Source organism: Anas acuta, chromosome 1 (assembly GCF_963932015.1).
Source record: "Anas acuta chromosome 1, bAnaAcu1.1, whole genome shotgun sequence".
NCBI lineage: Eukaryota > Metazoa > Chordata > Aves > Anseriformes > Anatidae > Anas > Anas acuta.
Genome location: NC_088979.1, coordinates 161,941,467 through 161,997,848, shown reverse-complemented (window position 1 = coordinate 161,997,848; position 56,382 = coordinate 161,941,467). Strand labels below are relative to the sequence as shown.

At 38.8% G+C, this 56,382-nt stretch overlaps 1 protein-coding gene across 2 annotated transcripts; it reads left to right on the top strand.

Moving 5' to 3' along the window:
- Positions 1-10,315: 10,315 nt before the first annotated feature.
- Positions 10,316-54,881, top strand: GUCY2C (guanylate cyclase 2C). Of its 2 annotated transcripts, XM_068668994.1 has the most exons (27): positions 10,316-10,833; positions 11,755-11,867; positions 13,270-13,337; positions 16,146-16,361; positions 18,355-18,476; positions 19,289-19,385; positions 21,310-21,424; positions 22,548-22,683; positions 24,786-24,871; positions 25,325-25,436; positions 29,768-29,849; positions 31,694-31,799; positions 32,127-32,189; positions 32,785-32,856; positions 33,784-33,888; positions 35,067-35,153; positions 39,352-39,484; positions 40,910-41,047; positions 44,711-44,799; positions 46,504-46,595; positions 48,050-48,208; positions 50,073-50,265; positions 50,597-50,771; positions 51,743-51,841; positions 52,400-52,494; positions 53,135-53,211; positions 54,260-54,881. In XM_068668994.1, the coding sequence occupies exons 1-27, from the start codon at positions 10,629-10,631 to the stop codon at positions 54,432-54,434; spliced, it is 3,210 nt and encodes a 1,069-aa protein (XP_068525095.1). In that variant the 5' UTR covers positions 10,316-10,628; the 3' UTR covers positions 54,435-54,881. The 2 variants fall into 2 exon arrangements, with proteins under 2 accessions (XP_068525095.1, XP_068525096.1); XM_068668995.1 differs by lacking the exon at positions 10,316-10,833 and having other exon boundaries at positions 16,184-16,361.
- Positions 54,882-56,382: the final 1,501 nt, after the last annotated feature.

Below are 56,382 nucleotides of genomic sequence, written 5' to 3'. Positions count from 1 at the left end.
TTTTATGCTGTCCAGATTGTATATATAAACTAATTTTTATAATACACATATCCATCCTCTTATCAGTTGTCTAGGATTTTCTATTCCCTAGCAGAAAAAAATAAAATAAAATAAAATAAAATAAAATAAAATAAATAAAATAAAATAAAATAAAATAAAATAAAATAAAATAAAATAAAATAAAATAAAATAAAATAAAATAAAATAAAATAAAATAAAATAAATAAAATAAAATAAAATAAAATAAAATAAAATAATTGTTCTGCAGGCCAGAACAGCTTTGCAAGTGTAAGAATCTCCTCGTCAAAACCATATGAAATCAAGAAAAACATGTAGATTGACAGGGATATTGTAAGATGTCTTTTTCCTTTCAGATCTTAAACAAAGCCTCAAAGTACTTCACTTCAAACTGAAATAAAATAATCATTTTTGTAAATACCTCACAGTAATTTTCAGTACTGCCATGGAACATTCTGGTTCTGTACAGAAGGCTAGGAAACAATGAAGACTTTGATTTAATTTTTTTTTTAGTATATAAATGCCAAAGTAAACTGGGTAAACAAGGGAAACAGAAGGAGCAGAAATGTCACTGCTGGAGGTATTATATTTTTGACTGAAATACAACCATGCAAGCACACAGTATGATTAGACAAGATTATTATTAAAAAAAAAAAAAAAAGAAAACAAAGAAAAAAGAAAATATGTATCGACTGCATTGCTTTCTATCATCTTTTATATAGATTCTTTTGCAAGATCATGCTGATCTAAGAACCAAGATATAAACAAAGCCAAAATATTAACAGAAATGGAAGAAAGCTCTCATTGATTTCCGCCATTTCCCAGTGGCTTCCTGAATTCTTACATGGTGGATCCAAAGCTGACTAATGTCTGAGAGCTAACAGAAATGCAGTACCTGTGGTTTAGCTGTGGGCACAAGGGGGACGGTGTCAAGTGAGATAAAAATAGCAGCCAAACCAGTTCCTTTTTATTTGCATGGCACTGGTGGGGTCCCAGTATCTATCTGCACTGTCATGTGGACTTTCTTGACCAAATGTTTTGTGGCGGTGGAAAGCAGCATGCACAACTGTGAGGTGTTTCTCTGTGGCCAGCTCTCTGCTCATCAGAGGGAACTCAGAAGGGAGAAGTCTGACCTTAGTGGTGCTTCAGGAGGCAATTCCCCTATGCACTGTTTATACAAGCACACCTCTTTATTGTGCAATTTCATTGCCTCCAAAAAGATAATGTGTTCCATATGGGTTAGTATCAACTGAACTTCAACTCACCTGCAACATGGGAAAGTAAAAATGTATTCTAACTGGACTTACAGTCTATTTTTCAATTATAAAAGTGGAGACAAAGTAGAACTGGAGGCTACATTTAATAGCAAGGATCCTTCTTAGCTGCTTCAGCATGACTCAAACAGAATTCTTCCAGCATGTTCTCAGCAAGCAAAGATGTGACTCTGTCAAATCATTCCCTCATGTGTGAGGTCTACAGTAATATTAAAGGATGAGGTGGTGACTTTGACTGTGATTTTGTGTCCAGCCTTGCTGGCTTACACGCTGAGGTGTATACAGGATGCTGATAGCCCAATAGCTGGTGATTTTCTAGTCTAATCACAACTAGCTGTCAATCAAAATCACAGACTGTCATCAGAAGGGTTGCTAATTGCAAATTGCACATCTTAACAGGTAGGCCAAGGGTTTGAACACATCACAAAAATTAAGTTATTTCCTGACTTCTAGAGTTGCTACCTTTATGTTGTGTGGGGTCAATGGAAGTAGGGGGTAAAATGCTAGAATTTGGCATTATGGCGCTTGGTGTGGGCTCTCTGCATATAGGAGTGGTCTAAAATCTGTTCAGAGCAGTAGGAGTCTCCATTTAAAACTAGTGTACACTAAAGTCAGTTATGGGGGAGGACTGAAGTAGATTAATCCTGAACTCTCACTAGCATCAAATATTTGTAGCAAGTCTGGTGTAGCATTTACTACCAAGATGCAGATCAGAGTGGGTACAGATATTACAATATTTTCCTCCTATGAAATTCCAAGATGACACTTTATAATTATAACCAAGTCAATAAATTCAGTTACTCTATTAATAATGCTGGAAAACTGCTGCAGCTCTTGCCATCACCATTGTATTAGCTAGTGGCATTATCTTGGAGGCTGGAGGCTGTGAGCTGTAGCATGATTAATGATCGTGTTTATTCCCACACAGAATTGCTGGGAGAGAGGGAATTGGCCTATACTGACAGCAGTAAAAGGGCAGTTCTACACCTGTCACCAAACCCCAAGATAAGCATGAGAGAGTGTAATGGCTTTAATTTAAAACAAACAAAAAACAAACAAACAAAAAACAACAACAACAATAAAAAAGCAGAGTAGAAAGTGAGGTTTAAGAAAAGAAGAGGAAGGAGGAAAATAAAAGGAAAAGGGGAAAAAAGGAAAGGCAAGAAGTGGAAAAAAATCATCTGCTAAATAAAGCAAGAGGTTGTGAAGTGGACTTTGTACCAACAACAATCACATGCTTCAGTTTCCGTAATGTCTGGGTAAGATCATGATTTTTCAGTAATGATGCTTCACCATGTTCTGCCTCTTGTACCTTTTAAAATGCATCTGACAGCATCTCAGGAGAAATGGTTTGCAAAAGTGAGAGTAATGAAATATTCGCCTGCTAAAGCTACAAAGGCAGTCTCCTGAGATGAGTAAATGGAAAATGATTCCTATAATAGTAAGGAGCTTGAAGAGTATTTGCTTCTTTAATGTTATTTTTTATTTTTTATTTTTTTTATTTTTGGGGGATTCAGCAACATCTGAACCGTTTCTGCCCTGAATAGACTATCCATGATGAAAGAATGTGAAATATGTAAGTTGACAGCAAAAACTAGCCTGCAGAGAGATGACAGATCATGGATGCATTTTAATGCTCTTGTCAGGTCTCTATTGCTCACCACAAGACAGCAAACAGCAGTCATACGAATCAAAGACTCCAAACAGTGAAGTGAAGATCTGTAATTTTGAACTGTATTTTGGTAAGGGAACCTCTTTCTTAAGTTTCCACTGATGGCTGTCTGTGGTTGTATGGACTTGTGGGAGCTGCACATTCAGAAGTTCCTGATACTTCCAGCACCCAACCTGTCATCAAGATTCACGCAAATTAGTAAATGTAACTTAAAAGCTGATATTGTATTGGATTTGAGCATCACACTTAGGAAGTTTAGGTATGCAGAACCAAGAGATGGCAATCAGGAAATTGTGCAGATCCAAACTGCCCCAACACAAGTCAGTCTCAGAGCTGAAAATGTAATGAATGATTAGCTGGATCAACATCAACTTACCCAAGTCTGAAAACCATTGCAAGTGCTATGTCTTGGAAAATGCACTTTTCCTGGTCCAGGACTTGGGCTGAAATATCTACACAGTATTCCACTACAAAATGGATTTATAGGGATGCACTGGCTTGAAGATCTCATAACTCCATCCCATCACACAGTGGAAACCTGTGAAACATCTGTGAAACATTTGATAATAATAAAAAAGAGCTTAAGGAAACTTAAGTATGTGTCCAAGACACAAGTTATTACACATATGAGCCATTTACCTTTGTAAGGTAAAACAGAACAGATAGCTTACATTTGTCAGTTGACAAAGCTGTATCCTGCTGTGCCTAGAACAGTGGCTAATTCTTATGATGAAATTAAAATATGTCCTGTCACTCTAGAAACAAAGTCCATTAAGGGTCAGCTTCGTGGTTCCGTTTGGCTGCTTGCTCTTCTATGGTGAATATTAGAATATTGCTTGACTCTACTGAACTGTACATTTCACTTTAAATGTCATCACTGCATTTTTGAGCTTTCAGCTATCTGGGTAAAATGGTCCCAGGCAGAAACACTGATTTTGAGAGCTGCCTTTAGCTGCATTGTTGCTCTTGTTCTGAACTTCCTCACTAAGCTGTCATCTCTGCATCACTCCTCACATTTCTCTCTGCTAAGGTTAACTGATAAGACCTTATATCCTAAATCAAACACCTATCAGGAGGCAAAGTAATGCCTAACCAGCACCTGTAAAGCTGTAACCCCAGCCATAGTTTAGGAATCTGAAGCCCCTCTGAAACAGTTTTTGAAATCTGATCATCTGTTGCCCACCAAGGTTTTCTACCTCTGCAACTGCAAGAAGTACTGAATTGGTTGTCCAAGTGCCATCTGCCAATGGTTTCTTCATATCACCAGCTGGTCCACTGTCAAGTCTTTCCACAAGGATCACCTGCTAATTCTTTCATGAGTAGTGGAAATTCTGTCATCCTGTCTTTATCTGACAAAGTTTGGTCTGTGATTGAATTGTCAGAACTCCTTGGTTTTCTACTCTTAAAAAAGGACAATATTTCACTGAGTTTGATGTCTTGTATTAGTTAATGCCACAGAACATTTTTGCTTGGCAGGAATGCCTGATAACGATAAATTAAATATCAAAACAGAGATTGTTCTGTTGATTTAATGCCAGTTGCCGCTGTATCTTTGCACAAGATCTCATTTTTCTTCTCCCATGCTGCTGATTGGAGTAATTCAGATTTACAGCAACAAAAGACTGACTCAATTGAGCCTGGTACTCACAGGAAGGGGATGGTCAGTCCTTTAGAGAAAGAATGCAAAATCAGAAGTTGAGAGGGAAGACTTCTTAATCTTTGATTAAGTAAAATACAAGTTAAATGGCTGAATAATATTCACTTCAGACTGTGTATGAGTTGGGAAAGGGTTAAGAGGAAGAAACTTTTCTTCATTGAGCTACATGTTTGATATATGATATATTTAGCTCCATATTCTGGCATGTGGCAACATAGATCAATGGGAAAATGGGGCCACCACCCAAGCTCCTTCTAATATGATGCAATCTCAATTACAGCTTCTGTTATCCTTGTCTGTACTTTTCCTCAAACTAGATTTGTAGCTTCTGATAAGAACAGTCAGTGCTTTGCACCTGTACTATAATTCTACTCTAATCTATGGTAGCAGCTATGAACTCCAAGGACAGACCTAAACTCGTGATAACCCATGGAAATGACAATATAATTAGGATTTCTACTTTATCAGGATTTGTTCTGGATCACGATCATGCTGTGTTATCAGATTCGTGCAACACGTGACCCACATATTTGCTGTTTTACAGGCTTGTTATTTATCAGGAGATAACTTCAGTCCCAAAGAGTATTTTTTTTTTCCCATGTTCTTGTGTAGTCAATGAGAAAAAAAAAAAAAAAAGCTTAGCTCTGTAAGTCAACATAGCTGCTTTACAGCTATGTTTCTCATCATTAACATTGCTTTATTCCAAATATAAATAATAGAAATATTGTCAACAACTGTTTAAAATATAGAAAAAAAAATAATTTAATGTCCTAGCTCTTCTCTATTGAAAAAAAAAATAAAAAAAAAATAGAAAAATAAAGAAGACATCCTTATAGTAGGCAGACTAGACTTATGGCAAACTGGATTAAATAAACACAGACAGTACTGTAACATTTTCTTTAATGTCTGTAATCACATTTTTGACTCAAACTTCTAACAACACTGAAAAGAAAAGAAAAAAAAAAAAGGAAACATCTCTATTTTCTTTTTTCAATATGATTTTCTAAATGCCTTTAAAGATGGATTAAAAGATGCTAAAGCCCTAGACAATCAAAATAATTTAGGAATGAGCCTTGGTAACACTGAAGAACTTGAAAACAATGCTGTTTGAGTGTTTTCTACATTTATTCATTTGGCTAAATATGGCCACTGCTGCAAGGTAGATTGTCTTATACAAATTCTGTATTACAAATTCTGTATTTTAAGGAAACAATATTGACAACCTTAGTTATTCAAAAATGTAAGCATGTCCACTGAAACAAAACAAAAAACCACTGTTTTAAAGTAATTGAGAAATAAATATATAAATGTATCTGTTGTTCTTTTTATTCATATGACTTTTTAGAGTGTTTTTTTGTTTGTTTGTTTGTTTGTTTTTTAATGTCCTTTCTTCACATTTCCCAATTATGCATTGATAGAGATGCAGTCTCTGTTATTTTAATGGAACCTCAGATTATTTTGCAGTCTCAAAGTTCTCAATTTTGGAGAAAATAAAAAAATAATGTAAAATTGTGAGGTTGATAAATTGATCATAGCAATCATAATTAAGTGACATTGAAAATACAGATAATTGCAGCAAAGATGAAAAACTGATTTAAAGAGACACTCAAAATACTTTATTCTGAAAAAAAAAAAAAAAAAAGACAATTGTATCAAAATGCATGCTTCTTCACAAAATAGTGGCTAGAAAAATGGTTGTCTTTTGGACAGAAAAAAAAACTGAAAGATGAGCTGGCAATCTGTCTACTTTGTCTTCAGATTTACTGAGGCTGTTAGTGCCAATTTCCACAGTAATAGTTTGAGTTACTGGTGGTAGCTGATACTTTTGTGTAGTTTTTTGATTCTTCTGGGTTCTCTGAAATATCCATTCCATATATTCTATTTTCTCCTCTCCAAGAGGTCAAGTGGAAATAGTGATTTGCAATTAAGGAAATATGAAATTAGACTACAAGCCAGTGAAAAGGCCCCAAAAATGAACTTGGCAAAGGTATTGGAGATAGCTGGTGCCTCATCCTGAACACAGTTGCACTTTTACAGCATGAGCTTGCTAGACAAAGGGACTTTGAGATATCCAGGCTGAGCAATCACTGCCATTTTTTTCAGGAGTTTTGCACCTTGTGTAAAAGAGAAATCATTGAAATGAGAAAATTCCTTTCACACGGACCAATAAGATAGGACTGGAAAAATATTCTGTAGAGAGTAATCTTATACAGGTTGACAAAGCTTGAGGAACAACTCTGTGGGTGTTTTTGTTCTTCTGGTTTCCGTTCCACTCTTTGTATGTCTGTGAATATTCCAGAAGACTGAGAGGATCACTCAGAGTAGGTTTAGATCAGGAAGTCAGTGCTGATTATCTGTTTCAAATACACCCTATAAAATCTGGTTGTTTATTATCCAGCAAAACAGAGGGCATAACAAAGCACCAAAGAATCAGGAACCAACAATAGATTTTCACTAAATTACGTTATACAGTTATTTGGTGAGACAATTTAAGCTGGTATTTCTAATCTCACGCAGATTGTAAAAACACTCACACAGAATTGTCATGATGTTTTGCAACTATGCAATATATGCATAGATACTACAGTTATTAACAATAAATGAATCAACAGTATTTATTTATTCAGACAAATAAATGCAGGACCTTGCTACCTGAATGTTAAATGTCTTTGTGCTTCTGAAGACAGAATATGTGAAAAACTTCAGGTTTGTATTCAGTGATTCAAGGGAAGACTTCCATCACCTGTTAATGCTTTACAAAGATGCTACCAAAGTACACCTCAGAACTGACTTTTTAGACTGACTTACACATAGTGAAAATATTTAATGCTGGGGTGTTTTTGACCTTTCTGACAAGCTAATAACAATAATTGATGCCCAGATACCACAGAATAATAGAATAATCCATCAAGGAATTCAGATCCAGTTTTTTAGCAGTGTATTCCTTAGAAATTAATTAAACCTGGAATCTTAAGACAGAATAAGTAGTTCTAGAAGATGTGCTTTAAAGTTTTTGAGATAAATATTCTGGTTTATCCTAGGGGGTGTCAGGAGAGGTTATCTTTTATCTTTTCCTGGTTTTTAAATCTCTTGCTCTGCTTCTCCATGTCACCACATTCTTTCATGGGAAGGCAGTCATTTACATTGCCTTTGTTATGCTCCCATTACTTCTAGTTCTGTTGTAAGACAGTATTTCTAATTAAAGCTTTTGCTTTATGCTACAGTCACCTATAGAAGACAAAAAGGGCTTTTTATTTTATTTATTTTTTTTTTTTCTCATTCCATATGTAATTTGACTTCTAGGTTTCTAAACTATGTCCCTTCATGCCTAATCTTTGAAGTATGAGACCGGCCTCATGGTTGAAGCTGGAGACAGAGGAAGCAATGTCCTTAAGAGATATGGAAGATTTTTTGAAGCATCTGGCTAGTTTGTTTCACTTGTAAGCTCCTGATCTGGTGGATTGGACGTTAGGAAATAATTTTTCCTTGGATTAAATTGGCTGGGTTCTTGGGGGTTTTATCTTCATTCTGCAGCCAGTGTACTATGACTGGATGGGAATTGGTGTCTTACCTTTCTTATTTCCTGGGCCTACAGAAGTCTTTGCTTTTGTTTGTGGCAGGCCCGTCAAATTCTGTGCTTTACATATAAGACTCACTTGTCTACTTTTTCTTCTCTCCACTCTCATGATGTTCTTTAGTATCAGAAATTCTCATGTTCACAGCATAGTGCAACAGCTTGTCTTTGTCTCTCTTACCCAATGAATCAGATTCTATTGATCAGTCTGCCAAGGAACTTCGTCTGAGGTATAAAGCCCTGAGTTACAAGGGAAAGTGTTGTGTTCAACTGGTGCTGAGGATGACTTGCTTCACTCCAGCTGCAGCCCTCCCTTGTGCTCCATGACACCAGAAGATCAAGGGATGCTCCTGTCATGGGACTTGACACAGAGAGACTGCACACGCACCTAGCAATTAAGGAGCTGAGAAGTCAACAACTAATTTATAACTGCTTCTGACTGGGAAGTCCCTATGGCACTGTGAAGGCAAGGGACAAGGGAAAAAGTAAAAAGAGATGCTGCTCTAACTGATGTTGTTATAGCTGATCAGACCTTTTGTTTTTTAAAGAACATTTTAAAGCTGCTATGAAAACCAAACAAATAAACAACTAGACAGACAACCAGAAAGACCTTTATGCTATTACATGCTTCCTGTGTGACCAGCAAGGTAAAATCCTCAGTTCCCCTTGCATTATCCACATTAGCTAACTGTTTCTCTTAGACAGGCTAAGAAGAGTATAAAAATACAACGATCTTGTTTTACTAAAGTTAATGACAAAACCTCTATTGACTTACACAGGTTAAGTTTCAAGCACTTTGTAAATAACTATACAACGGACCAGTGATAAGCAGATGGTCTCAATACAAAAAGCTATATTCCATTCTCTAGTGAGCCACACCAGTCCAGACCTTTACATGACCAATAACTTAGAATTACTGTATTACTAATTCCAAATGCTAGACCAGAAGTGCTGAGGTGTTCAAGGTCTACTCTTAAATGCTGGTTCATGGTTTCCCCTGATGTTAGGCATAAGAAGCATTCAAGCAATAGTTATTTAGTATTAAAAGCAAGGTCGTGTAGGAAGTCTGTGGAAATATATTTGAACTGTATTCATCACATTTCAAAAGAAGGCTTGGAAAGAAAACATAGAATTGCACCAAAAAACCCTTCTACTTACATCATTGGTGATTATTTTCATATTTTGTTTTAAAATTATCTCAGGAAAGTAATAAAAATATATAGATGTATTATCTGATGGCCTCAGATTTCAGTAGAAAAACAGAAGCTGCAGTAGGTGTGCACAAACACCCCAAATTCAGACTGATAACACTTAGTACTTTATTTAAATTTGCCTGTTGGTTCCTTTTCTCTTGCACATCTCATTTGTGCCCAGACTTATCTGTAAGGCTTGTGTTTTGGGGTTTTCTGGTGTGGTAGTTTGTGGCGGTGGTGTTTTTTTTTTGTTTGTTTGTTTGTTTTTGTCTCCCCTCCATTCTACCTGCCTTCCCTGAGACTATTCTTAGGAAAAATGCTCATGACAGCCTAAGAAAAATACCCCAGTGTCTTTTAGTAGGTGTCTTTTAATGATGCTATTTGCAATTTGGATTTTGGTCCCACCAGTCTGAGATGGTTCTGTGCTGCCTGGGAGCAATATATCAGGGGCAGATCTTGTACACTCTGGTGTGCAATGCTAGGTGAGTACTAGTGGACAAGCTTTGTGCTGTGTGTTTCTATTCTGTAAATAGAAATAAAGGCTTCACTCTCGAGGACTGCAAAGCAGATATTTTTGCCTTGCACAAGAAAAGTACTGTGATGGTAAAAGCTAAAGAAATGAATTGATAGCTTATCACAGAACAAAATATACCCTTGATTTATGATCTGAGCCAGCAAAGATGTTATGGCAGTATAATGAGAGGTGTAGGACAATGCAAGCACGTAGCAAGCAACTGTTTTCTTCTAGGCTTTAATCTACCTCCTATTTTATTTGTTCTATTTCTATTTAAAGAGTTTTTTTTTTTTTTTTTTTTTTTTTTTTTTTTATGGTCCATTTTTCCCTCCCCTTCCTTCTTTCAGCTCATCACTGTGATGAAAATTTAGTGCCCTTATCAGGCAAGGTTTCGAGCAATGCTTCAGTTTTACAGCTTCAGTCTTTTCATGAGCAAACATTCATAGCAACCTTTAGCCTCTCTCCTTCCCTGAGTTTTGCTCTTGTTAGTTTTTCACAAACAGAAGTGACACCTAGGACACTGGAGGGATGGGCAAGAAGTAAAGGAAGAGAAGGAGACGGAGAAGTGCCTGAGAAGGATAGTACAGCCTGTCCTTGAATCTACAGTGTGGAAATCTTTTTTTGTCATAGCCAGAAACAACATCGATGTAGAGTATCTGAAAGAAAGAGGGTTGGAAGAGAAAAAGAAGAGAGAGAACACTCACAATGGGTCTAAACTGAGCAATAATGAAGCAACTGATTTGGGGTCTGGCCCTTTGGCCTTTATTTCTCCCACTTCACCTGCTGAAGCAAGTTGGTTCAAATAAGTGTGAAAACAAGAATTATGTGATCAATGTGATGCTCATGGCTGACTTGGACTTCCCATCATCTGTTGAAAATTTGACATCAGCTGTGAAGGAAGCTTTGACAACAGTACAAGAAGAATTGGCAGGTAAGGCAATGGGTATGGGTAATCCCTTTCCCACTATGATTTCTTCTTAGACTTTTTGCCATAGCTTTCTATGCAAACTGCTTCTCAGACAGGCTCCTTGGTTCTTCATTCACTGTATGTAGATCTTACAGAAATAATGACCTCCATCTGTAAAAAAAAAGAAGCTCTCTACAGATAGGCAGAACTATATTTGTTGTTATGGTAGCTGGGCAGACTTTTTCTGCATGTTTTTTGGTTGGGACTGGGAACACGGGAATTGCTGACATGGATTAGGTAAAACCAGAAATCCATCCAGTGCAATAACTTAGATGTCCTTGCTTTAACACCTAACACTTATTCATCCTATTTCATAATTGCTTGATTATGACATGAAAAATTAGATCCTTTTCTCTCTTGGCCAGATTAGCATGTAGACTCAGAGAAGAATTTAATCCCTTGACCCCATATGTTGATCACATTATGTCTAAAATTGTGAAGAGTCTGCCACCCATATGTTTTTCCCTCATTTAGAGTCACTGCAGATGATCTTTTATTCATTTGATACCTTACCTCTCCTTTCAGTATCACTAACCCACTGTCAATCTCTAGAATATCTTGGGACAAAGAGGTTCCACAGAAATGATCCCCTTTCTGTCCCCTAGCTGCAGAAGTTGTGTCCGGTTTTATTGGAAAGTGATATCTCTAATAATGGCCAAGACTAAAAACAGTATGTACTGAAAATACTAACAACCAGCAGTCAGTGCTGGAGCAAACTCTTTATCTTATCCTAAGTAATGGGAGTCAGGTAGGTGGGCTTTCTGGGAGCTTTTTGGAATAGAAGTCATCTTAGCATGAGACTACACAGACATGTCACAAGACGGATACCATTTTTAGGGGTTATCTCCAGCTCTTGAGGCTTTTCACTTTTACATTGCATTTCAGGAGAAAATGTTACTGTCAGTGCCACCTTCCACCGCTTTAAATCATCACTATATGTCTCACAAGGCTGTCGCACCAGCACCTGTGAAGGTGTGGAACTCATCAAGCAAATCTATGTGAGTACCAGGCTTCTCTAGGTTGATTTCCTAAGAAGATAAGACTTTATCTTTCTGCGTTGATGTGTGTCTGCATGTATGCATAAGTATGTGTGCATCTGTGCTTTTATGTATGTCTTTCCATATTAACTTTTGAACCTGTTGTTCAATTTCAAACAAACTTAACAGGCAAAGTTTTCAAAGAAGATATTCCTGTAGATTTTGTGAAGACAAGCAATCAAATACAGAGAGAGACCCTATTAATGCCTCCCAGAGGCTGTTAGTAGAGATCTGGTGGCAGTGCCAGATAGAGCAGCCACCTGCTTCAAGCTACTTTTTCCATCCTTAAGTTTTCACCTCCATTGTATCTGCACAGCATTTTGTGGAGCCATTTAACCAAAGTAATCGATTAAAAAACAAACAAACAACAATAGGAACAACAAAAACCACAATCCAAACACTCAAACTGCCCAAGTGGAACACTTGGTGCCCATTTCCAACTGGATCAGTTCCCTGATGTGGTTCTCCATCAGGTTACACAAATATTTGTTCCAGCATGAAGGAGAGAGCTGTGTGACAGCTGGAGCACGCAGGCAGAGGGACTATTAGACTGGCACCAATACCAACAAAACACATGTAACTATGTCCAGAGGGCAAAGATGAACTGCATGCTTGCTTCTCGCTAGAAACCAGAGATATTGGTTGGGAGAAAATGTATGAATACCCTAACGGTGGGAAAAGCTTCAGTTAGAACTGGTGCCTTACATGATAGTCAAGAAACTGTGTTTCAGTGGATTTTCTCATGTCAAATAACTCTCAGTTATATATAAAAGTCACTTTTCAGTGAGGCTTTATCAATCCAACTTGAATTCTCACATCTAACAATATATAATCAAATGCTGTAGTCTTTGCTAAGACAAAGTCCCTCACGACACACAAAACTACTGGTTATTCAAATATATATATATATATATATATATATATATATATATATATAATACAAACTTCATATGTACATAAAACTAGTCTTCTTTTCTGACACACAGTATCATGTAATTCCAATCCCTCTGTCTGCTGCAAGTGTGAGCACTGCTTTGGCTTCTAATTTCTTATACACATTTGCAACAATTATGACATTTTAATCCTAACTTGCTCTCTCTCTCTCTCTCTCTCAATGAAGGTCACACTCTCAAAGGCACTATTCTGTCCCCTGCCTTTTCTTGGCTCTCTGTGAATCCTCCTTCCTTCACTCTAGGTTTGTTCTCTTAACCTTCCTATGTCTTCTTTTCTACTCTCTCCTTGCTTTTGCAGGGTAAATTCTGGGAATCCTTATTAAATCTTAAAGTTCTCTTTAATCTTCTATCCACTTCTCTGCCAGTCCCCTACACTGTCCCCACTACTGACCCTTTCTGATCTCTTGCAGGATGATGGCACTCTTGGCTGTGCTGTCATAGGACCTGCTTGCACTTATGCCACCTACCAAATGGTCTCGTAAGTACCATCCCCTCTCTCCAGTACTATGATGTGAAAGCTATCAACTGTTGAACAAATTCATCTTGTGCACAAGACAGCAGAGACGTTGGGGTTTAGGATATGTGAGACACTTTGATGCATACAGTCAAGGCAGCAAGACTGTTATGCACAGCCACTGTGTTTGGCAGGGAGAAGAAAATCCCTTCCCAGAGCCTGTTGATGCAATCTCATTTCTAGAAGGTAAATGTTCCTAATTGCTGACAGTTGGTTCATTATTAAAGGGTTCAAAGGATATAACTTGTCAACAACTGCAGCATGAAAGGGAGATGTTAGCTTGAGGCACATAGACATTATGGCAACAGGAGTCTGGGTGGGTTTTCAGTTGCAGAGAGGGGCTTGAGTTTCATGTGTCAAAAGAAGGTCCAAAAACCCCAACTATCTTCTGTGAACAATATTTAGATAGGGAGCAGCCAGTTTCATCCTAACTCTTGTCTAAGAAAACATTCCTGAAGTCTCTCTGCTAGTGTATTATACATGGATCTGTGTAATTCTGTATAACACAACACAACACAACACAACATAACATAATTATATATGTGTATTATATATTAAATACGTATTATATACTGCATATATTGTATTACATTGTATTATATATTAATATAATGTTATATTATACGTTAATATGTTAATTCTCACATATTAGTAAAAGCACGAGCTGAATTTGTGTAGCCATAGCATAATATGTTTAAAAAAACAAACAAACAGAAAAAAAAATGTCAGACAGAACACTGGAACAGGTTACCCAGTGGGGTTGTGGAGTCTCCTTCTCTGGAAACATTCAAAACCCGCCTGGAGGCGTTCCTGTGTAACCTGACCTAGGTGTTCCTGCTCCAGCAGGGGGATTGGACTTGATGATCTTTCAAGGTCCCTTCCAGTCCCAAACATTCTGTGACTCTGTGTAACATCAGTCACAATGTACCAATCAATATCATTGCCCATGTGAACCACTCTCCCCTCTTTAATCTTTGGTAGCCTTTTGATTTCACTGAGAAATACTCACAAGATTGGGATGCTTTTACCTCAAGCTTTATCAGCTTTTAACTTTATACTTTTCCTTGAGCGGGATAACCAGAAGTTAGATCAATAATTCCAGTGAAAGAATGTTATTGATTTATAGAAGAATCAAAATAATAAAGTCTTTCTTATGTACAAGACCATGATAAAATATTATGCAACATGCCCCATTTTATTCATTGTGCCTCCTAACTTTAAGTGTTTTATATTTTATTTATTTATTTTAATCTACTGGATATAGAGCTGCCCAGAATAATGCCAAAGTCTTTTTCTTGGACTCTGGCACAGTTAAACAGGTATACAGTAAAAAGTATGAGTAGTGGAAATTTATGCAAGGTAGTGAAGTGCACTAACAATAAGGCAGCCAGCTTTGCCCACTGTGCAATGGATTTGCAAATCAGAACAAATGCTTTACTTTACAGCACTTAAAGTCAGCCAGAAAAATGCCCATTTCATTAGTGAAATCTCCCTGACATTACTTATTGTATCATTTATGTCTGCATTATTGTCTATCATTTCTGTTGCAACAACTATAAACCCTGTAATTAAGTAAGCGGCCCTTACCTGGAAAATAAAGTTTTGTCATAATAATGCCAACAATGATGATGCTTTTCACAGGCAATATTGCCTGTCATAAAAAACACTTCACATAAAGAAACGAGAATATTTTGAGTCTCGTCTGATAAGATTGCAACATCTAGGAAGATATTTCTATCCAAATGTTTGTCTGCCTGGACAAAATATACCGGTGTTTTACATATTCACTGCTAGCTGAGGGTTGCCTTATTTGGTCTCCCCGAGTGCTGCTGCTCCTAACTCCAACTCCTAAAATAAAGTGAAAATAAAATACTTTTAATTTGATTTGTAAGAGTAAAGTTATTTTTATTGCAGAAAAGCCCTCACCCTCCAGCATTACAGCAATAAGGAGATAAAATCCATGCCATAATAAAAATTATATTGGTGGGCAGAAAGCTACCTGGCACTGATCACAGATCAGAGAATAAACAAAATGGCCTTGTTCATCCAAAACTGACTTCACAACATTACCAAGACTTTTGGGCTTCTTTATATGTCCTGAGCATGCAGCTCAGATTTGTAAATACATTTTGTGATCAGTCTATAGGTGTGACTACAGGCACCAAAAATTTGATTGCCATATGTAGGTTGGCCAAAAAATTACTTGAGAAACTGCTAAAAGTGTACAGCTTCTTGTATCTTGTCAACAGGGTGACACAATAAGCGGGGAGTTTTCCTTAGAATAACTCCTATGCCCCCTTTTTGTTTTTTTCGTTTTTCTAGCCTAGCCCTTAGAATATGTCATATAGATGATCTCATAGCTGTTGGGTAGATCGTTGAAAATAAACATATCCTTTACAAACCAGCTCCTGAGACAGACAACACCTTGTCCTTGACATGAGCCTGGCAGCAGAATTGGATAGGTCCTTGAGCCCTTGGAGTCCCATCATAGCCCTTGAGCTGAAATGGTGCATGGTACCCAAAGGGGCTGGATGAGGAATGTCTGTGTTGTGCAGGGAATTAGGGACAGTGGGAGAAGCTGTGTGGTTCCATTCAACAGGGCTCTGCAGTGCCAATACCTTGAAATCTGCTTGTGTTCTTTAGGAGCTTTCTGTTTTAGGTTAAGCTAATGCAGTATGCAAGAGGAGAGGGAGTTGGGGATAGAAATCACGTGGCAGATGCCTAGATGCAACAGCAATACATTCAGACCTGTCCTCTTGTCTCTCCCTTCAGAGTTGAAACAATACTGAGCCTGCCTCTGATCTCTGTAGGGAGTTTTGGGCTGTCCTGTGACTTCAAAGAAAACCTAACCCGCCTTCTGACTCCAGCCAGGAAAGTGAATGACTTCTTCTATTCTTTTTGGAATGAATTTGAGCTGCCATTCAAAGTCAGTGCCTGGGAATCTACCTACATTTACAAGCAGAATGAGAACTCTGAGGAATGCCTCTGGTAAGATCCAGATCCAACTCTTTTAACTTGATAAATTCCATCTCTGTCCTCAGGCATGGTTCTTACAGGCTGTCATTGAAGTCCTATGTGCTGAGAGGTGCCTTAATGATATCAGGGAATGAGAGAAGGAAAAGATGAATTACATCTTGGAGCTGACTGCATGTCTGAATATTGCACTCTATCTACTTTTAAGTATTCTCAAACTTCTTCTCTTCCTGTGGACAGTGTAGCCCCAAAGTTGTCCTTGCTGCAAAAACATGTTTACTCCATTCTTGCTGTAAATATTGTGACATGAGAGTCTCCATCAGGGTCTCCATAGATGCCTTTTTAGGTCAGGGGTTTTATAATGTAATGTTTCTCTACATTAATTGCTTCAATCTGTGAGCACTATTGTTTCTCTGAAACATTTCCAAAGTTCAAAGTGTATCTTTCTTTGAACAGCATGACCCCCAGTAACTGCAGAGTTGAAGCTATGCTCTCACCAGTTTTGGAGCAAAGGAGACAGATTTTCCTTTGTGACCTGAAACATCAGCCTGTGATGTTTCTTGAGAATGCTGGGTTTTCTTCTTGCCTGATATCAAATGCCATTTTAATCAAGTAGATGTTTTCATATACTGACACTTATCACTACTCTTCCTTTATGGACTCTTATTTGATTTTCAGTTCATGTGGATTATTATTTTTCCAGTTTTAGGACATAAAATTCTTTTTTTTTTTTTTTTTTTAAATCAGCAATGTTATACTTAGCTTGCTTGTTTCTCCTACCAATTTTATAAATGTAGTTTGAAGGCTGACAAGAATTCATGGAACTAGCTGTTATATTTCCAAGTCATAACCTGAGGAAGTTACAAATTTTTAAGGAAAATTTACAAATGTATTGGCTTCAGAGTGATAAATACCTTACTTACAGACTATCTTGTATGGAGAATTAATATATATATATACATTTGTTTTCTGAATTAAGGGATCTAAAAACTGATCCCATTTCACTGTTTTGTGAATATTTAGGATTTTTTATTGTTTCCTCCTTTTTACTTTTTAATGGACAGCAACTTGATAACATGATGTAATTGCTATAAATACTTCTGTTTCATACTTTGAAACATGAATGTACTTCACTCATTTGCTACCACAATCACTATTTCTCCATGTCTGTAGCTATAATTGCTGATGTCCTACACATAGTTCAGTTAAATCCCCTTAGTCCTACAGGTTTAATACCTTTCATGCAAGTTAATGTATATAAGTTGTTGTTTTCCAAGTGTTTCTTACCTGGTCTTCATTAATGCTTCTGTTCATGACCTTATGTAAAAAATTAAGAAATCTTCAAGCTCCTTTTCTTAAATGCTCAATTAACAAAAAATTTAAAATTAATTTTGTATTTCTGCCTATTTTATTGTCTTTTTTTTTTTTTCACTCTAATACAGCTGTAAAATGCATCTCATTCTGCTTTAATAGTAACTGTCAGCTTGCTTTTTTGATTGTCTAATTTAAAAAATCCATTTTTGCTAAAACATAAATTATACTGCATGGGCTAATTGTCCCTTGTGGGTATAAAAGCACGTGAATGCCTACAGTGACGGGAAAATCAAGTCATGTCTCAACTAACCACATGTTCCTACAAATTAATGATTAAGGATTCTATTCCTGAAAACAGTGGGGAGTAAAAGATACTAGTAGTTTATAGGACAGGGATCTCAGTGTTGCTAAATCAAAAGTTAAATAGTTTGAAAACACAGAAATTTCTTCTCTTTTCCCTCTGCATCAACTTTATTTCAGACAGAATATCTCTTCTCAGACACAATGGGTTGAAGCAAGAACAGGATTTTCTCTGTTATTGTTGCAGATAAAAATGCTCCATTCTGCCTTACAAACAATCGTGTACTGTAAACAGCTTGTCTAGCATTTTGACTTATTTAGGAGAAAAGGCATAATACAAATGTTGCGAGTTGGCCATTATCTGACAATACCTGTGCTCCCTGCCTTCTATCAGGTACATGAATGCGCTAGACGCTGGAGTCACACACTTCTCCGAAAAACTGAAGTTCAAGGACATATTGAGGACACCAGACCAGCTGAAAAGAGTTGTGAAAGATCCAAATCGGAAAAGCAATGGTAGGGGTGTGTGTGTGAGAGTGTGAGGGTGCACCCTTCCCTGCAGGCAATTTGTTTTTTCCTTGGAAATCAGACTGATCTCTTAGCTATGTTTTAAGGATGGTCTTCCCCCGAGAAGCACACACATGCAAATGTAAGATGGCACAAATTCTTTCCCTATCCCAGAGGTCTTCTGGGATGAAATATCCCACCTAGGTATGATGTTGTCTTCCTACATGCTCTGTTTTGTGAAAGATTCAGAAATCCAGGAATCACAACTCCTCCTAAGCAAGGCCTTAGATGTTACAAGAATGCTTAGTTCTCTACCATTCCTGTGTTTGCAGCTCTGATACATATCTGGGCCTTGCTTGTGCCATCAAGGGGCACTTCTTCTGGAAGTGATCCATCTAAACTAGAAAAACAGATGAGTAATACCTCATCTTCTACTAAGACTAAGCACCAGGCATCAGCAGGCCAAGTGAGTACAAGAGTGATAAGTAAACCAATCAAACTATTACCTGAATGCCATTTGACTTAGAAAAATTCATATTCAGTAGCCTGTGCTACATCAGAATTGCCACTGCTTATTTGAGTGAGATAATGGCGGTGCTCTGGTGCAATCAGACATAAAATAGACCAGGTGTTGGTCTATTTGACTTGACTTTCCCTCAAATATCCCCATCTTACTACAGACGGTCCCAGCCCAGCATGGATAACGTGCCTTAGCTCAGCACTGCTACTCTGCTTGCCTCTCAGGCACCGTGGAGCAGGTGAATATCCTCTTCTAATCTGTATCTTTCACCTGTCTGTCCCCATTCTTGCTCAATCTGTAGTGATCATCATGTGTGGTACTCCAGCTGATATCAGAAGAGACCTAGGGACAGAGACCGTGGATAAGGACATCGTTATCATCCTGATAGATCTCTTCAAGTAAAGTATCACTTTTGCTTTTCTTCTTTTCTCTGCACTTTGCTGAAAGATAGAGATAATGGAAATATTCCATATGGAACTGTTTTGTTGAAGAAATGCTATCACAAAATATTTTTCATTGCCTTTCCTCTCATCTTGCCCTTTATCTAAGTTGTTTCATGTTTAAATTGTGGCACACCCTCTACAACATCCCATTTAGTTCACGTGAGATTTTTCTAAGGCAGTGACTGGAGCAAGTGGAGTTAACTTCAACCTATGGACTGAGTGCAGAAAGCTGTGAGAGAATCACAGAGTCCAAAGTTGGAATGGCCATGAGCTGTTCACATGAAGATTATAAATTTTTCATACAATCTATCCAACCAGAAAATAATGTAAATGTGACTTACAGTATATTTTTCTAGGATCTACTTACTCCTTTTTAAATGACTTAAAAGGGTGGTACAGTTGTATCTTCCAATGAGCAACATCTTTGTAACTACATAACTCTAACTTTTCAGAGATGTTCCTTAGTATTCAGCCTAACTATTCTGTTGTTCAATTTTATCTTTCTATTACTAATTGCCTCAGGAATTCATGGTCTGGGAGAAAGCTAGTTGACCTAGCCCAAAACCATGCCCAGATTTTTCTGTTATATTTATCCTCTGGTACACCCAGATGCCTCAGACCATCTTATGTGACGCCCTCCTTAAATTTGCTACATGCCCCTCTGGTTTTCCTGAATATCTCAAACCGTGTTCATCTCTGTAAAACAGAAACAAAATACAGACATATGTTAGATCCAGACTTGAACCATAGAAGACAGTAGGCAAGGTCCTACGTTTCCACAGGTGTCAAGACCTTCAGATGAAGTGATGAATTTAAATGTTTGTCAGATCTGAGTCCTGTTGCAGCCACAACACACACACAGTGTTTAAGCCTCCCTCAGGGGGGATGCTGTAGAATTATCCAGTCTGGTGGACTCTAATGAAGGTTCATTTCCATCTGGTTAGTTCAGTCCAAAACTGAATGAAAAGCACTTTGAAATTATCCAGGATTTGTAAAAGTCATAAGATTCAGAGCAAGGCAGGAACAGGGTCGTGTAGTCAGGATCTCACTGGATGGCTAGGGAGTAGAGCGCCTGTGGTCTCCAAAAGCTCTTAATACAGTACTTACTGAAATAAATAAAAGGATGATCAAGCATGAATAATTACAGAAGGCTCATACACAGTGAGTTTTTAATCAGTCTAGCTATAGAAGTGACAGATGCTGCCACTTGACACTAATATGCATTGCTAAACTCCTCTGTCATATGTGAATCCAGTGGTTGCCAGTCTGGGAAGCACTTCAGATGCCCTGTCAGGATGGTGAAACCAAAGACACCTGAAAGCTACAACCTTTCCTGCTTGTTTTAGCATAGTTTTCAAATTCACTTGTTTTCCCCTGATTTTCCTATCTCACTGAATTAAACAAATCACTAAGCTGTCCTCTGCATCTTTCCAGTTGTTTTATGCCCTCCTATTAAATGTTTTTAGTGCAACTTCTGCTGTGATCAATTCTAGCAGGAAATATCAAAATTAGAGAAACATGCAAAAGAATGCAGCAGAGGTCAGAAACATGAAAAGTAAGAAACTACAAATTCCAGTGCTGTAAGTTCCAGGAAGGAGGAAATAAACAGGACAGAAACCAAACAGTTACAGTAATAACAATAATGCACTGCAGGCTCTGTGTTTCAGATTACCGGATCTCTTTGATACTACCTTTTAATGTAGGTAAGCAAAGAAGCTGGCATGAGGGAATGAACAATGTGAAGGGTTCTGTCTATAATGAAATTTTATTTATGTAACTACTGTTTTAACAGTAGTTTAAAGGGGAAAGGAGAATTATTCTGTCATGGTTACCACTGCCCATATTGCTGACTCATGGGGTTTTGCACTTTGCTTTGCAGGAACACATACTTCAGAAACAACACCTCAGCCCGTTACATGCAGAATGTACTTGTCCTGACTCTGCCACCAGCTAATCAGAGCTTAAGTACTGCAAAGACTGTGGACAGCAGCCTGGTAACCACAGTATTTTATATCTGATTATTGCCTTCAGTTCATTCATGTTCATGCAGTAGAAAATTCATGCAGAATGACATTTCATTCTGCTGCAATGATATAAAAATACGTCATAAGGCAAACACTCAGGATCTCATATTCCTGTTTTGTGAAGTTCTAGTCAAGCCTTTCATGTGTTCTTCAAGTGTCATGTTCATGGGGCTTGGGGAAGATTTGTAGATACATGACTTTCTGACTCCACTTCTGGGTGACTGTCAATCTTATGTAACTGGAAAACACCACTAAAGGAAGATCTATAGCTGTAATAAGGATGTGAGTGTGGAAAGATAAGATTTTTATTGTGTGCAGATATGTCTAAGTGGTGGCAACCATTATTGCTTGTGCCCAGGGACATTCCAGTTTTTCAAACTCTCAAAAAACGGGATTTTTTTTTCTTTAGGAAATACTTTTAAAAATAAATAAATAAAAAATTCCTGAAAAGCAGAAACTATCCAAATCCTGTAACTGTTCAGTGAAACTGATATTCCTGAAGTCTGCCCAGGAACCAGACTCTGGGTGAGAGTTCCTCCCAGGATTTGTGGCTTTCAATTCCAGCTCTTCAGCAGAGATCCTAAAGATTCTGGCTGGATTTACAGGGTTTCCAGATCTCCCAGCCTGGGCTCAAATTTTTTTGGGTACCAGCTCCGTGGCAGACAGCTGGAAATTCTGGCACAGCTCCTTGCCCCTGAGCTGCGGCCATCTGGAAGCCCAGACTCACTGGCATCACATCAGATTATCTGCACAGGAAGTCTAATGCAAAGCCAGGGGCTTTGGGTCCTTCTGAGCACACCTGCCCAGAACCTACAGTGTAGGATTTCTTGAATCCTTTGCTCAAGGATCAGAATGCCAATGCTTTACGTGGGCCTCATAAATTTATCCCCAACTGCCTGTCTTCAGACACCAAAAATATACTGTGTTCACCTTTATTCTTCCAAGAGACGTTGCTGATATGGCATTGCCCATCATACAGATTCTGGCCCTCCATGCTGGAGTTTTTGCCAAATGGAGATCAACTAAAATATCATAGCTTTAAAATAGAAATATGAACTCTCACATTGTCATTTTTATTTTTCTTCTCTTCTAGATGGAAGATGACTTTGTTATTGGCTATTACAATGCAGTCTTGCTGTTTGGGCATATTCTGAAGAAACTTATCTCCTCTCAGAGACCCGTGTCACCTCTCAGTCTCATCAATGAATTCCGAAATACCACATTTGAAGGTAAAAATGACCAGTCATGAGCAGGGTTCACTGAACTGAAGAAAGGAAAGAAATTTGTTTTTAAGCACGCTTAGGATAAGCCCCTGCTGTTTTAAAAAAGTCCAAGACATTCAGTGAGTTTTATTCCCACTCTCATTTTTCTTTCTTTCTTTCTTCTTCTTCTTCTTCTTTTTTTTTTTTTTTAATTTTTTTTTTTTCAAATGTTATCTTCAGTACTAACAAAAGCTCTACATAACAGTCATGTGCAGAATTACCTCAGTGCATGCAACATACAAGAAGCAGAAAGTTGAAATGATAAAAATTTATAACATTACAATAAGCAACAGCTGATTTGAGATCCAGACTTTTCTGGGCCATGGCCTTTTCATGCTGATCTGAAGTAGAAAGAACATTAAAGAATATTGTTGTCTAAGAAGAGGTGGGAGAAGTAGGAGAGACAGAATTTCCTGGACAGCAGAGTTTGAGGACAGGGACGAGGCCTGAATCTGGTGTAATTCCTTTGACAAAGAACTGAACTCTCTGTAGGTAGACTATTTGGAAAATGAAAAGGCAGCTGGAAGAGTGAAGTGTGTAGGTGGGTTTCAGAGTCTACGCTTCCTCCACAGACAGCCTGGCATTCAGGTCTCATTTTCAGCTCTCTGCAGGTTGTTAAATTGAGGCAGTGTCATTTCTAAGCTTTGTACCAAAGGTCTAGTCTTGACTTGAGGCCAATACTTATGAAATATGATTGATGTTCAAACAACTCTGAAGTCCATTTAGCAAAGCTTTACCTATTAGTTTCAACCTTTTCCCAGTTCACAAAACCATTGTAGGCCTGGGTGCCCGCGATGAAAGTGTAAGCCAGCTGGCAATGCATTGTCTCTTAGTCAACGTTCTTGTTCTTACAAGTTGTCTAGCACCAGAGGGCTTTTGTAGGCCACAGGCTTAAAAGTCCCAGCTGTCAGTTCACATCAGAGATCTGTACAAAAATGACTACTCAAACCTTTGTATATGTCCCACCTCCTTTCAGAGAACACATATATAGAAGTTTCCCAGTTTTTCCTAGCAGATTTTGGGCTTATATTTTCTTTAAGTATGGTATCTCAAAACCAGAAAAAAAAAAAAAAAAAAAAAAAAAAAAGCTTACTTATGCTAGTTATTCCTGGAGTCTGCATCCTTTTTTGAATATCAGTGAAGTTGTCTTTTCAGTTTCATTCTAAGTCTGAAAGATAAGTTGCAGGGACCTTTTTCCTTATCTCAAGTTAGTCTTTCACTGTAATGAGGCATATTAGTTATAGGTTTAGTATAAAAAAAAAAAACTAAAAGTGAAAGATACTGAATCATCTTCACTATTCCTTGTATGGGGGTTGGCAGAGTATAGAGTTCATGCAATAATTATTTTTATGCGCAGAAAGTCGACCATGAAAAAAATAGCACCAGTTTTTAAGGTGAAAAGGGGTCATTCCCAAGGAGACTTTCAAGTGCTGGGTACTGGCATGACTTGTGCTCTTGTTGAAATGCCTGACTTCATGAGAACAAAGTCAAGCCAATGCTGAGGGATTTAGAAGGTTCCACCCTAAAATCCTTGGAATGTGCTACACAGGCAATTTCTGAATGTGCACATTTGCTGACATTAGGAGGCAAGGAGTTAAAGGGAAAAAGAACCTGGTTAAAATAATTTAGTTAGAGCCTAGCGGATAGCTCTCAAAAGAGTAAGAGGAATGAAAGTACCTCTACATTTCCTTTCTTGCTGATAGATTCAAACTGCAGAGGGAAACAGGCTATTTCCCTTCTCACCTATAAAATTGTCTTTTCAAGGGAGGTTATGCTGCCATACTTGGTATGCTGAAGAAACGTGACAAATATATCTTTTCTATGGCTAGAGGGAGACCTTCCTCTTCAATGCAGTCAGTTCAACACCGGTTACTAGATTTTGTAGAGAAAATGTGGCATGCTATTAAGGGAGAAGCAGTGCCACACTAAGCTGATATGAGCGCTAGCGTGTAGATAAAGAAGAGAAAGATCATGGGCATCAGAAATCCTTTTATTTATCCCATTCTTCCTGCCACATATATGTGTTTCTGAGAATGCAAGCCTTCTTGACTAATTCCTTGTGTCCACAGGTGCACAGGGTCCTGTGACTCTAGATGCATTTGGAGATATTGATACCAATTTGACTGTGCTGTACACATCACAGTCTACAAATGAGGTACGTATGTCCAGGGAGTAACTGTTCCACCTTGTATATGAAAGAAGAAACAAAATGTCCTGCACTGTTGCATAAGAATGATGAAAATAACCACAGCAGAAGTGGTGGCATGCTGAGGCATGCTGGGCATGCTGGGAGAGGGTCATGAGAGGAGTGCTGGAGTTTAACAGGACTGATGTCATCCAGTGATTCAGTAAGTGCTAGTAAGTGCTAGTACTAAGTAGCTAGTATTTTGTGAGGTTGATGCATTTCTTTTAAAGGAAAAGAAAGTAATGAGAAGGAATATGAAAGCCAAATACATGGCTAAGTTGAAGAACACACTACTCTAACAGAAAGAGCAAGAATTACTCTATTGAAGTTAGGGCAATACATTCATTAAAAGTAGTTTGAAGCAAGGGACAAACAAGGGAGAGCACTACTGCTGACTGCATTTCTTCACTCCTACACCCACAGTTCAGAGTTCTTCTGTATTTTGACACTCACAAGAACGAGACACGTGTGGGAACTGCTAGTCCGGATTTCATCTGGAGGAACCACAGGCTGCCTAGTGATATTCCAAGTCCAGGTGAGATACCCATTAAACCTACCTTGTCTTCCAAGAAAGGTTCCACAGTCCTAAGTTCCAGCTATCCCCAGCCAGGGAGCCAGGAGCTAGCAACAGACCAAACCAGCACCATTCCTTCCCCTGCCCCATGGTCTCTGCACCCAGTCCATCTCTAAATCTGCACGTCTTTTTAGGCACTAAGTCTCTTAAAGACTCCACACAGTACCAATGACTGTGGGGAGTGCTGTGACATGTTTGAGAAGAGGTCAGCTTGGATTTAAATGCTTCACTAGAAGATCGTGGTGGTGCAAATTGCTTGAAGGACTGCTCAGGAAAAACAGTAGGGTTAAGGTTATCATGAGTTATCTGATTTTGCATTTCTATATCCCTAGTGCAGCATGGTGGCTTCTGCTTGCCCCTTTATCCTCCTTGCGGGGAGCTGTAGAGAGGACATAGCACCGTGCAGATTCAGGGAGTTTTTGCTTCTTCCTTTCCACAATTTCCCGGTGTGAGCCTGTTCCTATCAGACAACCCAGTACCAGAGACAGGGGGAGGAGGGAAGGGCATGGGGATCAGCTCTTTTCCCATTCACAGCTTGGCTGTATTCTCTCATTATCTGGAGATGTCTCTTAGAAGAGCTGGCTCTTTGCAGAAAGAAAATGGGAAACTAGGTTAGTGCTTGATCTCCACCCTGACATTGAATCTGAAATCCCAGAAATCATCACCTTTCTTTTGAGTTTCTGGTGACTCCTGGATAGAGCAGTTGAACCCCCTTGTTATTCAGCATAGCTGAGTACAGCCCTGTTAATCAGAGCCTAGTGGGATTGTTTCTCTGTTTGGACTCCTGCCACATGGGGATTGGCAACAGAAAGGCATATTATTCAAGGTATGATATGCAGGATAAAAATAACTTCAGTGGCAGTGGTTGCAAGGGTTAGAGTGTTTACCTGAGTCATTCCCACCCGTGAGTGGCCAAAGGTACCACAGTGATTGCCTAAGGCCTCCGTTAGTTTGTTGAGCTGCTTAACTCCGTTAGGTAATCTTATAACACAAACTGATAAGTGGAGGAACTAGCACTCTCTGCTAACTAGAAGTCATTCACACTGAGGTGTGCACTTTTATTCCTCAGTAAAGTAAATCAGATGGTTTCAGGTTAGGGTTTGCCCCTCCTACAAGAAGCAGGAGCAGCGGTTCATTGCAGGGACCCATGGGAGCTGCCAGGAGCAGGCAGCTGTCACAGGAAAGAAACAGAAGATTCAGCAGCACTGACAAGACCTGGGTTAGGCAGCTCTGAGATGAGCAGAGCTCTCACCTTGCTATTGTGGTCATCACTTTGATCTTCCTTGGTATGACTGCAAGGACTGCTTGTACAGACGGCAACCTGCATGCGTCAGCTCAGGGTCTCCCTGCACTGTGCTGCCAGGCCCCAGTCTTCTCAGTGTTGCTCCAGTCCCATTCTCATCCATCCCTTGGGCCCCACATGCACTGTGTTATCAGAGGATCTCCGTATCTTTGATACATTCCCTTGAATATGTCCTTGTCTGAAGCTGCTGCACAAAGGCTAAAGAAAAATGTTTGGCAATTGCAGAAAGTTTGTGTCTACAGACTGATAGCTTAATATTCAAAGCTTAATGAAGGCCTGACTTTGTGGCCAGGCTATACAAAACCAAAGCAAAACCACCTCCCACAGGCACTTGATAATTTTGTTTTCTCATTTTTAAAAATAAGCATTCCTCAGTGTGAGTTTAAATAAATACATCCCCCCAAAGGGCAATTTTTTACAGCCAAAATTTAAGTAATCACTATGCCTTGCCAAAGCCATTCAAAACTTTCCAACCAAAAATATGTATTTTTCCTCCAGGGAGGTGAATAAATGCAGCAAACAAAGCCCTGCTCCTTCCTAATCTGTAATTGAGAACAGCTGACCCAGTTCTGCTACTCTCCTCCCTCCTGGCATCTTGTAAAATTAGGGATTTCATCCACGTATTGCAATTATTCAGAAACTTTTAACCCTTGCTCTAAGCACGGATAAGTTCTGCCTTCACCACACAAACATTTTTGGTTCCAGGCGACCTAAAAACAGCTATTCTGTGATGCGGGATGCTTTTGCAAGTTGTAACACCAGCGGCCAGGAGGTGGGAGCAGAGTCTCAGGAACAGGATAATGCAGTCGCACAGGGCTTCCTTAACAAAAATTCAGCCTGATGATTTTGGAGCTATAAATACCTATTTACAAAGCTTAAGTCTCAGAAAATTGTTAAGAAGTTGCTTCAAAAGTTCTCATGTATATGTCATTTTATGGAGCTGACAATATCCTTTCCTGGTGAGAGGGAATGGTAGCACAGACAGTTTTCAAAGGAGAACGTGAGACTAGTATTAACAGTTACTTGATGACCCTGAGACTGATGCTGTCATGAATGCATGGAAGGTGGGGAGATGTGAGGCACAGAAAAAAAAAAAAGAAAAAAAAAAAAAGACAGAAAGCTGGGTCCAAAATCCAGAGGAGCTCCTAAACTGAGTTCCATGTTGGACTCAGACACTTACAATAGTGTGTTCAAAATATTTGCTTAGTTGTTGCCTGATTCTGAAGGCAGCTAGTGTGTATCTTGTTGCTTTTCATTTTCATTTTTATTATATCTTATTATTTTTATTTTATTCTTTATTGTTTTCCTGTATGCCTTTATTTCTCTTCCTGGGCACATCCAGAAATACCTTAGTGTCAGCAAGGCTGAGTAGCTTGGCTTTTTTCCTGACCATCACCAACATGGTGATCTGCAAAAACAGATTTTCCTCTGCGTTCTTTGCCTGAGAGGCTCTCAGAGTGGAGTAGATGCACTCTAGATGTGTGCCCACCAGATGAAGCTCTGCTCTAATGGCATGTTGTTTTTCAAAGGAGGTTGGTGGCCACAGCTTTCCTTCCCAGTATCCCTGAGCTCCATGAACTGAACCAGGACAGGAATATCAGGCGTCATTTAACTGTTCTACATTAAGAGAATAAAAATTACAACTTTATACAGTCAGTTCCCAGCCTTGTCAGTCCTGCCTGCCTTCTCAAGATTAGTACCCTCATGTTTTCTATGTGTCCTAAGTCCTCAGATGCCTGAACAGACCAATTTTTAAATTGTTTGGCACCTGGCAGTTTCCAAGAACATTGCATTAGCTTTGTGCTGCCAGCACATTAATTTCCCTCCATAGAGTAAGTACTTGCTATTGAAAAGCACAGTCCACTCAGTAGCACTTGTTATCCCAACACAGTGTTTACAAGAGGAGTTCATAAATGGGCCCTGACTCTTAAACTCTGTTATAATATCTATAGAATGACTTTAAACAACTGGGTCAATAAGGGGAGAATCCATCTGTGAAATGCTGAAAAGTCTGCATATATTAAAGGCTCTACCAAGATATTATCCTGACCTCTCCTTGGATAACAAGTCCTTGCAAGAAATGCCTTTCAAATCCACAAGTGGCTGTACTCTGTAACAGCTGAAATTCTGGATGGAAACTGTGGTTTTCAGGCATATCCCATTCTGAAGCAGAGTATTTCAGTAAAGACTGTGGGACAGAGGTGATGGTTGTGGGAAAGTCACTGCCAGAGAGGCACATGTCTTTCTTGCTAGGCAGGTGCTCAGCAGGACTGGAAAGGAAAGGACATACATTGTAAAGCCTAACTCAGAAAGTCATCACTGAGTATTGCTTTAAATGATAAAAACAGTAGTGACCAAATCCTTGTTCCCAGTTCAGAAAAAGCCTTATCTAAGTGAGTCAATCAAGAGCCCCTTTTGTATTAAACACAGGGTATGCTTGGGGAAAACATTTCCTTCCTTCTCGTAACTGATTACAAATGGCCAACCCCTTAACACCATGCACATCCCTACCCCACAGGGAGTTGTATCCTGGGTTTGCTGCCACCATCTCTTCTCACAAAGTTATCTGTCAGTTTAATTTTTTAGAATGTGGTTACTAAGAAGCGGTCATTTTTAGTCCTAAACTACTTTTGTTTCTTTTTAAAGAGGAGAAACACTTGGAAGCTCTGCTGCTGAGCTGATGTGAGGGATTGTGTTGTTAAATTCACCTCCCAGCTGGGTTCCCTACAGGGTGCCCATGCCTCAAGTGGGACTGTAAGACTGTACTGCTCTGGGCCATGCTTCATCCTGTAGTGAAAGAGAGCAGCTGCATGTCATCTCTAGGGAGTGCTGGGCTTTACCTAAGCCTCTCAACTCGGATATGACCAAAGAATATCATTGCTTAGCTACTGCAAGTTGCATGTGTGGGTAATTTCTTAAATTGAAAAAGATTATTATTTTTCACTGTCTTCCATTAAGTTGTTTACTTTCTAATTTTTCCTTTCTGCAGGCCCACAAGCGTTGACTATCGCTGTTTTTACGCTCACGGGAATTGTGATTCTGGTTCTGATAATCTCTTTGCTGATTCTAAGGTACCAACTCCCCTGTCCCTCAGTTTGTCCTCAAACCGTTTTCCTCCTAGGAAATGCCTTTGATTTCTCCTTGAAGAGCTTCTTGTTTCCTTACCCTACACACTTAGGTAGTTGCCCTCATTGTGAACTAATTAGCATATGCCAGGTAGTGTTTGCATCTTTAGTGCTGTTATGTCAGGTTACTAACCAAGGGTGAAGATACAGCAAGAGTTTTTGCATCTGCTAAAAAGCTTTGATCCTGACACATACACAGAATCTCATATCTCAGAGCAGTCTTCAGACTTTTTCCACTTACTGCCCACCTTTAGCCTACTTGGGGTTCCCTTATGTTTCTTTAACCTATTAGTGGTATAAATGCTCAATCTGGAAGGAGGTTTCTGTCTTAAGTCACTGTGGGAATCAAAACACCACAAGGTTCTGCTGTTTTCAATGTATACATGCACTCTGTCTCTCAGTTTCCTCCAACTCAGTCCAATTCCTCACATATAGACTTTTCAAACAGCTGGAATTTCTTGAGTGTAACACTGTTCGTCTTTATCGTGACAGAAAATGCAGAAATTGAAATCAATGGCATCTACTTTTGATGGAAGAAAAGTCACTCCATTTCTAAAGTGTATGATTTTCTTTCATATTTAAAGAAATTGTCTTATCTGTGCATCTGTTTTTAGTAGCTCAGAACCCATTTTTGTTACGTATCAAAGAGCTTCAGACAAAGGGAGAAAATCAGGTCTTAAGAAAACCTGATTAGAAATAGTTACTACCCAGGCTCCCTTATTTTGAGTGGACCAATCTGCCTTGTGAACTAAAGCTTTTCATGAAGAAAAATTAAAGACAAAGGTATACATCTCTTGCACATCCAGATGTGCTTAAGAAATGGAAGGGCTAACTATTCCTACATAAGCACTAACATATAAACAGACAGGGAAAGTTAATCTGTTTGAAATGGCTATGAAAATTGACAAAAGTTTGGAGACTGTTTGGACTTGTAAAACGTTCTGTGCTCTTTCATATTTGCAGATGTATAAAATCTAACCTTTACGTTACTAGTCAATACCATCAGTTCTCCCATTTGGAGCATTTGCCAGCAGTCATCAGTGTGTCGGGATTCCCCTGCAGTTGCTCTAGTCAGTCCTGTTTCCTGTTTTTTCTTTCTTTCTTTTTTTTTTTTTTATATATATATAGAGGAAGGATTTGCACAGGTAAACAGATAATTTGATAAATATCAGTATAATTGCAGCTTTTCTCTAAGAGAAGACAGCTTTTGATCTGAAGTTCTGCAAGAGAGACTGCAGTTTCCTTTTTCCAGCTCCAAGGACACTTCCCTCATTTTTACAAAACATGCAAAATACATGGGACATACACAAAAAGGGATCTCATCACAACACTTTTGTTACCTCCTCTCCTGGCATTGTATTCAAACCAGTTCTTACCACCCAGCATTGATGCCATGACTTCCTTTGGCTCATGTTTGTTTGAGGCACCTCCCTTCAGAGTACATTCAATAACATAGAGGAGAAAACCATATAAAACCCAGACAGCCCTTTGTACTTTAAATTGTTCTGACCTCCCTTGAGACTCTGGCAATTGCCCAGCAGCTGTTCTGCTAAATCTCTTCTGTTCTTCTACTACATCTATGGTACTGAATCAGCATTTAGGCTTTCCCAAAATTATAGGAATAAGAGCAGCCTCAAAGTGGAAAACTGTATGAGAGACACAGGGCTTGTGCTTGAGCTTTGTCAACCTGACACTTCATCCTTGCATCATCCCAAAGCTTCCGTGTCCTAATCTCCTGTCAAGGGTTTCAGTTCTCTGGGAGGATATTCTGAAGTTTACTTGTTTCGCAGGAAGTACAGGAGAGATAATGAGCGTCGGCGGAAGAAATGGTCCCACATATCACCTGAGAAAATCTTGCCTCTGGAGACCAGTGAGACAAACCATGTCAGTCTGAAGGTAAGAGGAGCATGATGCGCAAGGCTAGGTCTTGGATTCTGTCTCCTAAAGACATGCTGGTGCATTGGCATGCTCCGACTACAGAGCAGGCTATGGCTGTGGTAGGACTAGGATCTGTTAAAGTCACTGCACAGTAGCAGGAGGTGGAGGCCATGGCAGCTGTGGGAGCAGAGTGGATGCCCTACACTTTCTGTGGCATGCAGTGGCACTCCCTAGAGAGAGCCTTATGTGCCTTATGGCACATACTGACATGACTTCTTTCTCTCTGAAGCTGCCGAGTGGGGAGCAGGTGATAATTGCAAGTTAATGATCCTTCTTTGTTTTCAGATTGATGAAGATAAGAGACGTGACACCGCCCAGAGACTGCGCCAAGGCAAATATGACAAGAAGGTAAACTGACCTGAGTATCTATACGTTTCCTTCCTCTGCTTAGGAGAGCTCTTGGTGGAAGACACTGCACCTCCTTGGAGTTCAGGAGACAACTCCTTCCTTCTGACCTTGCAAAATAGCTTGAGTTTCTGCAAGGAATAAGCCACATTGGGTGCTTTGCATTTTGCTTTCTGCCAGGAAGCAAAATATCAGACTCCATGAACCCTGGCCTGGTCCAAAAGTGCAGAAATGGAAACAGCACAAAAATCTGATGGAAACACTATGATACCACAGAGATTAATGTATTAATAGAGGATAGGTCATTTACATGTAATTCTTGTACATTCATCTGATCTGTCTTATCTGCCTGATTATGGTATACTCATGTTGAGTTAAAATCTGCATCATTGACAGTTCTAAATAGTTCCTATCTATGTGGTAAATCTTTTGAGGGAAATGAAACTCCATGTCTCACTAGCTGATTAACTGAAACTCCAACAGCAAAGCAGTAGGCAGTTGTTGCTGAAATATTTCTGTCTGGGCATTTCTTGGAAAAGAAGGATGAATTGCTCTGGTATTAAAACTACAGTTATTTTCCACTGGTATTTTTCTTCAGGTGGTGATTCTAAAGGATCTCAAAAACAGTGATGGTAATTTCACAGAGAAGCAAAAAATTGAACTGAATGAGGTAAATGTTGCATACAGCAACTGGACTCTGCAGGGTGGGATGAAGCCAATGAGTAAAGTCGTTGCTTTTGATCAACAACTCCAACAATCATGTGCTTTTGCATGTTTGTGAGGTGGATGGGTAATGAATTCCTCAAAGTATATCACTTGGTGACCTCTCTCTCTCTGTGATCTCATCACCAGCTCAGAGTCTGAAGCCAGTGAAGCTGAGGATGAATTAAGTAATTAATGCATTGTCATAAAGCAATGCTAAATATATTTTTATAGCCAATGCCAAAAGACTATGCGCTCTCTTTGCTTGTATCGTGCTAATTCATTAGTAGTGGAATGTTGTAGTTAAATCTTATTACTGAGTGCCAAGTGCAGATCTTTTAGTATAAGTAACTCTCTGCTGACTTGCGCATAGACACTTCCAACATGAGAGATGAACTTGGCTGCAGTATTGCATTTTTTTGAATGAACAATTTTCCTTTTTACATGACACAGCCATACTTTGAATTCAATAAGCTCGAAAATATTTCAAAGTAAACTACAGATGTCTATACGTATGGACAAAGTCCATAATATCATGCAGCATCATTACATTTTTATTACTTGCTCATTTGCTGACTGATTCACAACATTCTGTCTCTCATAATGGCTATTTTGATCAGCTGTGAAGTTTGACTGGAGAGGCAATAATGGAGATTACAGTGAGCTATGGAATTAACTTGCAGAAACCAGCAACAACCACTCTTATCTCCCTAATCCAGAAGGCTCTGGAATGACAAATGCCTTCACTCAGTGCGTAGTCCACACTGGTTCAAAGGGAACTCCTACATCTTATCAGAGCGTGAGATAAAAAGTCCTGTCACACAAGCATCCTTGACCTGTGTTTCTGTACTAACAATAATTGCTTTTAAAAATAGATGTAATGTTTCTGTTCCAGCTTCTACAGATTGATTATTACAACCTGACCAAGTTCTATGGCACTGTGAAGATAGACACCATGATCTTTGCAGTGATTGAGTACTGTGAAAGAGGTTCTCTGCGGGTAAAGAATTTTGCATGTTCCCTTCTACCCCCCACTGGTCAAATTTCAAAGAAAAAAATAATCTGCTCTGTGTCTGACTCTCATGCAACAGCAGTGGACTATGCAATTGGTGACAGGTTTCTGATATTCAGGTCCCTCTCCCTTGCTTATCTCTCCCCAGACTTCTCAGCTGTGACTCTCATCAGCTTGAAGGTTCTCAGCAGCCAAAGCATGCAGTGAGGTGCAAGCAAAGGAGTACAGGCAGAGCTGTGCCCAGGCAAGAGCAGCAGACAGCATTTGTATTGTTTTCCCTATTGGGAGCATATCACGTTTCCCTTATTTTCCAAGCCATAGCTGTTGTCTGTGCTGATGCTCTTGAAGCCCCTGCAGTGGCCCCAGGGTTTGAAAAGACAGAAAAAACAGTATATTCCATATTAATAAGGGTCAAATGGTTTAAGGATACAATATGGTAAATCCCATGCTGTAAGGGACAGCATTTTATGAACAGAAGCAGTAAATTGTTACCCAGCTAGAGTATGGAAATATTTAGGGTTTATTATTACAAATATTATTTCAAAGCTAATCATGACAGCATGGTTACATTGGATTTTCTGCAGGTACAAATAGTTTCTGCTTTTGAGTCCATACAAAGACTCTCATCAGAAGCAGTGAACTCTGGAACAAACTCACAGTAAAGGAGTAAAATAACAGCTCTATCCCCGGTTATTTCCTTGTAAACTCATGGAGGCTTACTTTTAGCAATGGGAATAACAGTAGCTGGAATTAACTGTAAATCATTGTCTCTTTATGATACGTCTACTTTGAACTTATAAGGCAATGAGTTAATTGGAAGGAACTGGACTGTGAGCACAAAACAGATTTCTTTCCCTTCCTCTTACACACCTTACTCACTCTGTCTCAGCAATTTTACTTTATCAAAGGTTTATCTTGGCTTTAAGAGCACATTCACTATTTACCTTTAATTACACAAAGCCTCTTTTCTGGAGCCCTCACTTTTCTAGTTCTGTGTAAATCTAAAATTTATTTCATATTCTCTGTCTTCTGAGTCAACTCCCGCTCTAGTGCATGTACTCGCTGTCCTTTCCAGTCCTTGGTTGAAAGGCTGTGCAATACTCAGAACTTGTCTTCTGCTTTTTTCCTAGTGTAGATTAGAGCCATTTTTTTTCCTTCCCTTACAGGATGTTTTAAATGATAAAATCTCCTACCCTGATGGCACATTCATGGACTGGGAATTTAAAATCTCTGTCATGTACGACATTGCTAAGGTAAGTGGGCTGCTGACAGTGCAATGTTAATCAACCTGTCCTTTCTTGCAAAATGGATCCTCTGGAGAAGAGCAGCAACCAGGAAAGGGTATCTTCCTTTCCTTGCTAGAACTGTATGCCCTTCCACCATTTCCTCCTCTAGTAATAGGTTTAGGAGGCCAGAAGAGCCAGTGGCTTTCAGACTGAAGGAACAGATGGGGGCCAGATTTGTCTTTGGGATATTTATAAATAATAAAATATGCCCCAAAGAAATGTGACCCAAAAATCAGAGGGTTACCATTTGTTGACTGGGCTTTGATTCTTGGCACTTCTGGGCAGTCACAAGACCTGCAAAACACACTGTGCCGACTGGCCTCAGGTAAGGCGTGTAAAGGAAAACTTCATTCTTTCAAAATGATGGAATTATTGCAATTTGTACCCAGAGAGAGGATCATTTTTTTCTTTTTCTGAACAAGCTCTGTTTATTATGCATCCTAATTTTCTCACTCACCATAGAGTCTAGTTTCTGACTACGGCAATCCATTTTGGGCAGTGAGGGAAGAAATTCATCCTGTATAGAAACCAAGACGTGCTTTCAGTAACTTTCAGCAGATATTTGCACTTTAGGTCCTTGTAGTAGGAAGAATCAATACACACAATAAATCAAATTCTATTTTTCATTAGAGACTTGCATCTGATTAGCTAGTAGTTAAGGAAACTTTGCAATTCACATAGATTGTCTCTCTGCTGGCAATGCAGAGATTTAACTCTTCCCTTTGCTAGTGCTTGACTGTTGTCCTCTTCCTATTGCTGGTTTGCAGTTGGATAGTCATTCCATTTCTCTACACGCTTCAGTTCTGACATGGTCTCCATGATGAATGACTCCACTGTGTCTGTTCTAAAGAGATATTGAAAATCTTGCTCTTTACTAAAACCCCCTTAATCCAAATTGTCACAGTTTGTTGGCCTTGTTAATGACTTTCAAGTTCAGTTAACGTTCAGCATTAAGTTTCATTTTAAACAGCAGCAGTACAGTTTCCCTTCCTCCTTTTAGCATATCAAAAAAGCAGGATACTTTTTAACCCTTTGCAGTTCACCTTCAGATATTTCCGAGGAAAATGATGATAGGCACTGGATTTGTTTATGAGAGAGGGGGAAAATCCAAGTCCCTCCGAAGGCAGTGACCAAATATCCAGTGACTGTATGGGGTGGGACCAGGACTTCAGAACCAGTCATTCACTGCGCCATTGGTAATGAGGACGTGGGCTCTGAGGGTGGGTGAAACACTGCATTCATTCTGTGGAACAGCTCCTGAGCATTATTATATTAGCCATGTTAGGAGAGATGGTTCACAAAACCTTCCTGAAAACTTATACATACTCAGGAATATCTGACAACTTACAGCCATTTGGATGATCTGCCAGCCTCTCTTTTTCCTTGACCTGAAGCTGTGATGGTGCCTCTCAGACATAGCCATTACCATGAACTTCTTGTACTGGTTTTCCCAAACTGCGCCTTTCCTACCTCCAGGCACCCTCCTTTTACTTGATCAGCTTCTTGGTTTACTTAAGTTGCTTCATGGCCTTTCAGCTCCTGTTCCCCTCACTCCAGCACCTGCCCTTTTCAAGCTCTCTCCCATCTCCCTAGGCTGTTAACATCCCTAAAAACAATTCCTGCAGTTCTTTTGCCTTCCTTTTGAAACACTCCTCCCTCTCCATGTCACCACTTTCCAACACTCTGCTTTTACCATTGCCCAAACAGTCTTTGTATTTCCCCTACTCTTCATCCGGCACAGAAGCTGCTGCATCAGTGTTTCTGAACAGGTTAGGTAATTTCTATTCCCTGGAATAGCTAGCCAAGCAATAACTATTCCTAGAGCAGCAATTAGTCCTCTGGAGGTGGTGGGGTAGGCAAAGAGAAAGCCACAGATCTGCTCCTTTGCCTTGCCTTGCCTTGCCTTGCCTTGCCTTGCCTTGCCTTGCCTTGCCTTGCCTTGCCTTCCTACTCTCTCTAGATCTGATGGCACCACCTGTAGCTACATGGATTTGGGTACATGTGACAAAAGAGATCTGATGAAAGGTCAGCTAAGAAGGCATTGTGGTAATCAAGCCTTGCAGTTACTAGTGCATGCATTGTCATTGCAATACTGTTTATTAAATAAGGGGCTGCTGCAGGATATTGTGCAAGGGACTGTAATATTCTAGTGCTGTGTCAGGAAAAGTGTTTTACTCCAAAGTCTCAGTCAGACTAAAGCTTCATAGCAGAGGTTACAGGAGTGCCTCAATGATTTAGAAGTGCTGAACTCACTGAAAGTCAGTATAAATTTTGAAAATCATACTGTGGCTTCTTAACGGGCTCTTTGTTTTCAGGTAGCTGCACAGCATTGTTAGAAGGAAAGAGGAAAATGTTATCAGGCACATCTATGAGACTTCTGCCTCCAGAAATTGTTAACAAGAAAGCCCTGGTATAAGGAAATCAAAATCACCTTTGCCTGTCATTTGGTGCTGAAGCTGATTAGGAATTCTGCTATAGCAATGGGTGTATTTCCTGGTTGATGTAAGCAGGAACAGGAAGAAGGCACAGCTGGAGCAAATAAACCCTGAAGCAGGCAAAACATCTTGGATAGTGTCAGCAGGGCTGCATGATAAAAAATGCTTAATCAAGAAACATGCTCGTTGGATACAGCATGAACACAGTCTCTGTAAATTTTGTCAGGGACTAGACAGGCCCAGGATAACCAGTCCAACCACATTCTCAAGGGATTGCATCTCTTGCAGGCTGCTTGTGCCTCAGACATGCATCTGCTGTGCCCAAAACTCAGCTCAGTGATCTCTTGTAGCACTTAACTGGTCCATTCCCAAGGAGAGAAAGGTACCAAAGCAGAGAAAAACCAGCCATGTCCTGTAGTGTATGCGTGACCACATGATTTATGTAACCCAGATTAAAGTCTGTCAGTTATCATTCAAGAGGATAAGCTGCACATGTAGGAGTTTAAGTGAAAGACCAATCACAGAAGAAACTAAGCAGATAGAACATACCTGTTCTGGCTTCCACAGAATATAGATTGTGATTCATACAGTGAGCTACAGAAAAGAGGACTGTAGGAAGAAAAACAACCAGCAGGAGGCTGAAAGTAGGTGTGAGCTAAAGTACTGCAGAAGAGAGAGATGAAACAGAATAAAGAATAGCAAGAGGGTGCAAATTAGCATACCTACTTCCTTCCTCATCTTACACCCACTTACTAATATTCTTTTCCTGATATGTGAATCAGTGCTGGCCCTGTGTTACACCTCCATGCTGGCCCAAGTATTATACCACATTCAATGTCTTAGACTAAATGAACCAAATTTGAAGGTGATAAGTAAAAAGTAGCAAACTACACACCTTTGTACACGTGTGTGTTACGAATCAAGAGTCAGAATCTCAGGACATACAGCTGAAACTATATTGGCCCATCCTCATGGTACTCACTTCCCAGTTTAGCTCGTAGATAGCTGATATATATGGACTAGTGCAGAAAAAGCTATTAACATTCTAGTCAGAAGACACCCTTATGACTATCTAGTCTGATCTCCTGCCTTATATAAGTCATAGTACATCATCTAATATACATTGTCCCTGCTATGGTCCTCTGCTTTGCGGAAGAGGGTCTGCTGCAGTGTTTCTAAAATGGAGTCTCTGGTGAATGGTAATGTTCAGAGATGATACAGACATAAAAAGCAGTTCTTCTTACCTCTGGTGACCATTGGTTGGATGCATAGCTGGAACCATACTTAGTTTGACATTCCAACAAATCTGTACTAGATTCACCAAAAAACCTCATTTATTGTAATTGAAATCAAAGCTTCTGTGGGAGGGAGGAAATAAACTTCTTTAATCCCCAGTTGTGATCTAATCTCATCAAAACCCAAGATGCTATGTCAGGCTTTTGTTAACCAAGAGGAAGGATAATCTTTAGTTAAGACATGATCCTTCTAATGATCCATCCTCATTTCTTAACATTGACTGCTCCTGTGATCTTGGAAAGTCTTCTCTGTAAAATAATACTTTTCTCCCTCCGTGACAGGGATTTGTGATTTATGCATGTGTATTGCTGATGAGGGTCATTTAATTACTTGGACATATGCTATGCTAATACTTCATATTCTTGTTGACTCTGGTAACAGCTGAGTGTCTCACACGTAGTCTTGCCTTTTCCCTCTTTTATTATCAATCGCAGGGGATGTCTTACCTGCACTCAAGCAAAACAGAAGTTCACGGTCGACTCAAATCCACAAACTGTGTAGTGGACAATCGCATGGTGGTGAAGATCACTGATTTTGGCTGTAATTCAATTCTCCCTCCACGGAAAGGTAAAAACAATACCCAGTTAGACTCTCCTTCATGCTTTCCAACCCAGTGGAATTTTCTTATATTCATAGTACAGTGGAGCCTAATTACATCTTGTACACAGTACAAAACATACAATACAACTTTGTTTCATGTAGCAGCCATCATTACAAATTGTATCTGAAAACTCTTACTTAAATAACACAATGAAAGAGAATTGTGAGCAGGTAGAGAAACAAATTAGGCAGTTCAGGGTGACAAGGAAGGAGAAAATGAATTTTCAACTTATATTTGAGAAGATGGAGACGTTTCATATGTGGCCGAGATGCAAGAAATATTTTCAGCATCCAAGGGCTTCCCACTAACAGCTCACATAAGCAGTAACAGTGAGAGAAAAGAATTACATTCAGACATATGTATACTCAAGAGTTGCAATGGGAACATAAAAGAAGAGTAGGAAAAGTGCACTGAATGAAAATGTTCTATTCTCTGTTTCGCAAATTTTGCATTTAAATTTATATCATTATAATATTTTAATGTGTTTATTTTATTTCATTGCTCATAAACACTTTGACAAGCAACCACAAAATCTCTGGCTACTAGACTGCTTTTCTCAAAGAAAACTTATTGCTTCACAAGAGAGCTACAGATTCATTGTGACTGGATGTTGCAGTCTGATATCATAACACTATCTTCAGGGTCACTGTCTGTCTGTTATGATACATCATCAGCATTTCATGCCATGCTGTCATACCGTAGCACTATTCTAGTCCTGAGATTCAATAGTGCTTGATACACTAGAAATACAGATTAATAATTTTTGTAGAAAGAAAGTGGTTATGAGTAGATAATATTTATGTCAAGCTCAAAGGCACTTGGGGATTATTTCTGTAAAGTCATGATAGCAGGGCCACCAGGAAATATTACAGTCTTCTCATCTGACATCTTGTATAACACACTCCATGTGCCTGGCTCAAGAATTTATGCCTCAGCTCTTTTTATTAGTACTGGCATTCCTTAGTCTTATACAAATGCATGGGCTATTTCTAAGAAGCCCATGTGAGGTAGCTAAGAAAAGCAAGTTCATTGCCAATAAACACAACTTTTCTGGAGATGTGAGGGTCTGCACCAACAGTGGAAAATAGTAGCTTCAGAAAATTCCTTAACAATTGCAAACTACCACATAAGAGGCTTATCCAACCTGTATTGATGTTAGCCTCTGAAAATAACTGCTAAATGGGGAAATAAACAGTAGCAGTGGGCTCTGGTTTTGGTATGAACATAAAAAATTGAAAATGGCTACGCTGAGAAGGATCACCCTTCTCAGTTACTTTTCTCAGTTACTTTCAGTCAGGTTACCTTCAGTAAGGTTGCTTTCAGTCACCCTATTCAGTTACTTTTCTCCCTTGCTCATTTACTTTTTCTCCCACCATCATCTGTATTTTCAGACCTGTGGACAGCTCCTGAGCACCTCCGTCATGCTGATGTATCTCAGAAGGGTGATGTGTACAGCTATGGGATCATTGCCCAAGAAATCATCCTACGCAGAGAGACTTTCTACAGCGGACACTGCCGAGACACCAAAGGTAAATCCACAAATTTCTCTTCCACTGTAGCCCTGCAGGATGTTGTAGCTGTAAGTAGCCCATTCCCCACAGGTTTTTGTGAAAAGCACAGTCTCTTGTAGGTGCTTGAACCACTCCTTCTTTCACTGTGTGATGAATGAAGAGCATGTTTGAGGGATATCATTGTGGGGCAAGTGTCATTATACTTCCTGTAAATAAGGTTTTTATTGAGTTTTCTTGCTCCTTCTCCTCCCTCTCCCACCTCTGCCACAGCATTACAGAAGTTAATATTATACAGAGCTGTCCAGACTTACTGTAGCATTTAAAGAATCAATTTTTTCTATTGAGTTGTGCCCTACATTGTGCAGTAGTAATTCACTAAAACTAGGCATCACAAATCAGCAATGTCAACACAGTACAACAAAAACTCAGCAGCATGACATGAGAACAGCTGGCATTTAAAAACTGGCAATTCAGACTTTATTCCAGCCTGTCAAAGTTAACTTTAGCAATTTCTCTTCTGTCAGAAAAATATAATCTTGTAGTGCACCCATTAAACCCCATTTTGTGCAATTTGTGACACTATGGCTAACATCCCAGACAGCCCAAGTGTCCAGAATCCATGCATTCTTATCTATTACAACATTACAATCACCATAAATGCATGTGGGTTTGGGATTTTCCTAGTGATAGTTACCAACAACAAGTTTAGACATTGCCTTTATCTCTGAGTCATCCTGATAGATCCGCCTCACATCTAGAGCAGCAGCTGGCCAGCCTAATAGCTCTTTTCCTGAGTAACATTTCAGAATAACATCTGGGCCAGGCTCATCATCCCACATTATTGCAAATCTATGTTCATATCTGGGAAAATACAGTATTTCACATCACCAACTTTTTAATATAAAAGCAGATCTAAGAGAGATTAGAAATGCCGGTTGCTCTTTGACCAAATTCTTCAGGACTTTATGCTGTGTGACACATGTTCTCCTGAACTGCGTATGAATAAAAAAACATAGAGAAAAGAGAAGTCCTTCTACTCCTTATCTTTGAGAAGAGGCTGCCAATCCTCATGAATGCAAGGATTTTACAAACATCCCCAAAATAGATGGAGAAAGGAAAGATTCTCTTCCTTCCTGATTTTGACTTGCAAAGCAAATCCATAGCAAACTGCATTCTTTTAACTGTATTCTGAGCAGTTATACTCTTAGCCTCAGACACTGTGGTTCTGAGATGTGGTGGCAACCACAACGGTCTTTGTCTGACCATGGCTGTCATAGTCACAATCCCGTTCCTTGTTTTAACTTTGACCTGTGTCTTGACACTGTCTTGTCATTTTGGAAAAACTGTCCTATTCAAATAGCATTAATTTAATCCGTCCAGCTGAAAGTATTTTTAGCAATTCTAGGTGCAGGCTGTCTGCTGCTAGAGATAGTCACACATATCAACATGTTTAGTAAGATAGCAATAAACCTTCTGGGCCTAAAACCCAGTAAGTCCTGTGTTGAGTCTGGATTCAGTGTAACTTTAAAAAAAAAAAAAAACAACAAACAACCACAACAACTAGTTTCTAAACTTCATTGAAAATATTAAGTTTTCCATTGAGTAAGGAGATTGTTTTTCTCCCTGAAGCATTTTTCTTAAAATCATTAGTGGATGTCTAAGCTATCTATTGCTGTTTTAATTTTCTGATGTTATTTTCAGGTTTTGATTCTGCAATTTGAGTAAACATGTTCAGCATGGTTTAAGCAGTTCATCAGATTTCATGTAACAGAAAGGAATGACTTATTAGATATTTCTGAAGTGGCTACTCATTTAAAAGTCTGGATTAATTCATTAGCCAAGAGAAATCAGCAAGAGGGTGGACCATACTTATTCAGATATCTCTGAAATGTGTTTATGGCATCATCTATCCTTGAAAGACAGTAGCTCAGGCTTGGGGTGACCATTAATTTTCAAATATCTAAGATAAAAAGAGGGAAAGAATACCAAATTAGAGTCAGTGTAATAGGTAAGGAAACATCCCCGTTGCACATTAGATTCATTTGTTATTAAGTCTCCTGCAGAAAGTCTATCAGAACTAATAAGAAAGGCTATCAGAAATTAATCTCTGCAAGTTAGAAGACATGATATTGATAACTTGGGACAACTGATACAACCACTTCTGCAGCACTTCACTGGTAGCAGCAAAGACTGTTTGAATTTTAAGTTTAAAAAACTCTGTACCTAGCCTCCATCCACAAATGGGAAAATTAAACTCAATTTTCAGGTACTCAGCTAATTCTCTCTGCAAACATTTATTGATCACATGTTCATCTGCAAACATGTATTGATTAACTTAACATATAATACTATTTTTATTAATGAGTGAAAAGAAGTCCCACAAAGAGGATGAGGATGCAAAACTGGATTTATAATGTATGGAAGTAACTAGGTCATAGTCCTCTTCACTGACTGCTTTGTGAGACAGCTGTTAGACCAGCTGTTGCTCCACTCTTCTGCAGAAACACCTCATTCACTGTTCAAGACTGAAATCTTGTCATGTACCAACACTCAACTCAAGTTGCCTCCTTGCTCCACTACTTTCTGCCACTGGCTAATTGCAATGTTCCTAATAGTTGTTGTTACTTCCTCTCTCAGCTGTATGTGCAGCATGGAAATTTAACACATTCCTCTTGCATACATAAGGCTTACAGAGGTTCTTCTGTCTCTTAGTCCACAGGAGACTTCTTTCCACTTTTAAAGATTCTTAAAGTCTCCTACTCCTTCTCTTGTCTGTAACTTCTGTACTGCAAAGCTGGAACCTACTTCATCTTTTTAGGGTGATCATGCACACTAGGCATGCTTAGGCATCCCTAGCTACTCTAGACATACCATCACAATTACAAACCTTCCTCACATCATTATATGCTTACTTTGGCAAAATTGTCTCCCAAATGTAATCACACATTATTAATATATGTATTTCACACTTGCAGTTTCTCTCTCTTCCCTAGAGGTCAAAAAGTGCTTCTCTTTATGTACTCCCTCTCTCCAGAACTCTGGAGGTCTGGAGGTGAGGGAGAGAGAAATTTTTTGCTTTAGTTCTCAGTCACTGTGGTTAAATTGCTCTGCAAACGCAGCCTGCATTCTGATGTGTTCAGAATCCAGATAACTTTCATAGAATGGATTTCATGAATATGAGTACAAATGAGCTAACAACTGCAATGTTTTTGTATCATAAATATTAATATCCTAGTTTTAAGGAAGCTGAGCATCCAGAGGATGACTTGAACTGATCTGATGAGAATTGTGGTTCTCCACACTTTTGATCAAGTTGCAGTATTCTAGTGGGCTCCTAGCTTTGTTTTTTACTATAGCTATACTTTATGCTGAGAGGCACATTAATAATGCCTAACTTTCATTTGGGAAGATGCCATAACCATGTCTACCGTGACCAATAAATACTCATGTACATTCCTATTCATTTTGCTTACAGGGGCCTTCAAGCCAACCTGTTTTGATCTTGTGCCATTTATTTAGAAAAGCTTCAGAGCTGAAATTCACATCAAAGAGAAAGGAACTGTCTTCAAGGCTTCTGTTTGAACAGTGACTTGTAACACATCATAGGACGCTATCCACAAGGAATGTTCTTTTTTTTTTTTTTTTTTTGATTAAAACTTTGCATCTTTTTTCTCGCTTTAGAGAAACTTTACAGAGTGGAGAGCGGCAAAGGAGTGAAGCCTTTCCGACCAGACCTTGCCTTAGAAACAGCGGGAGAAAGGGAGATGGAAGTAAGCTAATAATTAACTAAGCCATTTTCTGGGTGAAGGATAGAAGTCCTGGCCAAACTAGTGCTCATGATCATGGGAGGATGAAAGCTATGCACATTTTATGCCAAATGCATTAACCTCATGGGAAGAAACAGTATTCTACAGTTGTTACCAGTGAAACAAAACGCAACTCGTGAACATTTTTTCATCCTTATTTAGTGTGTTCTGTACAGCATCACTTTAGTTTTCTCCTAGTGATGGTTTAACAGCTAATACATGTGTTAAAATTAGATCCCTTATGAATTTGCACATTTCATTAGGTTGGTTATTGTGGAAAAAAAAGCAAATGTATCAGACAGTGTTCCCACCTCTCTTTCTGGAATTCCCTAAAAACTACATTGAGTTTGGATGAGTAAAAGAAGGCCTTAAAATAAAAAAGGAACATGTATTTATTTAGTTTAGCACAGTCTTAGGGCCATGATCAGCTAGCTATATGATAAGGAGAGTGTTATATTGCTATACCATAAGGAGAGTGTTATATTGATATATGAAACATTACTTATCATCATATTGTGAGGCTTGTGTAACTGTGTGTGGGAAAACAGCAGTCTGACCTGCATATGAAAGGATTCAGGATGGATTAGTTTTCTGATATACTCACAAATACATTGTGTTGCAATAATTCAGGGAAGAACTATCATTATCTTTTGAAAGTGCTCTCAAATAGTAGTACTGCTTACTTATCTTCATATTACAGTGGTGTGTCTTTTGAAATCTGGTATTATTCCAGAGTGCTAGACTGATATATGGACTTTAAATAATGCATGAGGATCACAAGGGATAATATCTCATGGAAACTGGTGGCAGTACAACGCATTTCACAGAGGACTCATCTCACCTACCTTTAGATATCTAAGAGCTGTTAATCTCAATCTGACCTAGTCACCACAGGTCCCTTTTACATTTGATAGAGAGAACACTCATCCAGATGACTACTTGGATCTATTGTATATTTTTAGACCAAGATGCCTTTCTCTCTACTGATTACAAATATTACCTAGGTTGACTATTCATAGGCATCTAGCTTTTAAACATCATATTTATGAGTGGGATTTGCCTCAAGTAGCTTTAGAAGTCTCCAGTGCACGTATCTGTATTTGATCTGTTTACTCCATAGTCTCTGAAAAGAAATGGATACTTACATGGTGCCACTCTTCTGACCTCTTCTGGATAGGTTTAATATGGGATGAATCACATCTCCAATGTACCTCTTTCTATAGGTTATATTGCCCCTAAGGCTTCTTGCTCAGGTGCAGATGCAGACATCAACATATTCAGTAGATGAAACCCATAATTTTTGGCTGAATCACCAGTTTCAGAAAAATCCCAAACTCAGGGTATTGGAGATATAATTACCACAGCATTTACCTCCGTGTCAGTAACCATACCTGCCACGAGTTGCAAGACAGGATCTAGTTATTTGCCTTTCATTTATGTATTGAAATTTCAAGTGAAGAGCATGTCACTAGACACTACAGAGTTAAGTTTAAGATGCCTGCATAAGTTTAAGATGTCCTACTCATAGGTTCATAACAGTTAGTCATACATTTCAATATGTTGCTAGTCAAGAGTAACTGGAAATTCCCTAATGATCTAGTGCTGTTTAGCACCATTATCCTTGTATACCCACTACTCAGTTGGACTTCCTTAAATTTTTGTTTGAAGGTATACACACTGGTCAAGAGCTGCTGGGAAGAAGATCCAGAGAAAAGACCTGACTTTAAGAAAATTGAGAGTATTCTGGCTAAAATATTCAGGTGAGCATCAGAGGCTCCATTTTTCAAGATGCTCCAAACTCCTTCTGGGCGTTAGAAAGCTTGTACTTTTAAGTGTGAAAGCTGATGTGAATATGGTTCAATCAGTAGAAAAAATAAGTGTCTTCACTTAACTCCTTGCCAGAAAATTAGGGGAACACAGGCACATGCATACATATATGTGTGTACATGTGCATCTATGCATGTATTAGCTGAGTGAGGGTGAGATGATTGCCATACCTCAAATTGGTACATTGTGAAAGTTGCAAGCTGGATAATTAGAGATTCAAGACATTCAAGTAATTCACCCCCTGTCTCTAGTCAAGAGTTGCATAGTGAGTCATGTTGTCCAAGTTTCGGGAAACGAAGGCACATAAATGTTTGGATGATGATTAGAAAGTTTGGATGAGCTGGGTTGTGCCATAAATGAGTTCAGATGGTCCGAAATTAAGCTGACTAAAAGTGTTGGGTTGTACCTCATTAGAAGAGTTAATTACAGAGTTTTGTAGGTATAAAGTTGTGGAATAATAAGGGCCATACCTGAATAAACACTATGAAGTTATACAGACCTTTCACCTGGCCACTGTTGCCTTGTTCCTAAGAGTTTAGCCTGAATTGATTATTTAGATGTCCAAACAGTGAACTTTTAATCACTTCTCTTGGGAAATTACTCCTCAGTTTTTAAAGTTCTCTGTATTAACCAACAGTAACAGTAATCACACTGTGTCATTTTACATGGGGAGAACAAGGAGTCCACCTCATGAAGGGTCATGCATGATAGTGTGTCCCTGACATAAAGACTTATCTAAAGTAAGAATGGCTTTAAAGTCCAGTTAGACAGAGCTAGACTAATCTGAATCTTCCAGCCTGGCTCCATCTAATTTCAGACTACTCAGACAAACAGGGGTTATGACTAGCTCATGTTACCGTACCTCTGCTTCCACTTTGAGCTTAAGTTTATGTCTGGAGTCTGCAAAATCTCGTGAGCAACACTAACCTATGGGCTGATAATTGTTCCATTGAATTATTTTGTCTTTTACAGACTTACCCCAAAATTGTCTTAATTCTTCTGGCTAAAGTCCCCATTTAAATATTACATGCAGTTTTCTACCCATCTTCTTTAGCTTCCTTTTGGGGATCTGAACTTGCTAGTTACTTTTTACAAATGAATGTTCATGGATTACCCAGGATAACCTGGACTTGACAATATTAGCAGGGTGAAGTGATTTGAAGGTGCTTTAAGAATTAGCAGCAGTGGCAAGCATGGACCACAGACTTTTCATTCATAAACATAAGCTCTCCAAGCAAGAAAAAGAATGATGTGCTTTAAGCACTTTGCATTCTGACTACACGGAAGTTAAACACTGGAGTTTTCTACTGCTCATTTCTTGCCTGCTTCAACAATATACTTCCATCATCCCTTCTTGTTGGTTCCTGTGCATTTCTGTTATTTCCAGTAACTACCATGGCCAGACCAATGAAAGCTACATGGATACCCTGATCCGGCGTCTACAGATGTATTCCCGGAACCTGGAGCACCTCGTGGAGGAGAGGACAGAGCTATACAAAGCAGAGCGAGACAGAGCGGACAGGCTTAATTTCATGTTACTTCCAAGGTTAGTATTGGCCAGCAGGATTTTCACTGTCATTTTATTTAAATATATCACCTGATTCTTGGAGAGTGAAGGTTAGAATTAATATTAATCTTATATTTCTTCAATTTAGAGAATGAAATGCTACTGTCTAATCTATCCTAATCTGTCCTAATTCTTCCCACTTTACAGACAAAATGCCAAATTCAGGAGTTGCCATCAATTCTCACAGTACCTCTTCTGTCTCTCTGTACTGCTCATTTGAGGACAGTGTGTAGCTACAGGAAAAACATGACTTTCTTTGCTTGGACAGAATCACAGGCTTTCTATAGACTTTGCTTCCTGGTCTGATTTTCCATATAGGTCATTGGAGCATAGCTTGGCAACTTCCCTGCCTGAGGCTCCAATTCCATTCGGCATGTGCTTAGAGTTAAAAAGATTTACTGATTTGATGCCTTAATTAAAATAAAAAATAAAAAATATATAAAAAAAAAGGAAAGAAAAAAAGTAGGATCTTAGATAAACTTCATCTGATGTACAATTACAGTGTAACGATCTAAGCCAAGGAAGAAAAACATCTCAGTTAGGAAGCCAGTGTAAAGTATCTTTGTTCATCCATAAAATGTATTTGCCTAGAAAAGGATGAAACTATGGTGAGGACATCTTTATTCACTTCTTCTTAGGGTTAATAGTGTCAGATACGTTTTGCTAACATTTTATCACAACAGATGAACGCTTTCGTGCTTGTGTGTACCACCCTAACCCATAAAATTACATGTCCTACTTGAATGTTAGAAACACTGAAGAAGGTTTTTTTTTGTTTGTTTTGTTTTGGTTTTGAGTAAGAATGACTAAATGAGTCCTTCCCATTTTATCAGTGTATTGATCTGTTCAACAACTTCGCAGTATTTTGAAATATTGAAAACTTAATTTTACATAATTATTGTAAATTCATCATTGTAAGCATGGTATAGGACAAGTATTATTGATATTGTAATATTAGTAATCCCAGTAATTTTGGTATAGCATACATTAAGAATACTAAAACTATCATGGTACTTCATTGCTTGTTTCAAGGGTATTTATCTTGTGAGGGTATTGATTTTGTGACTCATCTGAAAAGACAGAGTCTGTTCAATCCAGTTTTGGGGAAAATTTGAAATGATTTGTCTGTGCAAGCTGAGAACCCGTTTCCTTCCACTCTTTGTTGTTCTCACCACTCTATTACAATCTTCATTGTACATGAAATACAGCATTGTGCAATACCTATATTTTATGGGTCTCTTTCAGTTATTGTCTTTTAATATCTCAGTAGGAACAAGTATTTTCCTGGAGTTAGAAATGCAAGAAAATACAAGTCCCTCTGAATAGATATTGACTGTCATGGTATTGAATTTTTGTTCCATAAAATTATCAGACTATGATGTCTCATCTGAAATCGGGATGAGTTGATGTAATTATCAGGTTGCAATTACTTCTGCATTGGGGAAACAGAAAAAAAGATGTCTGTTCTTACTTATTGGGAACAAAAGTGCAGGTGGAATGTGGGGCTACAAGTCTGCAGTTTCTGAATTTCAGTTTTAAATTTGACACAACTTCCTAATTTCTGAACTTAGCCAAGAAGCTCAGTTGCTTGTGTCTCAGTTTCCTCATCGCTATGATCTTAGCACATTTGGATTTTGTAATTAACTAATATTAGTAAGTGCTTTGAGGTCCCTGGCTGAAAGTCATTATGGACATCTAAAATGCTATTACAGTAGAAGTTTTCAGCATGCTATTTGATGTTTCCTACCCAGAAAGCTATGATGTGGTTGAGTTGCGTGAGAAAATACCTTTAATGTTAAACACAGACTATTCATCTGTCTTCCTGCGTTCTCTATTTCCACAGGCCAGTAGTAAAATCTTTGAAGGAGACTGGTCTGGTAGAGCCAGAGCTATTTGAAGAAGTCACTATCTACTTCAGTGACATTGTTGGCTTCACCACACTCTGCAAATACAGCACCCCTATGGAGGTGGTAGATATGCTGAATGATATCTACAAGAACTTTGACCACATTCTTGACCATCATGATGTTTACAAGGTGATTAGCTCCTCACTTTTGCTCAGTTAACAACCAGAGGACAGAGAAATCAAACAGGCCAAGATTACCCATTTCAGTATGCTTGTGTGCCAGCTTACATGTATACCAAACTTTATATACCAGCTGGTCACAAATTCCTTAATTTAAATGCTGTGTACAGTTATAAGCATTCATATACCAAAAAGGTGTCAGCTACCTTAAATTAAATCCCGCTGGCTAAAGAAGACATGTTTAATCATGAACAAGAGGATCTGATAAAAACTTTCTGCTCTCAATTAAATATGCATTTTGCTATGTCTGCAGGTTGTGACTTCTAATTGTGTTTTCACAGGTAGAGACCATTGGTGATGCTTACATGGTGGTGAGTGGTTTACCAAAGAGAAATGGCAACCGTCATGCAGTTGACATCTCCATGATGGCTCTGGACATCCTTAGCTTCATGGGATCCTTTGAGCTGCGACATCTGCCTGGTCTGCCTGTTTGGATTCGCATTGGAATTCACTCTGGTACACAGTGGTGCTAGCTCAACAATGACAACATAGTCTCCTTGCTTTTGAACTTAATGGAATAGATATCTATGGAAGTTGTGGTAGCACATCATAAGCAACTGCTCTCCTCGTGAAGAATCAGGTTGAAAATAATATTCCTGGGGGAAGAGTAAAAAAAGTAAATAAGCCACTAGTTTGCTCCCCTATAGTGCAATAGCCCATATCCATTCATAGCTTAAATCAGTAGCTAGGAAAAGCAACTGCCATTGTTCCTAGTTTGATTAAGTCAATTGTAAGCCTTTGAAGATTGTTCCTCCCTGACCAAAGCGGAGATCAGACATGGCCAGATATGCTTGTCTGGCCACAAAACACAGGCCTGTGTCTTATGATTTTGGAGACAGAACTTCTGACTGAGTCTATGTGGAAATTTATGTTTTAATTAATCCGTAAAATCTTTTTTTTTTCTTTTTTTTTCTTTTTTTTTTTTTTTTTTTTTTTTTTTTCTCAAAGGGGAACTGCAGATAGCTCAACAAGCCCAAGGATTTGGGGAAAATTTATCTTTTCATTTTTGCTTCTTTCAACAATAACATGAACACCAGCTGCCAGGGGAGCAACATATGAATGAAAGCAACTGGGGCACTAGGATACCCCTTGAGGCACCGATATGAATCCCCTCCATAATAATGCTTATTCTCTTTTCCTCTTGCTTCCAAAACTGACAGTATTTTTTCCTGCACAGAAATTGTGTTTAAATACAATTAATACTGTGCAGCAGCATCCTCCTTATGTTCTTACTGCATTCTGCAAGCTGAATAGAGCTAAGCTGGGTTTGAAGAGGAATGGGAGATGGTCAGACACTTTAGTGGTAGGAAGCATTGCCATCGGTGAGGAACACATTGCTCCAGCAGTGCTTTGCAAAATGGAGGGACATCTTTCAAGTAAATAGCATCTTGACCAACCTTTTTTTATTCTCTGCATCCCACTCCTAGGTCCATGTGCAGCTGGTGTGGTAGGAATAAAAATGCCTCGTTACTGCTTGTTTGGAGATACTGTGAACACAGCTTCACGGATGGAATCCACTGGCTTGCGTAAGGATTTAGGTTTATCTGTTGGGTAACAGGACCAAAGGCTATTGGTTAGTTTGTGACTGAAGTGTCTGTTTTCAGCTCAGAACAATTTGTTATCAGCTCACAGATGTTTTAAAGATGAAGCCCTATTTGTTCTGATTACCAATTGTTTCACTGTCCTGTTGAGCAATGAAGAATTGTTCCTTGTTCCTGTTCCAGCCCTGGTAACAGGGAGTACATACGCTGGTTTTTGCTGTCTGAGTTCCTCTGGAAGATATGCTACTGATGTATTTAGGATTTAATTTTACTGTATGAATTTTGGATTTTAGTTCAACCTAGAATTGTATTACAGCTTTGTTGTGTAAATATGCCAACTACATATATTAAGTTGAAGCAACTACTTCTTCAACTATGCCATTAGGGAACTGTGCCAAGAGCCAGTTTGTCTTCCTTACGCCCAGTGTCTTCACAAGCTATTCACTTTATAGGATACCTTTCAATTATTCTTTTTCCCTTTTGGTATCTAAACACTAGAAATACATTTTCAGGTTGAACTTTCACTGTCTATTTAATTTTTAGCTTTAAGGATACATGTAAGTGGTTCCACGGTTGCCATCCTGAAAAGAACAGACTGCCGATTCCAGTTCGAAATGAGAGGAGAAACATACTTGAAGGTAACCTTTACCATATGCATACAGAGAGAAGAGGAACACTATAAAAGTATTATATAGCTGAGAGTACCCTGCTACTTAACAGCTGGGAAAACAAGGATTACAGATCAATTGGTATCATAATCTCTAGTTGTTGAAGACACTTCTGTAGAGACAATGCAAGCAATGAAGAGCTGCCCAACTTGTAAATAAAGTAATGTAAAGGTGTGGAGAATAAATGAAACATACTATTTATATCAGAGAATTATAGAGTGATAGTAATAGTGAATCAGTCTGGTGGAAAAGAAGCTGAATCTATAGCTAATTTGCTCTTGCTCTGATATCTGACTGCCTACCTATCTATTTATTTCAGTCTGTGTAACCAGGCAGATATGTGTACTTGGGAGCTAATGGCAGGTAGCACAGCTCATCTCTCCCATGGTTTCAGGTCATGGAACAGGGTGCATGGAGTGCAGCTGCATCTCACCCGTTATTCTTCTTCCTACGTCTGATTTTTAATCCTTTGCTGTGAGCATCATTTACTGAAAACAAGCAAAGGCAAACACAACAGTGTGCAATACAGAATTATTTAAGTAAATGAACTACAGGAAATTGCAGTCTAATCCCTAAATTGTGCTTTCTCTTCTTTGTCATACCTGTTTAGGGCAGAGGAACTGAGAATACCTACTGGTTGACGGGTACCGAGGACAAGGAATATAATCTCCCAACACCTCCTTCTGTGTAAGATGGTCCTTACATATGACAAGGGAAAAGAAATTCCCAGCCTTTGCACTTTAGGCTTAACTGTTCTTCCCTGGCACTTGTTGCTTTTTGTTTTTAATAACACTCAGCTAGCCTTCAGTAGTTAGAAGGCTTAACATTATATGTTAATGGATGAATCCATTGCAGAGATAAAATTTTCTGCCCATTTATTCCTATTTATTTCCTACCTAAGAGAAAAGAGATGGCTAAGAGAAAGATAAAGGTTTGCTCAAGACATTTGCAAAACAGAAACGATCAAAATTTTAATATACTACAGAATCTCGTGAACTTTTTTTTTTTAATTGCAAAATACAAGTGTTTGTCTCTGGGCTAAGTAGTAAACAATCATGCCTATTTCTATGGTACATCTCTTTTGTAATCTCAGGACTTTCCTGAATTAAAATGATCAGTTGAGACTATCAGAATTATTGAATTGGCAGTTCTGGAATTCAACTGCTGAAAAAAATACCTCTTAAGCGGGATCACTGCACTCAGTAATGTTTTTCTTTTCACTTCCTCATATAGGCTGTGACTCACAAAATTGCCCTTAAAATTCTCATATGTAGAGTATTAAAGTAAAAGCCAGGCACACTGCAGAAATTTATGAAAACGTGCCAATGCTGTTACTGAAGACCACCTGAAATTGAATAGTGGCAGTGCTGGTACCAGTAATGGTGTTGAAAAATAGAATCTACTTTGATTGGGAGTGAATCTAATTTATGTTTTTCTTTTCATGCAAAGACAGTAATCTATACTATCTGGATTTTCATTGACACCGATACACTTTAAGACACTGCCACAAATCTCCTCTGCAAAGACAGTAACCCATACTATCTGGAAAAATTACATGTAATTCCTGAGTTATATTCCCAAATCCAAATCCTGGATTCTGCCTACACATTGTATCAGTCGTGTGTGATGACATGAAGATAAAAGTGGGATAGAAATGTTTGAAAAACACTTGAGATCTGAGGATCACTAAAAACATGCAAATCAGTGACTTTTTTTTTCATCCCATTGCTTTCAGGGAGAACCAGCAGCGGTTAAAAGATGACTTAGCTGAGATGATAACCAATATTCTTAAGAAAAGAGAAATGGAAGGGTTCAAGACACGGCCGATCACACGGGTAGCAAGCTACCGAACAGGTACCCTGGAATACCTTCAACTGGCCAGCACAGAGAATTCTATGACATATATTTAAAACTGGACATGTAGTATGACTCAAAAAGCTGCAGCAACTCTCTTGAGTACTTCATGTAAAGGCTGGAGGCTTATATTCTCAGTTTATATTCTCAGCTGGAGAGGAAAGAAAATACCTTTTCAGGCATACTTTCTACCACTCAAAGGTGATAGTACATCTAGCAGTACATCAAACCTCTCTTCACTGTGATGTCCAAATTGTCAGATGACTCAAGAAGGACACATACAGTCTGATTTGAGAGAAATGAAAATACTTATACAAGTCCTGAAGATGGCTTATTGTTCTGGTTTGTGTTTTAAATGTGATAGCCTGTTCAATAATCCACTTATTCATAGCCAAGTCTTAATTTGTCATGATTTTTAAATGTTGTATTTAATTTGTCATTTTTATTTGAAGAAAGATTTGCTGTAATATATTTGAAAATAACATTAAACATATCATGTCTAAGTCCTGGATATTTGCCTTTTTGCTTCTTCTGTAGTTTTCCCCCGTGTCCTCCATATTTTGTTTAACTGAGTTGTCTTTGCTCAGGAGATAGCATTTGGATTATTCACCTTGGAAGATAACTCCAGAATTTGTATGGTTTTTAAAATTTATCTGAGTGTCTTGGGCCTGCAAAATGAAACGAGAAATCTTGCAAAAACAGACTCTTTCATATCTTCCCTCCACTTCTGCTTCTGCCCTCAAACCAGAAGTGCAACAGAAATGAAGAAAATAAACTTATCTGTATTTTTTAAACCTCAGAAACTTTCAATTCAACTTTTGGATGAAATTTCATGACCAGACAGAACTCGCATTTTACTGAGATGACTCACTCATTAACTCACACCATGGCATTTATATTAATAATCAGATTTAAAAAGCAACTAAAGAACAGCAGACACATGTAAAAGAAAACCAGCATTCACATGAATAAATAACAACTAGTGAGCAAAAGTTTTGCAGAATGCTTTTGTGTACTGGTAGCTTTCAAAGCAGAGTTACTTCTTTCACAGTTGTCAAGCACTGGTCAATATTCAAACCATAAACTTTGCTGCGTAATTTGTCCCCGAATCATTCTTCTATGGTTTTGAACATCATGTTTGTCCAAGTAAACAATCTTAAAATAGTCAAAAAAGAGCAAGCTAGTTGTCTGTGTTTTTTCTTTGTTGACTTAAATTGACTTTGAGCAAACACACACACAAAATTAAAACACTCCAAAAATAAAACCCAAAAAAACAACATAAGTGTACATACACAGGTTATAAAATTCAACCAGGTTATGCTGTAGGGCTCGTAATATTGCCTGATGAATGTAAATTCCAGAAATAGCAGGAGAATGAAATAGCAGACAGCATGTAACCAACAGCTACAGGTTTCAGATTTTATGTAAGCAATCTTAAACTTGGGCTGGCACTAATAACATACCATTACTGCTCCTGTCTGTGTCCTAATGGAAGCATTCATTGGGATGAGGATAGAAAAAATGACTGGTATTCTAAAACTGATATGTACTGAAAAGAGTATCAGTACAGTAGCAAATCATGAAGTCAGCACGTCTGCTATTTCCTGGCCCAAGCTGCCACTCAACAAGCTTCGTCTCCATGTCTGCATTCTTTGGTGTGACTGCTGCTCTGCAGCGATACTTGGCACCACTAGACTATTCTGGTTTCTGCATTTGATACACTCAGCAAACATAGTTATAATGGCAGTGACAAGTGTTGGACCCTCTGAGCCTGAGGAAGCCCACTCCTACTACATTGAGCAGAGTTGCTTTGTTCTTTGAAGTGACTGAAGTCTGTTTTTAAAGAGGAGTTGTATGGGTTCCATCCTTGACACTCCCGAGATAAAAATTATTCAGCAAATGGCTGCTGACAGTACAACAATAAATTTTGACAGTAGTTAGTTTTCAGCAGCCCTTCTTTCCTCTATGCTTCAAATTATAAATTTCATATAATTCCTTGAAGAT

What these genes read in the sequence shown, in the direction of transcription:
- GUCY2C (XM_068668994.1), top strand. Translation starts at nt 10,629, where the DNA reads ATGAAGCAACTGATTTGGGGTCTGGCCCTTTGGCCTTTATTTCTCCCA. An exon ending in AGTACAAGAAGAATTGGCAG is followed by an intron (nt 10,834 to 11,754) that starts GTAAGGCAATGG and finishes ATTGCATTTCAG; the next exon opens with GAGAAAATGTTACTGTCAGT. An exon ending in ATCCTGATAGATCTCTTCAA is followed by an intron (nt 19,386 to 21,309) that starts GTAAAGTATCAC and finishes TTTGCTTTGCAG; the next exon opens with GAACACATACTTCAGAAACA.